General features: G+C 50.2%; 4 protein-coding genes across 8 annotated transcripts in view; 3 read left to right on the top strand and 1 right to left on the bottom strand.

Moving 5' to 3' along the window:
- Nucleotides 1–2,428: 2,428 nt before the first annotated feature.
- MYO1A (myosin IA) lies at nucleotides 2,429–23,751 on the top strand. Of its 3 annotated transcripts, none has more exons than XM_045463847.1 (29): nucleotides 2,429–2,550; nucleotides 3,419–3,713; nucleotides 5,181–5,314; nucleotides 5,444–5,559; nucleotides 5,822–5,916; nucleotides 6,109–6,213; nucleotides 6,412–6,458; nucleotides 6,594–6,657; nucleotides 6,863–6,961; nucleotides 9,260–9,363; nucleotides 9,478–9,625; nucleotides 10,230–10,348; nucleotides 10,427–10,513; nucleotides 12,300–12,365; nucleotides 12,524–12,628; nucleotides 14,582–14,644; nucleotides 14,841–15,041; nucleotides 15,209–15,435; nucleotides 15,774–15,974; nucleotides 16,235–16,328; nucleotides 16,819–16,968; nucleotides 17,281–17,349; nucleotides 17,756–17,830; nucleotides 21,089–21,223; nucleotides 21,925–22,031; nucleotides 22,401–22,533; nucleotides 22,650–22,802; nucleotides 22,980–23,107; nucleotides 23,403–23,751. In XM_045463847.1, the coding sequence occupies exons 3-29, from the start codon at nucleotides 5,201–5,203 to the stop codon at nucleotides 23,524–23,526; spliced, it is 3,129 nt and encodes a 1,042-aa protein (XP_045319803.1). In that variant the 5' UTR covers nucleotides 2,429–2,550; nucleotides 3,419–3,713; nucleotides 5,181–5,200; the 3' UTR covers nucleotides 23,527–23,751. The 3 variants fall into 3 exon arrangements, with proteins under 3 accessions (XP_045319803.1, XP_045319805.1, XP_045319804.1); XM_045463849.1 differs by having other exon boundaries at nucleotides 5,127–5,314; XM_045463848.1 differs by having other exon boundaries at nucleotides 2,531–2,550; nucleotides 3,481–3,713.
- Nucleotides 23,752–28,977: 5,226 nt separating this feature from the next.
- Nucleotides 28,978–36,052, top strand: TAC3 (tachykinin precursor 3). 3 transcript variants are annotated; one of them, XR_006708973.1, is made up of 8 exons: nucleotides 28,978–29,148; nucleotides 29,736–29,854; nucleotides 32,250–32,358; nucleotides 32,551–32,580; nucleotides 33,065–33,118; nucleotides 33,515–33,589; nucleotides 35,224–35,279; nucleotides 35,751–36,052. XR_006708973.1 is itself a non-coding variant. In XM_045464263.1 (7 exons), the coding sequence occupies exons 2-6, from the start codon at nucleotides 29,741–29,743 to the stop codon at nucleotides 33,586–33,588; spliced, it is 378 nt and encodes a 125-aa protein (XP_045320219.1). In that variant the 5' UTR covers nucleotides 28,985–29,148; nucleotides 29,736–29,740; the 3' UTR covers nucleotide 33,589; nucleotides 35,751–36,052. The 3 variants fall into 3 exon arrangements, 2 of the variants coding, with proteins under 2 accessions (XP_045320219.1, XP_045320218.1); XM_045464263.1 differs by lacking the exon at nucleotides 35,224–35,279 and having other exon boundaries at nucleotides 28,985–29,148; nucleotides 32,253–32,358; XM_045464262.1 differs by lacking the exon at nucleotides 35,224–35,279 and having other exon boundaries at nucleotides 28,987–29,148.
- A 4,215-nt stretch (nucleotides 36,053–40,267) lies between these two features.
- On the top strand, nucleotides 40,268–46,754 carry ZBTB39 (zinc finger and BTB domain containing 39). The gene is made up of 2 exons (XM_045463331.1): nucleotides 40,268–40,414; nucleotides 41,931–46,754. Exon 2 carries the CDS (start codon nucleotides 41,975–41,977, stop codon nucleotides 44,108–44,110), a length of 2,136 nt encoding a protein of 711 aa, XP_045319287.1. The 5' UTR covers nucleotides 40,268–40,414; nucleotides 41,931–41,974; the 3' UTR covers nucleotides 44,111–46,754.
- Nucleotides 46,755–51,059: 4,305 nt separating this feature from the next.
- The window catches only part of GPR182 (G protein-coupled receptor 182), a 2,527-nt gene continuing 176 nt past the window's right edge, over nucleotides 51,060–53,410 (bottom strand). Inside the window, exons 1-2 of the mRNA XM_045464123.1 lie at nucleotides 53,074–53,410; nucleotides 51,060–52,550 (exon numbers count right to left, since the gene is read on the bottom strand). The exon at nucleotides 53,074–53,410 is cut by the window's right edge and continues 176 nt beyond it. Coding sequence (XP_045320079.1) covers nucleotides 51,389–52,534 — 1,146 coding nt within the window. The 5' untranslated portion in view covers nucleotides 52,535–52,550; nucleotides 53,074–53,410 and the 3' untranslated portion in view covers nucleotides 51,060–51,388. The remainder of the gene's footprint in view (nucleotides 52,551–53,073) is intronic.

The raw sequence follows: 53,410 nt of genomic DNA, 5'->3' as shown, positions 1-53,410 counted from the left end.
CTTCTCAGTTATTTAGACTACATGGAAATCTATTGTCCATTTTTCAGACCACTCATTGAGAGAGGAAGAATCGGGATGTAGACCATATGTAAATTTATGTAGATTAATGCACACTAATGGCGTCTTTTCTCCTCTCCCCCATCTTTTTTTAAATTTATTTATTTATTTTGAGAGAACACGCACGAGTGGGAAGCGGCAGAGAGAGAGGAAGAGAGAATCCCAAGCACGCTCCACACTGTTAGCATAGAGCCTGACGCAGGGCTCCATCTCACGAACCATGAGATCATGACCAGAGCCAAGGTCAATAGTCGGAGGCTTAATGGACTGAACGACCCAGGTGCCCCTCTCCTGTCCCTTCTATAACTATACTAGGTAAATAAGAGACACTGAATTAATAAAAACTTAAGGCATAAGTGCTAGGTGTGCAACATTGTAGGGTTTTAATGATGACAAAAAGAGATAAAATGTGGGGCGCCGGGCTGGCTCAGAAGAACATGTAGCTCTTGATCTTGGGGTCATGAGTTTGAACCCCACATTGGGTGTGGAGATTACTTAAATAAAACTTAAAAGAGGTAAAGTGTGTAAAGGCATTCTTCTCAAACTTGAACATGCTTAGGAATCACCTAGGAAGCTTGTTAAAATGGAGACTTCTGATTCAGTAAGTCTGGGTTGAGGCCCAAGATTCTGCATTTCTGATAAACTCCCACATGATTCCGATGTGGGGTGTGGACCTCACTTTGAATAGCAAAGATGTGAAACACTTAGCTTGCTTGCCTGGTACACAGTGAGTACTTGATCAATATTGTTACTAATTAACAGCAAATAATTTATGAGAGTCAAGAAGACCCTCTACCACCAAGCATCTTCACCAAATCTGAAAACTTCTGCATTTTTATTGCGTGGCATTTTTAAAAAAGGAATATCCTTGGGAGGACTTCTGCATGTGAATTAGTTTAATCAGATTACTGCCTTCCCAACTATGTTAAAAATCAACACTAAAGGATCTAGAATTGTTTGTTTGTTTGTTTGTTTTTTTGTTTGTTTTGAGAGAGCAAGAGAGAATGAGAATCCCAAGCAGGCTTCACACTGCCAGCAAGAAGCCCAATGTGGGACTTGAACTCATGAACCATAAGATAATGACTTAAGGTGAGATCAAGAGTCAGACGCATGTTTAACCAACTGAGCCACCCAGGCCCCCCTAGAATTGTTTCTTCTTCTCCTCTTCTTCTTCTCCTCCTCCTCCTCCTCCTTCTACTTTTTGGCCAGCTGTTTGAAAGTATAATTTATATACAATAAAATTTATTTTTTTATTATTTTTTTTTTAATTTTTTTTTTTCAACGTTTGTTTATTTTTGGGACAGAGACAGAGCATGAACGGGGGAGGGGCAGAGAGAGGGAGACACAGAATCAGAAACAGGCTCCAGGCTCTGAGCCATCAGCCCAGAGCCTGACGCGGGGCTCGAACTCAAGGACCACGAGATCGTGACCTGGCTGAAGTCGGACGCTCAACCGACTGCGCCACCCAGGCGCCCCTACAATAAAATTTATTTTAAGTTTTGCCCAGTTTTGACAAATGGAGTTGATTGACACTTGTGTAACCACTACCACAGTCTGATAAAGAGCATTTCCATCACGCCCAAAGTTCCCTCATGCCCCTTATGCAGACTAGAAATGTTAGTGGGGAGAAGAGGAAGGGGGTTTCAGAATCACAGTGGAGGAAGACCAATAAGCTCAAGTTACTTCAGTTTTGCCTGGGGATCAGAAGATCACAGTCTTGCATCCTCCCTGCCTCCTCCCTCCCCACCCAGGAATGTTTTGCCAGACCTTAAAATCCCCACTGACTTGGATGTGTACTTGTAGCTCATTAATTCAGAGTGACCATTCATCTCAGTTTGCCCAGAATCTTCCCAGTTTTAGTATCCCAAGTTCCCGTGTTCAGACATCTCACCCCAGGTCCCAGACAAACCAGGCTGGTACGTTGCCCTAGCTGTGATGTTTATGCCACTGTTTCTCAGTCTGAGGTTGCCATCTCATTTTTTAGAATCATTTTTCTTGTGTGAGCACATAGAAGGCACTCAGTAAATGAGTGTGTGGGTGGACACACAGATAAACCCCAAGCTGTAGGCAGCTGCGGATTCCTGGCCTGGAGAACAGGAGACCTGGGTTCTGGTTCCAGCTTTGCCGAGTTTGCAGTCATGTGATCCTGGGAATGTGGCTTCTCACCCCAGGTCTGTTTTCTCCATGTAAAATAGGGAATCTGTAGCCCTTTCTGCCTCTGACACAGATACTGCTTCCATTTGTACATGGGGTTGTGTGCCAATGGCACTTCCACTCAGCTTGCTCGCTCTCTCCTTTCCTTGCCTTTTTTCTCCCTTCAGATATATATAGTAGATCAATAAATCATGTAAGGGCAGGTTGATAATGGAGCTGCTGATGGGCCAGGCGTATGCAGGCGTATGCAGAGTGCTTCTGCGAGAGCAGTAGAGTTTGGACCTTGAACCAAGCAGCTGTGGCCGGTAGTTGGAGGATCGAGTCTATCTTCAGCTAAGTGTGTGTAATGACCCGATTCGCTCTTTGTGCATGCCTGGGAGAGAGGATGGTGGGCAGAGGGAGCCTGTTGTTTAGGAATTTTCCTGGGTGGGTGAGGGGATGCCCTGCAAAATAGGATAGCATAAGTTTCTTATCTATTGGAGGCATCTATTTCTAGCTGTGCCCAGGAAGCAGCGTCTCGGGGTCTCATTCAGGTTTCTCGCACAGAAGGATTAAAATCAGAAATACCAAGACTTGGGCTGAAACCTATGGCTGACTTAGAGTCAGGAAGCTGCATTCTGTTTCTGGTTCTGCCATATACCGTCTGTGCAACCTCTCTGAGCCTCAGTATTTGCCTCTAATTTTCCTTTTCAATGGAGTGAGTAGCTGCACTGCCTAGCTCACAGGGTGTTGTGATTCAGTGAGATGATACAGGTGGGAGTCAATGAAACTGACATCTATACAGATGCCAGGTGGTATTACTAACTTTAGTCTTTGGGTCTGTTTGTGGGGGCTGACTTATGAGGGGAGGGAATTTGGGGATTTTGTCTGCTTAGTTCTCCAAATAATGTCATTAATACCCTCTGACTCTCAATGAGATAGGAAGGTTTGAGGGAAGTACTGTTTCTTTCCTAGGAAGACACTCCAGCCTACCTTCCTTTTTGACAAAATTCCTGACTTTTTGGAAAGCTTTTCCTTAGCTATAAATTCCACTCCTGCTCTTACTTCCAAATTTTGGGGGCAGTGGAGCAAGAACTCTACCTGAGCCTCTCAGCTAAGCCCAGCCAGATACCCTTTCCTACCTAGAGTGGACTTTTCTCGTGTAACCGAGCATCTCCCTCTGGGCCTTCAGGCCTGTGAAGGGTTAAGTGAGCCACACCCTTAACAGGAACAGCCTCGGACTTTGTGCTGAGCAGCCGTCTCTGGCCTCTCTTGGCTTGACTGGCACAGGGAGCCTGAGCTGGAGGAGGCAGCACAGTGGAAGGTCAGAAGAGTGGACACTGGCAAGAGGAGGGCAACCTCTTTCCTGGCCTGCCCGACACCATGGACAGCTCCCAATAACGAAGGCATCTCTCCACCCTTGGTGCCTTGGAACTCCTATGCCCCCTTCCTGTCAAATTGGGATTTCATCCACCATTTTACAAGGGACACTGAAGTTACACCCTAGTTTGTTCCAGTGTTGGGTGAGTCTTGCCTTGACCTGTCACTGCTCCGCATCTTTTGGGGTGCCCTATCTGGGAGCTGCTTTGTTTTTCCCTTTCTCACCTCCAACCAATCACATTCCCACTCCCCTCAAATCCAAATCCAAAGAAGATGGCTTCTTCCAGCCCTATTTCTGTTTCTCACCCTTGCCTGCCAAGTTACTTAAAAGTTTAACTTCTGTTTTTTAATCTGGAGCATGTGGAATAGTAATAGTTCCTACTTTGTGAGGATACTGTTTGTAAGCATCAAATGAATGAGTATATGTAGTGTTTAGAGCTCTGCCTGGCCCATGGCACCTGATTGTTTGCGATTGCTACTGTCACTATTCTTATTGCTTTCTCAGTTGTGTCCTTCCAGGAAGTGACAAGTGCTCTCATTTTCTGGAACTTGGGGGAGGCATAGTGAAGGCTGAAGGCAGCCTGTGTTCCCCTCTTGCCCCACCTTCAGTTCCTGCTTCCCTCCCCTCCCCCGCCCAGGTTCAGCATTGCTGGAGACTAGGAGGATGTGGCTCTTTTATTCCTGTTAGGGAGTAGCCCTGACCATTGTACTAATAATTCTGTCCTGCTCCAGGCCACCCCACCTACTCAGTCCCACAGGCAAGACTGAGGAGGGCTGGGCTTCCTCCTTCGGTTACACCTGCCATGTGCCCACTGAGCAGGGGATGAGCCCCACAATAACTCTGTTCCTCCTTGCCCACTCCCACCAGCTGCTAAAAAGCTGGGTGTGTCCCTATGGGGCAAAGTCCATGCCGGAAGGTTACAGCAATGGGTATAAAAACTGGAGATAGAAAAATAGATACATCCAGAGATCCTGACAGCTACTTGATGTTGGAGAAACCAAACTTTTATTCTCTTCAGGGTATTCTAATCTCTTATGGAGGAACTTCTGCCTCTGTTCCTCTAACTCATCAACTTATCCCATTTAAAAGATGAATCTTGATGTGGCAATGAGAGGGATCTTTGGAAGAGCTTTTGCAATGGTTCTGGGTGGACTGGGTGACTGAAATAGAAGCTGTGAGAGATAGAGAGTTGAGAAGGAGAACTGGGGGCAGAGGGTCAGGGAGTCTGGACCCTGGCCAGGGCCTCAGCGCAGGACAGAGCAAGTTTTCAGAGTTAACCTTTCCTCCCCAGCCCGCTCTCCTGCAAGCACAACTGTGCTTCCCCAGGTGCTACCTGCTGGGTGCCTTCCTTACCCTGGTCAAAGGCAGGTGGTCCTGTCCCACCCCTGCCCCTCCCCGCTGGGGAGAGTTTCTGCAGCCTCCCACAGTTAGCTTTGACTAGTCCAGAGGACCCCTAGGTTGAGGATTGTCTCTAGGGCCCAGAGTTGGACAAGGCTCTTTAAGTCCTTCTGCCCTCCTCACACACCCCTGCCCCCCCCCACCCCCCCCCCCACAGTTACTGGCCCCTAAAGCAGAGCAGACTTCAGCAAACTGACCTACTTACTCCCAGGATCAGCAGAACCTCTGGACATGACTCTCATGGAAGACTCTGTGGGGGTGGGGGACCTTGTGCTCCTGGAACCCCTGGAGGAGGAGCCTCTGCTCAAGAACCTCCAGCTGCGCTATGAAAACAAGGAGATTTATGTGAGTGCATATGCGTGCCCCTGGCTCTGGGTATGTGGTCAGAGAGTTCATGTGCTCCCACTCCCTTTTCCCCTCTCAGCCTCCCCTAACCCCACCGCTGCTCATTCTCTTTACCTTTTTTGGCTCCAGACCTACATTGGGAATGTGTTGATCTCCATGAATCCCTACCAGCAGCTGCCCATCTATGGTCCAGAGTTCATTGCCAAATACCAGGACTATACCTTCTATGAGCTGAAGCCCCATATGTAAGTAAAGGAACTGAGGGAAGGCTGATAGGGCCCTAACTTCTGACAGTGAGACACCCTAATTTCCTCCATCCTTTCTCCTGAAGGAAGTTCTCTGGCTTCCCCTTCCCCACTGGCCCCAGGAAGACCCTTCCTAGGCCTATCACTTACCTCAGTCTAGTCCAAGTGAGGAGGGTGGATGACTCTGGAGGCTGGAGATTGAGTGGAAGGTAGTGTCTTGGATTAGCCCCACATCAGTCTTCACCTGCTTCCTCCTCCCAAGCTATGCTTTGGCAAATGTGGCATACCAGTCACTGAGGGACCGGGACCGAGACCAGTGTATCCTCATAACGGGCGAGAGCGGAGCCGGCAAGACTGGTGAGGTGCCTGGCTTGGGGAGGCTGTGCAGTCACTGCTGGAACCACCCCCTCATCTCTTTCCAAGCCAGACCTGGTCTTGCCCCACCCCAGAAATTCCTTCCCACTTTTTCTGATTCTGAGGGGTATGGTGCTGGAATGACAGGAGTTAAGGAGAGTGGTGGGGATCCATGTGAAGGTTTCTCTTGCACAGAGGCCAGTAAGCTGGTGATGTCTTATGTGGCGGCTGTCTGTGGGAAAGGGGAGCAGGTGAACTCTGTGAAGGAACAACTGCTTCAGTCAAACCCGGTGCTGGAGGGTGAGTATCCCAGTCTCTGCCCTCTCCACCCTCCACCCTGCTGGCCCAGGGACACTCAGCCCTACACCCTCTTACCCTGTTCTTGTTCAGCTTGAAAACTCTGAGATTGACCTGATGACTAGAAGACGTCCTTCCTTCCCCTTCTCTCGAGCCCCTCTTCTTCCCTCAGTTACCTCACCTTCTCTCTCATCTCTGCAGCTTTTGGTAATGCCAAGACCATTCGCAACAACAACTCCTCTCGATTTGTGAGTGACCATCTCCCTGGCCTGGGAGGAGAGGGTGTGGGGGCTTTAGAAGGAGGAATGCAGCACAGACCCCTCCTGGGTGGGGTGGTGAGAAGAAGAGGAAGCAAAATCTCTTTCTCTCTCTGGTCTCTGTAGGGAAAATACATGGATATTGAGTTTGACTTCAAAGGATCGCCCCTCGGTGGAGTCATCACAAACTGTACGTGTCTCCCCATTCTGCTTACCACCTCTCTCTTCTCCCCATCCCACAGTGTCCCTTTCTGGTGATTTGAAACCATAGGAAGGAATAGTAGGCTACCAGGAGGCTTCCCTACCAGTAGGAACACCAGCGAAGAGGGCAGGCTTAGAGGGAAGCTGTGGAATCTCCCTGAGCTCTAGGACATTATTTTCTAATTCCCTGCCAGACCTGCTTGAGAAATCCCGAGTGGTGAAGCAGCTCGAAGGAGAAAGGAACTTCCACATCTTCTATCAGCTACTGGCCGGAGCAGATGCACACCTGCTGGGTACGTGCCTGCCCAGACACATGGAAGAAGGTCCCCAACCTCCATTTAATCCCTAGAACCTTTGGGCCCCTCTGCACCCCTGCAGCCCTCTTTCCCTGAGCCCTCAGGCTCCTTCTTCCTGCATTCCTCACACTGAATTTCATCCACTCATTGTTGGAAACAATCCCCTGACCTCTGTGTTCTCCTCTTTTTTCTGGGATTGTATTGCTAGGAATAAACCTTCTTGTCTCTTGACCTGCTCTTATTCCTCTGTCCTGCTTGGGTTCCTCTTTTCCCAGGCTGGCTTCAGAAATGGGACACTTATTTCCACCTACCATTCTTTCCTATCTTCAATTTAAGGGACTTAATCGCTAGCTCAGCAGAAAATCAGACAGGATATTTAAGTGTTAAAGAAATTTTGATGAGCAGTAGTTGAAGTTGTTCTGGGTCTACATCTACCTCACCCAGCCCCTGTCCTTGATTTCTTCTTCTTAGATGGCTTGATGGAGGTTTCATGTATTCATTCATCAAATATCTGTTGAACACCTATTATCGAACATTGTGCTAGCCTCTAGCAATGCAGAGTTGAATAAGATAACATGGCTCTTGTCCTCGAAGAACTTAAGGTCTTCTAGGGATGACAGATACGTTCAATAGGCCTGTGTGGGTAGCTGTAGGAGCAGAAGGCATGGAGACCTCTGCCTTGTCCTGGGGAGCCCTGGGTGCTGGATGGGCCTGAGGTGGTTCTGGGTGGGCATCACTGCAGAGTCTGGTGGGACTTCGGGCCCTGCCAGAGTTTGCCTCCCAATGCCCCCTCTAGCTGTGAGCAGTGTGGGTGTATGGCCCCCAAGGACCTGTCCTTTTGGTTCCTGGTTATTCTCTGCTGGACTTGTGCCTATCTCTTTTCCCCTCCTAGGGATCTCCATGGTTCAAGAGCCCCCACAGGTCTCATTATTCCTTCCTAGCTCAGTAGTCTTGGTTGTGCTCAATTTGTTCGAATCATAGGCCCCAGTATCTTATTCTGTCTGACTGTTACCCATTGGCTTAAGCTAAGTCTGGACAGAGCCTCCCTGGTGTCATCATCCCAGGGCCTTTCTGACTCATTCTTTGTCCAGACACCTTTCTTTAGCAGGTTCCTCTTTCAAAATCTGTGTCTCAGGGGAAGCTGTCATTAAACTCTAGTTTGAGGGACTTTCCCTGATTCTCAGATCATTTGAATAACAGATCATTGATATCCCTCAAGCTCCATGCTTAACCTACTTCTTCCCATCTCAGGTGAACAGCTTGGATCATAACCTTGACTCATTTATTAAAAAGACAAAAGTTTATGTATGCCAAGCAGGCACACAGAAAACAAAGATGAAAAACACAGTCCCAATGTGTTGTTCATTTGTGGGAGAGACAGAAAAAACAAAACCTAGCCCATGTGTTATGGACTGGGATAGAGATCCACCATGGGGGAACACAAGAGAGCCTTTTGGCTCAGCCCCACAATGTCCAAGGAAAGTTTCCAGGAGAGGGGTCAGGATTAGGGAACATAGTACCTGCAACTTTGTTGGTGCTTACTGAACAAATAATGAATGAGCCAATCCAGGCCTAGGGTGAGGTGTTGAGGCTCTGGGTGGGTGGGAGATATGTGCTCACCCGTCTTTCCTCTCTGAGCCACTGAGAACTGAGTAGGATGGAGGGTTGGCTTGTTTGTTTTTATTGTTGAGAACCCTGAGGATGGGAAGAAGAGCAGAATGAGTCTTTTCTTTCATCAAAGTTAGGAAAACCCCAACAATTAAGAATACCCAAACTCTAAATACTGCTTGAAAATTTAGTCTATTATAATGGGAATTAATGATCCCAAAACAAAGGAGGCAGGGGACGAACCGAAAACAAAAATGGCTCCTTCGAATAAATGAGTAAACCAAGCTAGGGCAAGGGCTGTGAGAGTCAAGGCCGGAGGACTCCTGAGAGCCTGGGTACTAACCCTCCTCCCAAGCACTTTAACGTTTTCTAGTTGCCAAAGGATATAAAGTACATGATTAAATGCTAACTCCCCATGAAATCATTGCCTTCCACATTCAGCACAGGGATCCAATCCTGCTTTGTTTGATGGGAAAGGCCACTACAATTTACTGGTCATTTAAAAGTAGAATTTCTGTTGCCTATAAGAATTAGAGGGAGGTTTATACCCTATGATGCATATAGACAAAAAACCTATCAAAATTCATTATAACTAGTTTGTGAATATAAAATGAAAGCACATAGTTAGAGTTTGGTGACTTTAAAAAGATTGAATGTTGAATCAGATTCTCATACTGACCCTTGCAGAGGCCCTGAAGCTCGAGCGGGACACAAGTCATTATGCCTATCTGCACCAGAAAGTGTCTAGAGTTGATGGCATGGATGATGCCTCCAACTTCAAGTCTGTACAGGTGGGTGCCCAGGGTGGGCCTTAGGCTATCCCCTGAGCCCAGGCTTTGGCTTTGAGAAGGGAGGCATTGAGCTGGCACCACAGTTCAACTTCTCATTTCTGCTATCTCCTCCAGAATGCAATGACTGTGATTGGGTTCTCGGAGGTAGAGATTCAACAGGTGCTAGAGGTGACGGCCCTGGTGCTGAAGCTGGGGAACGTGGAGCTAGCAGATGAGTCCCAGGCCAATGGGACATCAGCAAGTGGCATCCGTGATGGGAGAGGTCTGCACCGCCCTGCTGGTACCCTCTAAGCCGCTCCCTGAATCTCCTACTACAATTTCTGTTCGTCCACCATCTGCTGAGTAACTGACTCCATTCCGATTCAGTCCCACTCAGCCATTCCTGAGTTCTACCCCAAACACACTCATTAAGAATTCCTAGTGAGGCATTTTGGAGTGAGGTTATGAAGTTAGACCTTGGTTCTGGCACATCTCTGAGTCTAAGTGGAGTCTTTGCAAAGAATTTCAGGAGATTCTCCTATTGAAGTAGATAATGCAGGGGCACTTGGGTGGGTCAGTCAGTTAAGTGTCTGACTCTTGATTTCAGCTCAGGTCTTGATGTCAGGGTTGTGAGTTCAAGCCCCACGTTGGGCTCCACTTTGGGTGTGAAGCCTACTCAAAAATAAAATAAAGTAGATAATGCATTTAAAGTGTCCGCAGCTCCCTCTCCTCTCCCCAGAGTTTCCTCTTGGGCCATGTTATGGATGGGCTGCAAGGATATCCCCAAGACCTTGGGAGACCAGTCTCCTAGCAGTGTCACTTCTCAGCCCTCCCTCCCTAGGAGATAGCTCTCTTTCAGGCCATGTTGTATTTCCTCATCACTCCAGGAGTCCAGGAGATTGGGGAAATGATAGGTTTGAATTCAGAGGAACTAGAGAAAGCTTTGTGCTCAAGGACCATGAAAACAGCCAAAGAGGAGGTGGTCACTACACTGAACTTCACCCAGGTAAGGGCCCTATGGGAGGGGGCTGATTTTGAGACTATTCTGTGGCTGCCATCCTAACCAGCTGGCTCTGCCCGACAGGCTCAGTATGCTCGGGATGCTCTGGCTAAGAACATCTACAGCCGCCTTTTCAACTGGATAGTGAATCGAATCAATGAGAGTATCAAGGTGAGAGATTGCTCTCCTCCCTCAACACTCTCCTGTCTGCCTCACTTTTCTTGTCCCGGTCACCATCCCTATACTTCAGGTTCTGAGATGAAGAGAGTAAGAAGGATGAAGGGTAAGGTACAGTTCCTTCCAATAGTGTGTTGTTGTGGAAGCATCTCTGGTTTTTGAGTTTGACTGTCTGGATCCCCTGTTTACCAGCTGTGTGGACTTTTAGTTTCACAGAGATTCTGAGCCTCAGTTTCCTGATTTGGAAAATTGGATGCTAATGCCTACCTCCTTCATAGTGAGGATCAGATAAAATTATGGACATGGTTACCATATAACCCAGAAATTCCACTCCAGATATAGATCCAAGAGAATTGAAAACAGATGTTCATGTAAAAACCTGTACCCAAATGTTCATAGAGGCATTACCCATAATAGCCAAAAAGTGGAAACAACTCAAATGTCCATCAGTTGATGAATGGGTAAATAAAAGTGGTATATCCATACAATGGGATATAAATAAATAAATAGGCCATAAAAAGGAATGAAGTACTGATACATGCTCAACACAGACAAATCGTGAAAACATTCAAGTGGAAGCAGCCAGACACAAAAGGTGATTCCATTTATATGAAATGTAATAGGCAAATCTATGGAGAGGGTGGTAGATTAATGGTTAGCAGGGGCTTGGAGTGGAGGGAGAGGGGAAGGTGGAATGACAGCTAATGGGTATGAGTACAAGATTTCTTTGGGAGATCATGAAAATGCTCTGGAATTAGGTAGTGGTGATGGTCATACACTTTTTTTTTTTTTTTTTAAGTTTATTTTGAGAGGGGGGGGAGGAGCAGAGAGAAAGAGGAAGAGAGAGAGAGAATCTTAAGCAGGGCCTGTGCTGTCGGCGTAGAGCCTAATGCAGGGCTTGAACTCATGAACTGTAAGATCATGACCTGAGCTAAAACCAAGAGTTGGACACTTACCCGATTGAGCCACCTAGGCACCCCCATATGCATTTTGAATATACTGAAAAATCACTGAATTGTATACCTTTAAAGGGTAAATTTTATAGAATGTGAATTAGATAAAAATAGAGCTATTATTTAAAAAAGTTTGTGCATGGGGGTGCCTGGGTGGCTCAGTTGGTTAAGCATCCGACTTAGGCTCAGCTCATGATCTCACGGTTTGTGGGTTCAAGTCCCACATCAGGCTCTGTGCTGTCAGCTCAGAGCCTGGAACCTGCTTCCGATTCTGTCACTCCCTCTTTCTCTGCCCCTCCCCCACTTGCAGTCTGCCTCTCTCTCTCAAAAAATAAATAAACATTAAAAAAAATTTTTTTAATTTTGTACATGAAAATGCCTTCAATTCAGAAGCTATTATGGAAAGGCAACAGGGGAAAATGGGATTTAAAAACGCTTAGCCCCTTTGAAATTTGACCTGTCCATCTGTAAAATGAGAATTATCACAGCTTATAGGGTTATCATGAGGTTTAATGAAGTAAGAACATAGAATTTTTTCTAAATTGCTCTACAAATGTACGAGATGGTTATTTTCCTCAGAAGATTTTAAAGTCTTTTTACCTCGTCCCCTGGGAGCACCATCCTGGAATCTGCTTACATCTCCCTCCTCCTCTCCTCCCTCTGCGTGTCCTCCCTAGTGTGTAGAGGAGGAAGGAGAATAAAATCACAACTGGTCAAGCTCACCCGAGTTCTGTTTGCCCTCTGCTCCAATCACATCCGCCCCAGAAGGGCCTGGCCTGGTGTGCAGAGGGGGCTCGTCCTCAGATTTATCTTTCCCTCCTCTTCAGGTGGGCAGCGGGGAGAAAAAGAAGGTAATGGGGGTCCTGGATATCTACGGCTTTGAAATTTTAGAGGTGAGAGAGCTTCCCCCAACCGCAGCCACCCTGCATCCCTAGGGTTCGGGTGCAGAGGCTCAAAGGGAGGGGCTTGCGAGAGGGGAGGCGTGAGGCTGAGAGGGAGGAAGGGTCTTGGACTGAGCTGCTCTCTCTCTAACCTGGGTCCCCTCCTTCAGGACAATAGCTTTGAGCAGTTTGTGATCAACTACTGCAATGAGAAGCTGCAGCAGGTGTTCATCGAGATGACGCTGAAAGAGGAGCAAGAGGAATATAAGAGAGAGGTGCGCGGAGCCTTCCCCCACAGCCCCTCTCCAAAGTGACGCTGGTGTGCGCGCCACGTCTGTCTTTCTCCTCAATCCCGGTTTCCTCTCACTTGTGCCCAGATGGGAACACAAAGGACAAAAAGTTCCCCTTTCACTGCTCAACAGTGCAGCATTACCAAGAAGCCCTTGTTTTTGCTTTCCACCCCCTAGTCCCCTGCTCCCACCCCAGGCCGTGCCAGCAAGGGCAGACTGATGGAAGGCTGTGTGGGGGGAGTCCTCACGAGGGTGAAGTGACAGCTGAGCGTGGCCTGCGGCACACTGTGAGCCTGATTTAGAAGGGACATTTCTCCCAGGCTTGTCACCCCACCACATCCATTTTGGTGCTCTTCTCTGACACCTCACAATTCTTTGTCTCCTCGGGCCCTGGCTGATGTCACCATCTCCTCATGTAGCACCCTGATCCCAGACTTCCTCCCCAGAAGTTCCCCATGGCTCAACATTTCCACACTCCTTCCCCTGTTCAGCAAGAAGGCTTGCTTTCTATGGCTAGGTGTTAGAAAAGCTATCTGATTGAGCTAATTCCCCCCAAAGTGTGAATGGCTGAGAGTCTCACTCATCAAAACGCTGCCAGGGATGCTGCCTGTGAGCCCTTGGGAATCTGCTGCAGCAGAATTTCAGACAATGTGGTCACAATGTGTGGGAAAGGTTTTTTTTAAGTTGTTTTTCATGTTTTTATCTTAAAATTTTAAACGATCAACTAGAGAATACATTCCCATGCCTCAAAATTCAAAAAGCTTAAAAAGGCATATAAAGAAAGGGCTCTCTCCCAGCCCATCCCCAGCCTCTTAGTTCTCCAACCATCTAGAGGCAACTAAAGTGGCCCTCTTTTCAGAGGTCTTTTATGTGTAATCAGGCAAATGTAGAAGTTTATTTTCCCACAGAATTTTTTTCAAATGGCAGTGAATATGCTCTGCTCTACCCCTTGCTTTCATCAATTAATGAGATCTTTCCATATCGTATATAAAGATGCATCTTTACAGCTACACAGGGTTGTAAGGATATCATACTTCATTTAACTAGTTGGGGAAAGTATTTTGGGGATGAAATGGGAAGGCAACTACTTAATTCCACTCTACATTCCCTGAAGATCTGTGAGGGGGTGGGAGAGTGTTCCCCAGCCACACCCCCACACCTGGGAATGGTCTGAGTCTGGGAGGGCTGGCCCTTGGGTGGGATCAGAAGCTATCCTGTCTGTGGCTACCCCTAAGTGGGGAACGATTGTCTTTGGGTCTCCTTCTGTACCATTCTTGCTTAAAACAAAAACAAAAACAAAAACAAAAACTATACAGTCCCAAAGAATCAGGTAGATTAGTAGTTCTTAAAGTGTGGTCCTGGACCAGCAGCATCCCTGGAAAGGTGTTAGAAAGGCAGATTCCTAGGCTCTATCCCAGACATGCTGAATCAGAAAGCCTGGGGATGGGGCCCAGCAGTCTGTTTTTACAAGCCCTCTAGCTGACTGCCATGCAAGTTTGAAAAGCACTGATGTAGGTCTTTGAAGATGTATCAAGTTAGGTTTGTTGCTTGATGAAATTCACTCATGTGCTTTGGTTTTATTGATCATTGCCAGAACAGTGTGGCCTTTGCTCTTGCACACGCTCAAGGATCCTTCCTCACTCCACAGTGGGGCAATCCCTACCCCGATCTTCACCCCACACCACCTACAGGGCTCTCTTCAGCATCTCCCCCTCTCTCACAGCTGCTCTGGGTCCTTTCACATGTCTCCCACCCCACAAATTCTCCATCAACCTGGAGGGATGGGAACCTAAACGGAAGCCACACCAAGGACCCCTCTTAATTATAGGGCTTTCTGAGTCCTTCGTGGGTTGGGTGAGAGGGAGCCAGAGTCTGGTGAGGTCTTTGGAGACTTGTCTTGGACCTGCTCTTGTAACCTGTCATGCCTCTTCTTGCCAGGGCATACCGTGGACAAAGGTGGACTACTTTGATAATGGCATTATCTGTAACCTCATTGAGCACGTGAGTTATCTTTATGTTATCTCTGAGACCTCCTCTTCCAGACTGCCTGAATATCCTTGTCCTTCCCCCTCCCCTTGCCCCACTTGGTAAGGATGGTGAAGTGGGCAAAGGATGAAGGGGCAGAGGGACAGCAGTGAGGATGTGGACATCTTGGAGGATCAGGTCTAAGTTGGGCTGATCTTGTTCCCCTGACCAGAATCAGCAAGGCATCCTGGCCATGCTGGATGAGGAGTGCCTACGGCCTGGGGTGGTCAGTGACTCCACCTTCCTAGCGAAGCTGAACCAGGTCTTCTCCAAGCATGGTTACTATGAGAGCAAAGTCACCCAGAATGCCCAGCGCCAGTATGACCACACCATGGGCCTCAGCTGCTTTCGCATCTGCCACTATGCGGGCAAGGTGACATGCAGGGCTGGAGGGTAGAAATGGGCCTGGGCATGGGCGGAAGGCAATGGGGGAGGACCTGCGGGGAGATGAGATCTGGGAATACTTCACAATGAGATTGGGAGTGCCAAGTGCTGGGACAAGGTCATGGACCCTCCAGACCCATAGCTATTCCTCTACAGGTGACTTACAACGTGAACAGCTTCATTGATAAGAACAATGACCTACTCTTCCGGGACTTGTCCCAGGCCATGTGGAAGGCCCAGCACCCCCTCCTTCAGTCCTTGTTCCCTGAAGGAGTTCCCACACAGACATCTCTCAAGCGCCCCCCAACTGCTGGAGCCCAATTCAAGAGTTCTGTGGCCATACTCATGAAGAACTTATATTCCAAAAACCCCAACTACATCAGGTGACACGCTGGGTACATGGGGAAATGCAGCATATGTGATGGCAGATGCAGGGTCCAGCACTATAGAACCTGTCCATTGTTGGGGGGAGGGTGTCTCTGGAATAAGAGTATCAGAAGGCCCTTCCCTCATAAAAAATGAGGAACTGAGAATCCTGTGGCAGGGAAAGCATCAGACTTTAGTAGGAACCACGCTGTAGTGAGTGAAGCTGGGAAGGCCAGTGTGTTCACTTCCTCTGAAAATAACCCTCCAGAATAGGGTTATAGAGACCAGGATGGGTCACACTTGCAAAGGTGAAGCTCCTCATGCCTGTGCCTTGCACCTCTCCCCCCACCCCAAGGTGTATAAAGCCCAATGAGCATCAGCAGCGAGGTCAGTTCTCGTCAGAGCTGGTGGCCGTCCAGACTCGGTACCTGGGACTGCTAGAGAACGTGCGGGTGCGTCGGGCGGGCTATGCCTACCGCCAGAGGTATGAGCCCTTCCTGGAAAGGTACCGATTGTTGGGGCGGAGCACGTGGCCTCGCTGGAATGGGGGAGACAGGTAAGACTCCGGGGGGAGATGGGGGAGCAGGGAAGGGCAGTGCAGGGAACATCTGGGTGGTGGGGAGAACAGACAGTGCCATGTAAATTGCCAAAACTCCATGAATGGATACTTGGGGAAATGAACTGATCACTTTGCAGAGGCTCTGAAGTCTGTTCAAGCCCTGAACTCCTCTCCCTGGGTATAAGAGGTTGGGGAAAGGTGAAAGAGGATCCTTCTCTGGGATGCCCCTTGGTAGCTTTCCCCATCTGCTCCTGTAGGGAGGGAGTTGAGAAGGTCCTGGGGGAGCTGAGCTTGTCCTCAGAGGAGCTGGCCTTTGGGAAGACGAAGATCTTCATCAGAAGCCCTAAGACTGTGAGTTGGAGGGTGCACTTGTGTTTGGTTGGGGTAGGAGGCAGAAAAGTTGGAGGGTCCATGAGTGAGAGGCTGGGGCGGAGGGGAGCATCTATAACTTGGGATGGATGGTGGGTGAGGAAGTCTGCTTTCTGCAGGGACTTTGTCCCTGGAAACTGAATCCTTGGGCTCCTACCCCACCCTGCTTGCATGGCCCACTCTGAGTGCCTCTACCTGTAGCAGAACTCCTGAAGATCAAGGTGATGTGCCACTCATGTCTAAATTTCCAGACCTCGCACGTGCCTCTGACAGAGTTAGAATTCAGTAGGTTTCTGTTAAGGTGAATAACACTTAACAGAATAATAATGAGTGAGCGAATAAACGAATGCACTAAGAAGTCAATGGAATGAATAAAACACTGGCTGGGAAGCCCCTGGCACCTGGGCTCCAGGAGGAGAGAGTGCTATTCCCCTAGGCCAGCCTTTCCGCCCCACCTTCCACCTCTCCACAGCTGTTCTACCTGGAAGAAAAGCGGCGCCTGAGACTGCAGCAGCTGGCCACGCTCATTCAGAAGATCTACCGGGGCTGGCGCTGCCGCACCCACTACCAGCTGATGCGCAAGAGTCAGATCCTCATTTCCTCCTGGTTTCGAGGCAACATGGTATCAGTTGCCCCCTAAAGTCCCATCCCTTTCACTCCAATAAAAGAGTCAGGGGCGCCTGGGTGGCACAGTCGGTTAAGCATCCAACTCTTGATTTCGGCTCAAGTCATGATCTCTTGGTTTGTGAGATCAAGCCCTACGTTGGGCTCTGTGCTAACAGTGTGGAGTCTGCTTGGGATTCTCTCTCTCTGTCTCCATCTCTGTCTCTCAAAATAAATAAACATTTAAAAAAGAGAGAGGGAGAGAGTGGGAAGTAGGAGAGGTGGTTCAGGGGATGGAGTTTTTTCTAACAGCCCTATTGTTTTTCTGCAGCAAAGGAAGCGCTATGCGAAGATAAAGGCATCAGTGGTGCTGATCCAGGCTTTTGTGAGAGGGTGGAAGGTAATGCGGAAGGGGAGAGGGGTTTCCTCCGCACACATGGGTTCTTCCCCCACATGGTTTCTCCTGGATTGTGCCAGCTGCTGGGAGGAAAGAGTAGCAGAAAGCAAGTTCTGCCCACACCCATGGCGTACCTCTGTGTGATGGCATGCCTGCATCTGGGTGTGTGTCTGGGAGTGTGGGTGCGTACTGGGGAGATGTGTGTATACACCTGGGTGTGTCCCTGACTTGGCTTTGAGTGCCTTCCTCATTGCCAGCTTGTCTGCCTTTACTTTCTCCCTCCAGTAGAGTCTCGGCACTTTATCTAACTGTGCTCTTTGTATGGTTGGAAAACAGTAGAACCTCTGTCTCCTTATCTTCTAGGTCTGTCTATCTTTACTTTGGCTCCTTTCTCATGTATCCCTTTTAGGCCCGCAAGGATTATCGAAAATACTTCCGGTCGGGGGCTGCCCTTACCTTGGCAGATTTCATCTATAAGAGCATAGTAAGTGGTGGGGGTTGAGGGTGGAAGGTGGAGGGGAGGTTGTGGAGGGAGGGTCAGGTTTGGAAAAGGAAGATGAGGGGTTTGAGAAGAGGTGATCAAAGCTTTCCCTGGAAGGGTTTCTTTGATCTGCATGTACTTAATTATTAAGTCCTAGGGTAAGAAGGAATGGGGCTTTGGTGCCTCAGGGCCCAGGGGCAGAATCAGAGTGCACTCCGGAAGGAGTGGACACTGTGGGCAACCTTGGGGCAGGAAGGGGTCCCAGCACACCCACTGACTGGTCCATGATGAATAGGCCCGAGAAGAGACAGGCTGGATGGCTAACAACAGTTTGAAGAGACTGAGCCTCATGGAAGAGCAGAGTGAGGACATAGGGTTACCTAACTCAACCTTCCGAGATCCATTTTACGGTAGGGGTGAAAGTGGAGGGATTGTATCTTTCTTCCGGCTCTTCTGAAGCTATAGCAAGCAAGTCCACAATGAAATCTCAGGAAAGATCTTAATTCTGGAGGACTTGGGACTTTTTTTTTTTTTTGAACTTTTATTTATCATTTTCGAGAGACAGAAAGAGACAGAGCACAAGCAGGGAAGGGGCAGAGAGAGAGGGAGACACAGAATCAGAAGCAGGCTCCAGGCTCTATCAGCACAGAGCCCAACGCAGAGCTCAAACCCATGGAATGTGAGACCATGACCTGAGCTGAAGTCGGACACTTAACTGACTGAGCCACCCAGGTGATCTGACCCCAGAGTTTTAATGCCTGCCGAAGACTGCTTCCCCACACTGTCCCCCCCACTCCCCCTAGAGACCTACTGGGGCAGGAGGGCTATATAGGGAAAGGAAAGACTTTCTAGATCTAGAAAAAACAAACAATTAAGAAAAGAAAACCTTCAGAGTTTCGACATCAGTTAGCACATGAGGGATTGGAGGAAATGCTTAGGAATGTTTATTGAATTAAATCAAACTAGACCTGACCAAGTCCCCTTGGGGACTTAAACCAAGGTGTGAGGTGATTAGACCAAGCCTGCAAGATCTTTGTAGCAGAGGAATCAAAGAGCTTGGATAGTTCCTGGAGAATTATAGCAATATACTGCATACCCTCCCTTTTCCCATTTTAATTTTTTTAACCTAATGTGTCAGTAAGAAGTTTTCATAAAAATTCCAAAAACTTGGGGGCGCACGGGTGGCTCAGTCAGTTAAGTGTCTGACTCCTGATTTTGGCTTAGGTCACGATCTCACAGTTTGTGAGTTCGAGACCCACATCAGGCTCCATGCTAACAGTGCTAAGCCTGCTTGGAATTCTCTCTCTCTCCCTCTCTTTCTGCTCCTCCCCCACTTGCTCTCTCTCTCTCTCTCTCTCAAAAATAAATAAACTTAAAAAAAAAAATCCAAAACTTGGAAGTACTCAAGATCAAGCTGTTTTCTATACCTTCAATAATTCTACCCCACAAACAAACAGGGTGCTGGGTGTTCCCTGGGATATAAAGACTGGAGAGTCCTTATTCTAGATTGGGGGAGACTAAACAGATGCCATGGGTGATACTTGATCTGATCCTGGAACAGAAAGAATAAGAACAAAGCTAAAAAGGGCATTTTTAGAAGTTTATAAAGGACATTAGGAGAAATTTGAGCATGCATTGCTGTTGGATGAGTGTATCCAATTAATGTTTGTCTTCTTAGGTATGGAGGTGGAATTATGATTTGTGTAGGAGAATGTCCTGGTTCTTGGGAGATGCGTGCTTAAGTTTTAGGGAAAATGCCATGATTTCTCTAACCTACTTTAGAATGATATGGTAGCAAAGATTTATATATATGTGAGTGTGTGTATGTATTTATGCCCATTTGTATACATGTGTGCATGTGTTAGAAAGCCTGCAAATATGGCCAATTGTTAACATTATCAGTTGGTGGATTTAGGTAAGGAATATGTGGCATGCAGATATTCACTGTCATGTTTCTTCAACTTTTATGTAAGTTTAAAAACTTTCAAAATAAGACAGTAAGTTATATGAAATAAAAAAGAACGTAAGGCAGATTATGTCACTCTTCCCCCTTAAAATCCTCTAATGGCATTTCATTTCACTCCCAATAAAAGCCAGTGTTCTTACCTCAGCCTACAAGGCCCTTCATGAATGTACTTGACCAACCAATCCTCTGATCTTCTTTCTTCTTGCTCGATTTAATCCAGTCTCACTTTCTTTTCGTTTCTGGGATATGCTACTGCTCATTTCTGGTCTCAGGGCCAGCTTTTTTGCATCATAGCATATATAATTATCTGACCTTACATATATGTTTGTTTGCTGTGGGGTTCTTCCCTACCCCCAGTAGAATATAAGCTCAGTGAGAATAGAGATTTTGTTTGTTCTGTTCACTGCTGTGTATCAATACCTAGAACAGTGCCAGGCACAGAGCAGACACTCAATAAATGTTGTTGAATGGCAGGGGGAAAAAACAACAACAACAACAAGAACTCAGCTTAGGATCCAGACTCCCAAGGACTCATTGTCTAGAAGAGGGAAAAGATTTCCACACAGATAATAGTAGTACAAACACAGATGTATAGACAAAGTGCTGTGGGGCTTCAAAGAAAGGAGAGGCAGCCCTGGCCCAGGGAATCAGGGAGGGCTTCGAGCTGTGTCTGAAAGGATAGGTACAATCTAGATGGGCAGAGCTAAGTTGAGAGCAGGATGGGCTGAGGCACCGAGTGATCACGCCTGGGCTAGGCAGAGGGCTTGATGAGGAACACTACCTGAGAGGTGTGCTGGGATCATGCAGGGGATCCTGGGGCATGAGATTGGGCCCTAAATAGAAGACTTTGAATGCCAGGTTGAGGCATTGGGCTTGACCGATCAGGGAAGGGGGGAGGTTTGGTACCTGTCCTATAGCCAATGCAGACAGTGGCAGCCAGCTGTAGGCAGCTATGAACTGAGACAATAGGAAGTCACAGGAGCAAAATACTGAGGCCAGTTTTCATCTTGGTTGCTCTCACCTCACTACCCTGGGCAGCAGGTCTCTGCTTGGAACTAACCCTTCCCTCCCTCCCTCCCAGTCTCCTGTTCACGCTCTCACTGCCCAGCCTCCAGTGAACACTGGACCCACAAGAGATCCAGGAGGTGACTCCCTTCTGACTCCTCGCTCTACTTGTTGCTTCTTACTCTGGGTGGCCTCCCTCCTTTCAGGTGGCAGGTCCTGGATGAGAGTTTGCCTGTTGGGAGGTCTGTCTTCTCATCGGTCCACTCCCAATCCCCCTGCTTCCAATCTAGACACAGAAGTTCCTGCTGGGGCTGAGGAACAATTTGCCGTCTACCAACATCCTGGACAGAACGTGGCCAGCGGCCCCTTACAGATGCTTCAACACAGCGAACCAGGAGCTACAGCAGCTCTTCTACCGCTGGAAGGTGAGTGGGGCCCAGCACGACTCCTCTCATTTGTCTTTTTTTCCTCCTCCCTCTGATTTCCATCTTCTGCCTCCTTCTTCCACTTTTTTTCTTCATGGTGAAAACAACATACATCACAAAATTGGCCATCTTAACCATTTGTAAGTCCGGTGGCATAAAGCACGTTCACACTATTGCGCAGCCGTCACCACCATCCGTCTCTGTATTTCTTTTTTATCAGCCCAAACTGCAATCCTGTACACATTAAGCAGTAACTCCCCATTCCCCACTCCTGTAGCCTCTGGGACTTATAATCGACTTTCTCTGTGAACTTGACTGTTCTCGGTACCTCATGGAAGTAGAATCATACATTTGTCCTTTTCTATCTGGCTTATTTCACTCAGCACAGTGTGCTTCCATTCAGGAAATATGTACTGAGCACCTGTCTAGAGTAGGCCTTGCGCTGTGTGCTGGCATATAGCCCTCCTCCTGGGGCTGACACATTTGATTGTTTCCATCCCCCTCTCCCAGAGTCCCTTTGAGGGGGGGGCAGTGTTCCTCCAGCAGCTGCCCTCTCTGAAGTGCCTAGAGCCTATTCTATTCCCTGTATCTCCTCTTCTCCAGCCCCTGCCCTCCTTCCACCTCTCAGTGTTCTCCCAAACCCCCACACCAGGCCTGCCCTCTGCCTCCACAAGCTTAGCCCCTGCCCCTCCCTCTCACAGTGCAAGAGATTCCGGGATCGACTGTCCCCAAAGCAGGTAGAGATCCTGAAGGAGAAGCTCTGTGCCAGCGAACTGTTCAAGGGCAAGAAGGCTTCCTACCCCCAGAGGTGAGGGCCCCACAGACCCTGCACAGTCAGTTTCATCCAGAGCAAAGACAGGATCCCCCAGGTGGGATAGGGCAGTGGTCCCCAAACTAGTGTGCATCAGCACCACTTGGCAGGCTTGATAACACCCAGATTGCTGCACCACCCCCCGCCCAGAGTTTCTGATTCAGCAGATCTGGGGCTGGGGCCCAATAATTTGCCTTTCTAACAAGTTCTCAGGGGATGCTGATGTTGGTCCTGGACCATGCTGAGATAGAGGATATGGTGGAGCATGGGGGAAGGGACATGGGAACTCACTGTGGGGAGGCTCAGGGCCTTGGGGGTCAGTGGTGAGGAACTTGTCTCCACCACATACCTCCTGTGTGTCCTCAGTGTCCCCATTCCATTCTGCGGTGACTACCTTGGGCTGCAAGGGAACCCCAAGCTGCAGAAGCTGAAGGGCGGGGAGGAAGGGCCTGTTCTGATGGCAGACACTGTGAAGAAGGTCAATCGTGGCAATGGCAAGGTGAATGTCTGCACCCTGGACTTCTGCCCACGGCCTGATCCAGAGCCTTGGGACTGGTAGCTGGAAGGGTGGGGTTAATCTTCACCTTTCCTCACATTTTCCTTTTCTGTCCTTAGACTTCCTCTCGAATTCTTCTCTTGACCAAGGGGCATGTGATTCTCATAGACACCAAGAAGTCCCAGGCCAAAACCGTCATTGGACTAGATAGTGTGGCCGAGGTGTCAGTCACCAGCTTCAAGGATGGGCTTTTCAGCTTGCGTCTGAATGAGGTATCAGAGCTCTGTGGGTGCAGTATCTCACGCTGGAGAAGGTGGTGGGCATCACGGGGTTGGGGTGGGCTGGAGGTGATGAGGACCAGACCTCTCACTCTGGGCCTTCAGTGCCTCTCAGGCTGCTCCTGCAGAGGGAAAAATGAATCCCTTCCCCACTTTTTCCCCCTTCCTAAGATATCATCAGTGGGCTCCAGGGGGGACTTCCTGCTGGTCAGCGAACATGTGATTGAACTGCTAACCAAAATGTACCAGGCTGTGCTGGATGCCACACAGAGGCAGCTTCTAATCTCCGTGACTGAGAAGTAAGGCCATGAGCTGGGGGTGAGGGCCAGCCTGGGGGCAGATGACCAAGCTGTTGGTCATTGTGACCGGGAAAATTCATGTAGTCAGAAAGTGAAGCATATTCTGTCAAGGCAAGGTTTGGAGGTGTTTCTTAGCCTCCCCACTCAGGTTCTCTGGGGCCCTGAGTCTTCTGACACGAGGGGAGGAGAGATGTACTTCCTTTAAGAAGGAGAATGGAAACCATCATGAAAATATGGGAGTAGAGATGAGAGGATGAGGGTACCAGCTTTACCCCTCTGTCTGTTTCCCCTCCAGGTTCTCAGTGAGGTTCAAGGAGAGTAGTGTGGCTGTCAAGGTCATCCAGGGCCCTGAGGGTGATAGGAACGGCAAGCTAAAATGCAAGAAGAAAGGGAGCCGTTGCCTGGAAGTGACTGTATAGTGAAGAGGTGGGGGCCTAATGCAGAGACAGCAGCTTCTCTGGACCTGTGCCAACCCCACCCACCCATGTTTGCAGGAGGATCTGATCGTGGTGTGGGGCTCAGAGATTGAGGAACCCTTGAAGAGGACCTTTCTTCTCCCAAACTCTTCTAGGCCCCTCTCCCTTAGAACTTATCCTCCCACCCTCAGCTGCTTTGCCCACTAATAAAACAAGTGACTTCCCAAATATTTGCTCAGTGTGGGTGAGTCCCTGATCACCCACCTTCACAGTGCTTGTACTTCGGCTACCCCACCCCCTTTCTCCTCCTCAGGTTCCTTGGAGCCAGCAAATGCAGATAATAAGAATGGAAAAGAAGGGAAATTGTCTCTGGGCTCCTTGACCGGCTGAGCTCTGGCGGAGTTTGGAGACACTGGGGTGGGGGTGGGGCAGCCAGCGATGGGGCTCAGGTCGCAGGTGGCCAGTGGGCTGATTCATTAAGTGTGTCCCTGGAGGGAAGAAGTGAGGATCCCTGTCTTGGCGGAAACTAGGATCCTTTGGAGATTTAGCCTAAAAAGAGGCCCCGGGCTGGAGGGCTCACGTGAGCTGAAGAAGCTGGGGAATGCAGCGTCCCCTGCACCCAGAGCTCCATTGCCCCCTCCATCCCCAAGCTCATCACTGGGCTTTGTCACATCTGCCCCCCCCAACACCCCCTTCCTTTCCATACACCAGAGATGCCAGGCTGCTCCTGCCAACCGTTATCTTGCTAATCACTGTCCCACAGCTGGGGCTTGCAGCTGGTGGCATTTGACAGGGGGAGGCTCCCTGACCCAGACTCCCCCACCCCTATGACTGACCCTCTCCCCCTTGTCTTCATTTATTTTCCCTGTGTCATCACCATTATTTTCTTTTTCGATTTTCAACTGTCTCACACCATCTCGTTGTCCCCATTTCTGTGGACTCTAATATTAATGCATAATATTTTGTATAATGCTTTAAATATCTCCCCTCTCCCTTTATATCTACTTCCTCATAGACTGTGTTGTCTCAGCCTCACCCATCCCGGTCTCTACCTTAAGGGAAAAAGGAGCTCCTATGTTTGCAGTAAAACATAGATATGTGCTCTGTGAGAGCTTACAAATGGCTGCCTTTGTTCCTGTCTCTGGATGTCTCTCCCCCCTTTCACGATCCCTACCTTCCTTGCCTCTTCCCTGTCTCCACCACTGAGCTCACTGTGCCTCGAGGCTGGGGTTTCCCTCCACCTCGGTGCTTCCACTGGCTTTCCATCCGCAGGCAGCTCACGGCCCCAGGTAATCATGCCGGCGGCGGGAGACCTGATTAACTTCTCTTGCCTGCAGATCAGTCTTGCTCTCTGAGCACAAGCCCGAGTTCTGGCACACCCTGCTCTGGGCTGGGAGAGGGCCCAGGGAGTCAGTTCTTCCCTGACGGATGGGGGGCTTTGCCCTGAGTGAGGGTAGCTCAGGCTCCCGTCAGCCTTCCGTCACCCCCCACAGCTCCCCCCATCCTTGACTTCTCAGAACCGGCGGAGGAGATCCTGTCTGGCAAGAGGGGGCTGGTTATCAGAGCCTGACCGCCCCCGCTCTCTGCCTCATCTCCTGCTCCCAGGGCCCAAATTGTCGTCACTTTCCCAGTGAAGTGTCTGGTCATTTTCAGAAGCAATTTCAGGAGAATATGCAGCTGCTGCTCCCCATCCTGCTTTTCCTTCCCCAGGGCTGAAGGCACTGTCAGCTCTCTGGACTGGGGAGGGGATGGGATGGGGGGGGAGGGCTTGAGTCCTGGTCTCCCTCCTGTCCCCCCTCCATCAGTCATGTGCTAGTTTGAGGACGGGGCTCGGTTGCCCCACCTGTGCCATGGTGCTTTACAGGGCTCCATCCTGACGGGAGAGGCTGAGGTTCTGCTGCCTCCCTGCTCAGCCAGCCCAGCATTCTCAAAGTCTGGGTTGTTTTTCTGAGGGGCACAAGCCACCCTGGAGCCCCCTAACCCCCATAAGGAGCCATTTTAGCACGTCAGCTCATACCAGCTCAAGCTAGGTCCTCCTGGCTCAGCTCATTTCCTCTGTAGGCTATGAGGGGCTCTTCCAGTCGTCCTCGCTCTGAGGGCTGGCTCCCAGCTGGCTCCTGCCTGCGGGACTCTGCAGGATGCACGGGTTGCCATCCTTCCATTCTTTTCTAGTATCTTCACCCAGTGTCACCTCCAGCCCTGGCCCTTCCCTCCCCACCCCGCAGCACCCCTCCCAGGATGTTGAAGGAGCCTCCATGCTGCACCCCAGTTGTGTATATGGTGGGCATATGCGGGTCATCTTGCATACACAGCATCCACTTCTACCCCCAAGAACAGTCCACAAATCCAATCTCAGCTCAGCTCAATGCAACACACATTTTCCTCGCCGCCCCCCCCCCCCCACCCCGGCAACAAAGGGGAGGAGCTCCAGAGTGAGGGTCTGCTAGGGACCCTCTTCCTCTAGGCCAGTGATAGTCCTTGGAGATGTGGCTCAAATCAAAAGTGTCAAAGGAAAAAACCCCTACGTGCCCTGTAGCTGCAACACCCACTTTACATGCCATTTGCATATGGTCTGTGGGCAAGATGAAGCCCTGCCTGCCGGAGCCCTTCAAAGCCTCCCTCCTTCGTCACCTCTCTGGCTTAGTTTAGCATTAGCTCTTTCAAGTCTTTGCTACTCCCAGAGATCAAGGGGTGATCAGTTCTCCCTGCCATTCCCTTGCTCCCCCCATGCTTGGCTCCCGCCATCCTCTGTGAGATGCTGCATCATCAAAGGACATTATTCATGGTGAACCTTTGCTGAAGCCCTGTTTCCCTGATGCCAGAGCTTGGGGGCAGGGATGGGTGGGTTGGGGAGGAAGAGAGAGTCTGCCTCAAATGGGACCCAGGAGGCTTTAGTCCTTAGCCCTCAGTCTAACACTACTCCTCTTGCACCCCCAGTTCCCTCCAGCCTGCCTAGCTTGGACTTCCTTCTCCAGATTGGTAGGGGGAGGAGAGGAGGTAGAAGATGGCTACATCCAGTTGGGATCAGCACTTGATCTTCTCAAAGGCATGAACCTGCCATGTCATTTCCATGTAGACAAGCTCCAGCTTCTTACCCTCTTCCCACCAAAGGGTCCCAACGCTGGGTCCTGGCCCATGATTGGCCCAGATAGCCCTGTAATTAGCTGGGTAATGGGAAGCTTTAGATGAAGCCCCACCAACCTCTCACATAATAAAGGAGCCTTGAGACCCAGCTGCTGCCCTCCCTCAGGGGTGAACTGGGGGCCATGTGCAGGCAGACTTCTCTCAGTATGGACCAAGTCCTAGAGTGGGTGGGGTGTTGAGAGTGTGGAGGGGAGAGACAAGCATTTCAGGACCCTAGCAGCACTTGAAAGGCTCTACGGAGGATCCACACTGTGGGCTGCAATACAAGAAGGAAGACTCAGGGTTCCTTTTTTGTTTTATAAATACATTTTTATTGATCACCTATTATATGCCAAACACTATACAGCTAGGGATTCATGGTAAACAAAACAGACAAAAGTCCTTGCCCATGTGATGCTGACTTTCTGGTGGAGTGTGGGGTAGACAGACTATAAGTAAAGCATTTAGCATGTTGGATGTAATAAGTGATGAAGAGAAGAAACAGAAGGGGGATATGGGCTATAGAAGGGTGGTCATTTTAAGTAGGGTGATTGGGGAAGGCACTGGTGAATGGGGAGTCTTTTTAGTAAGTACCCAATTGCTGCGGTTCTCTTCTCAACCCACGATGTAGTAGAGTGTAAGTCCCCAAATCTCCAGGTCTCTTAGAGAGGGGACTAACTCTTCCTCTGGGAGAGTTAACTGCTTCCTTACTGGTCAAAATTCATAGCATTGCAGTAAAATGAAAGGGAAGTTTGGAGTGAAAAAAGCCCAAAACTGAATTTGTGGCTCTTCTCCAGAAGCTATGTGTCATGGAGCACAAGACTGAATTTTTTTGTAAGATTAAAAAAAAAAAAAATTCTTTTTTAATGTTTATTTGTTTCTGAGAGACACAGAGAGACAGAGTGTGAGTGGGGGAGGAGCAGAGAGAAAAAGAGACACAGAATCCGAAGCAGGTTCCAGGCTCCGAGCCATCAGCACAGAGCCCTATGTGGGGCTCGAACCCACAAACCGTGAGATAATGACCCGAGCCAAGTCGGACGCTCAACTGACTGAGACACCCAGGTACCCCAAGATTTTTAAAAAATTTTAAGTAATCTCTACACCTAGTGTGGGACTTGAACTTACAACCCCAAGATCAAGAGTTGCATGCTCTACCGAATGAGCCAGCCAGGTGCCCCAAGACTGAACGTTTTGAGCCTCAATTTCCTCACCTGAAAAATAGGAAATGCTAAGAGTGACACATGGCTCTGAAGCTGCTTTCACTTCCCCCTACGCCCCACCCCTTTCCCTTCAGCAGCATCTTCTCCTTCCATCCCCACTCTGAATCTGACTCTCCCCTGGGGTTCTACCTTAGGAATGAAGTGAGCAGTACAAGCACCCTCAACAGAGTGGGCCATTGAAGGAGAGGCTTGAAATGTCTGGGGAGAAGATGCCTGGGCCACAGGGAGACAGATGAGTTGGGAAAACATGTAATTGTGAGAAAAAAAGAAGCAATTAAGAGATCAATGCTGGGCTGGGCTGGGCTGGGCTGGGCTGGGCTGGGCCTGGCCAGGCCAGGCCAGGCCAGGCAAGGATTTGGGGGCAGTTCGGCCACAGTGTTCTCTTCCTCCTTTCCAAGATTATAGCAGAAGGGATAGAAGTTAGAACTCTGAAAGAATGCAAATAAATCAAGCTGATTCAAGGGTTGAGAGGGAGTGGCGTGGGGAGACGCATTCGCACTGAAGTGCTGGGGGTAGGCAGACACAGGAAGTTTCTGCATTCAGTAGCAGGGGAGAAGTACTGACCCTCACTTGGCCTGAGGACCAAGGTGATGGGTCAGCTGCAGCTGGGAGGAGGACAGAGGGAGAAATGAGAATGGGACTGGATGCCAGACTCACCTCCCAATGCTCAGGGGCCTGAACCTAGTTGTCCTGGTGGTGTGGAAGGGCCAGAGAAGCACCTGTCCGATTTTTTTCTGGCCTGGCAGTTGAGTCTGAAGGCTTAAAGGGTGAGGAGCTGGTGGGTGAACAATGAGTAGAAAGAGACTCAAGGACCACACCTATTGAGCTAGATCCCGCATGGGAATTTTGGGACAAAGCGTATACAACATCATTCCTTAGTGTGCCCAGCTCAGGGGCTGTTGGAAAGTGGGCTGCTGGATAACTCCAGCTGACTGCAGGGTTTGTGTGGTTGTGTGTGTGTGTGTGTGTGTGTGTGTGTGTGTGTGTGTGTGTGTGTCTGCAGCCTATATCCTCCTTTTTCTCCACCAGCCTCCCCCCTCCCCTCCAGCCACCCTGGGATTGGTGATTCACAGCCCCTCCTCCGGCTCCCCCAGACCCTCCCAGAGCCTTTATCAGGGAGCTTGGCCGGTGTTCCTGCCACATCCTCAGATCCCCTCCACTCCCTGTTTCTCTGCACGGAGGGAGGCAGCGGCACTACCAGCGTGTGGGGAGTGGGCACTGCTGCCGACCAGCTCCCTGATACTGCTAGACCATCTGCCCTGGGCTCAAAGCTACTCCACAGGTAGGCACAAGTGGGAGAATGTCGGATGGACTGGAGTTGGCACCAAAGGACAGAGACCAGAGTTAGGAGGGAATAAAGGAGCGGAGGGAATAAAGGTGGCAGCTTTTGATCTGGGAGCAGGGTAGTGGGAAGGTGAGCGGAAAGCACCGATAGGGTTTAAAAACCAGTAATGTTTGGAGCCTGCGGGTTCAGACTGATCCTTCCAATACTAGAAAGTTTTTGCCTAAGTCTGGGTTACCTAGTGCTGGAAAATAGAATCCAGCATCCCTCCTCAAGCTATGAAGACAGATTGGTGCATGTCCCACGGATCTATCATCTTCCCTGGAAGACTAGCATCTGGCACTTTTGCAACATTGCTCATTGCCAGGTGCTCAGCCTGGGGATATGTGTGGTGGGGGAGTGGGGAAATTGAACCCAAAGGATGGCCCTCCTGCTCAGAGATACTCTCCCCAGAACAGGGCTTGGGGGGTGGATTTGGGGGCTGGGGAAGCAGGATCAAGCCAGGCTGCCAGTTGCATAATGTCTCCTGCATTTGCACCCATGCCGCATCCTCCCTGCACCCCTGTCCTGTCCCTCTGCCCTCCTAGGCACCATGAGGAGTGCCCTGCTGTTCGCAGCCATTCTGGCCATTAGCCTGGCTCACGGTTTGGGGGCTGTCTGTGAGGACTCACGGGAGCAGGTGGTGCCCGGTGGGGGCCACAACAAGGTAAGGCGCCCCCTCTGGTTGTGCCCACTCTGGCAGAGTCCTGGGCAGCGTCATGAGAGCTGGTGCCCTGCCTGTTCCACAGCTGTTGAGAGGAAGGTGGGGTGGGAGTTACCCGGGTTATCCATCAGAGGGTGGGTTTCTCTGACTCTCTGGCAGTCTCCTGTTCTCAGTGTCTCTAGGGATGCCTCTAAGTGTCTCTCTCCCTCTGCGTGTCTTTGATAGCCCTGTACCTAAAAAGTGCCCTACCAATATGTTGTTTGGTTGGTTGATCGGTGACTTAGGGATACTGTGAAGGGTAATCTAGGGTGGTCCAGCTCAGTTGCTATCCTTCTACAGGGGGCAGATCCTTTCCACTCCCTGGATGGTATGAAATATACTCAGAATTTCTCTCCCAAATAGTCATTTATATGCTATTTTACCTATCAGTTACGTGTATTATTTTATTTTCAAAATTCAAATAAATTCCTATACGCTCTGCTCATCCACCCCCAGTAACCTCAGGTGTTCCTAAGCCCTAACCTCTTCTTTCCTTTTCCTCACCCTGCTCTAGCCTCTGCTTAGTCAGGATAGGGGGTAAAATCTCCACGAAACAGACCAGGCCCCAATTTCCAAAGTTTCTCTAAGAAAAAGAACAGGAGTTGTCAGGGAAGGGGTACAGGGGGAGAGCAGGGAGGGAGTCTTTTCAAGGTTTTGAAATGGCAGCAATTACATTGGTACACATGCTTTTAAGATGATTATAGGTGGAACTCATTACAAATTCAGTGTGTGAAGTCTAACTGCCTCTCCAGCTCAGATCTGTTTAGCATCTCATTACAGGAGGTGGGCAGAATATTTGAACAATTTGGGAAAAGTGGCTGCCTAGGATGTCGTGCGCAGGGCAAAGAGAGAAATCAGTCTTCATCCATATGTGTCGCGGGGCACGCCAGGCTGGCAGCCTTGCAGGTGGCGGCCATTGCACCAGATCCAAAAGACCAGAAGCAGTTCAAAAATATAAAAAATACACAAGGAGTGCCAAAAATGGGCTGGACACTGTGCTCAGAGCCCACAGTTCCAGCTGGAGATGGTCAGAGTATCTGGCTATATTTCTTTAAAGCGAGCTTGCTTCAAGACCTTGGGCCAGGTGGTCAATGAAAGAGAGAGGTTGCCATCTCACCCCTTTTCCCTGAAGGTCTGTGAGGATGAAGGAAATTGGGGTGAGATGAGGGTAGGGTATATGTGTGCCCGGGTAACTGGTTGGTATATGCAGGGTGCATCTGTGTAAATGTGCTGTGTGTGTGCCTGGGAGCCTAAGGACACCTGGGCTCTGGAGAGAGAGGCACCGCTGAGATTCAAGGTGAGAATCTCCAAACATGATCATTGTCATTGTTTCTCTGCAGCTGCAACTAACTGGCTGTGTGGTGTGTGCCCACCAACCATCCTGCTGTGCCCAGGCTGCTTAAAAAAAAAAAAATCAGCAAGACAACGAAGAGCCCCTGGTCCAGAATGGGGTTCAGTTGTAGAGGATAGGAGGTGTCATTCTGAACACACTGTTTTCCAGGCAATCTAAATTCAGTGTAGAAAGGAGAGAGGGAGAGACAACCAGAGGCAGAAATCTATGGAGAAGAAAAGAGAATGAGAGGTGGTGGGAACCATAGGAAGAGAAACATCCACGAACGTACTGCAGAGTAGGGGAATTTCAGGATTGCAGATGCGCCCCTGCTGCCTACGGACACCCATCCCGAGGACTGAGTCCTGTCTGTGACTCAATCATGGAATACAGAGGATGCTTGCTCTGTCCGATGGGCCTTTCTTGGGAGTGGCGGAAATCATGGCTCACTCCCGTAGTGGGGCAACCACATCCTTGGGCAAACTGGTTCCTGATGTGCCAAGAACACAACCAATGGCCCTTCTCACTGAGAGGCGGCAGGAGATGGGAGAGAGCCCTAAGGGACAGTCTCCTTTGAGCTTGGGAGACAGTGACCAACTGTCCCAGTTTTCCCAGGACAAGCGTAAGCCCCGAAAGCCCCACATCCCAGGGAAGCTCTTAGTCCTGGACAAACCAGGACACTTGGTCTGCCTACAGGGATGCCCACTGTGTTCTCTTTACCAGCGCTTCTCAAATCTTGCTGTGTATATGCGTTGCCTGGGAGCGTGGTTAAAACGCAGATTGTCTTAATAGGTCGGGGTAGGACTGAGATTGAGATTAAGTATTTCTAACAAGCCCACAGCAGTGGTGCTGCTGTTCCATGGACCACAGTTTGAGAGCCCACTTCTCTTCCAGTGTAAACCAGAGGAAATCCTGAAGGAAACAAAATGTCAGGTTTAGCTGTGATGGGCTCAAGAAGAGGTTGTTCTTTGTGGGGAGGGGTAAGAGGATTAGGTGTGAGCCTCAGCCCTCTTTGTTTCTGTCCCTTAGAAGGACTTGGACCTCTACCAGCTGCCTCCATCTTTGCTCCGGAAACTCTATGACAGCCGCTCAGTCTCTCTGGATGGATTGCTCAAAATGCTGAGCAAGGCTAGCGTGGGTAGGAAGCAGCCTTGGGGGAAGTGTGGTGGGGGGCAAGATTCTGACCATTAAATAGGCTTGGGAGGAGCCTTCAGGTGGGATGGAGACTGGAGATGGCTTGGTGAATAATTGAGGGTTGTGACCTGAATCCCCTCTAACTGTCACTTTCCAGATTCTATTCCCCAGTTACACATTGTTCTTGCTTTCACAGATCCTAAGGAATCGCCACTTCCCCAGAAACGTGAGTAGCCTCTTGTCCCTCCCTGTCTCTGCTGACTGCTTGCTAGCGTTCCATGGGCGTGGGGCCCGGTGACCATTCTGGCTGGCCCCGTCTCAGCTGGCACAGACAATAAGCCAGCTGCAACTGTTCAGCCAGTCTTTCCTGGATGTGAGAGGTCACTGGGAACCAGGAGGAAGCAGGTGTGAGGAGTGTGGTGGACTTTCCCTTCATCATTGGGAACCAAGAGGATCTCTTGGTGGCTGTGAAGATTCTAAGCCAGGCACCTGTGGGGGCAGAGAATTCTTGAAGTGTGGAGGAGGGAGAGGTGGGCAGAGAGGGTGAGCTTAGGGGATAGCCTGTTCCCCTAACTCGGGGGACAAGCTGTGGCATGATAAAGAACCAAAGATCAGAAACCCGACTTCAGAAGTCTTGACACATCTCTCCCCCCGCACCCCACTCCCACTGCCCATTATCACCGTTGGCAATGTTGGTCCTTTTTCTACAGGTGACATGCACGACTTCTTCGTGGGACTTATGGGCAAGAGGAACAGCCAGCCAGGTAGGAGTGTGTGGAGGTACAGTGGGAGGGTTTAGGGTACTACTGGCAAAGATATGGCAGAAGTCAAGTGCCTCATATTCGTCACCAGAGGGAAAGACAGGACTTTTCTTAGCTACAGTGAGGGTTCCTTGGCCCTTCTACCCAATCGGGTTGGATCCATGGTCCAGCTCTCCCTAGGAGCACAATGGGGAGACCTTTATAAGATAGTTCTGCTGCAGCTGGGAAGGAGTTGGGGGAATCTGTTTCTTCCCTATCTCCCAAACACAATGTGCTTCTTGTTCCCGACTCTGTCTTCCAACGCTGTCTTTCATGGCTAGCTAGCCCTTCGCTGTTGGGTCAGGGTGAAGGTCACATTCAAAAACATCTCTCCTAACAACACTGTTTACTTTACCCCAGACACTTCTGTTGATGTAAACCAAGAGAATGTCCCCAGCTTTGGCACCCTCAAGTATCCCCCCAGTGTGGAATGAGGTAAGAATTGTTGGTTAGGAGAGGAAAGGGACTGTGGGAGCGGAGAGGGGGGAATGGGGTTACCACAAAGGCATTTCCTCTGATGCTACAGGCATTAATACTCATAAATCTGCCTTAAAATATACTGCCAGTGCCCAGCACACTGTTGGCCAAACACACCATCACTTAGAGGTGCATACTGGTCTGCAAGAACATGTACACTCACATGCACACATGTGCTTACACAACACACCCTTCTTTCTTTCTTCTTCCCCTGTATCATGGACCCTGGTTGACTCATGAGCACGCATTAGTGGTGGGGAATGGGGAGAGAGGGGCTTCTCCTGTGGCTTCTCTGATGGGCAACTTCTGTTGTTTGGACTCCATTCTCTTATTATCTACGTATAAGATGAAGAGACCATCATCTGAAAATTACAGGCACAATAATTACAATTATTACAATTCGTACATAAAGTGTTCTGCCTCTTAGGTGGGCTAAAACCTTTCAGATCATTCAGAATCTCCAGTGACTGGGTCTGGCGTGTAGTTCTTCACAAGAGTGCTTTAGGAAGAAATGCAAGGAACTCTGAAATTTAACAGGGTGTAACTAGCTTGGTTGCTTTGTGTAGCAAAATGGATAAGAGCATAGCCTGAGTTTGAATCCTGGATCTGCAGCTCACTGGCTGTGTCCCCTTGGCCAAGTTATATAACCCTTCTGTGCCTCAGTTTCCTCATCTGAAAAGTGGGAGGGATATTATTTTGCAGGATTGTGCTTTTGAGGATTGAGCGTAGGTAAAGTCTTCAGAACAGTACCTGGCACACAGTGCATAGTGCTATGTGTTGGCTGTGTTAGGATTACTGCCATCTGGGAAGCATGGGTAATGTCCCAGTGTCCCCCCTGCCTGGCTCTGGTCTGTCTGCCTAGAGCTGGCTTGGCTGGACCCTGGGCTTGAGTGGGCTGACAGATCTCTCCCTTAGTGTTCGAGTATGAGAGTCTCCCAGGGAAGCGTCTAGTCAAAACACAGAAACTACCGTGTCAACCCCATCTTCCCCCACACGGCAATAGCAGCCCAACTGATGGGTTTCTTTGCATTCTGAAGAAAGACGGTGTGGGGGGAGAAAACGAGAGGCATTGGGAAGCCTCTGTGAGCACAGAGAGACTCCTGTCCCTGTCCCTGTATCCCTGTTAACCGCAGTCACCGGTCTCAGGGGAGAGCAGAGGAGCAAGAGCTCTCGATGGCTCTCGATGAAACTGCCTGTGCATGGCTCCCTGGGCCTGGAGACTAGGTCTAGCCCCCCATTCAGTGTTGGGTGAGAGGGCACAAAGAGCCGTAATAACCGTAACTCGCTGATTACATGGTACTTACCGTATCATTTTGCTCTCATTAGACGGTTATTTCAGTCCTGCCGACCGCCAGATAATTATACGGGCAGCTATATCTGGATGACATAGTCTCCCCCAGCGTTATGCATCGGCCATAAAGATAATTACAGTGCAATTTTGCCATAGTATTTTATACAAATGGTGGAAACAAGTGCATTGTGGAAATCTACTTTTAATGCTCGCTGGTGAATCTAGGCTCTTTCAGAGGGGCCAGTCTCATAATTACAGCCTTCATAATGTCACCACTGATGGAGCATTCTCAACCTGTTAGGTGCCAGGAAGAATAGCACATAAAGTCCCCGGAGGCTGGCATTTAAAGGAGATTAGATGAGATGGATCAACACAGATCATTGTGTCATCTGATTTCATTCATGTGAAACTGCTAACAAAGGAAGTGATCCCTGGGCCTCTTCTTCCTCTGGGAGGTTTCTGGAAAGAGGAGGAGGGACTGGGGGACCCTGGGGAAGCATCAGCACCCAGGCATGTTGAATGGGGCTATAGTTTGCCTGACTCATGGGATGCTGAGCACAGGAGCCTGCTTAAGATTCTCTCTCTCTCCCTTTGCCCCTCTCCCTCTCTTAAAAAAAAAAAAAAAAATAGCATGGTAAACTTGCAGCTGGGAAGGAACAAGCTCCTGCGGCTAGAAGAGTTCAGTCCTCCAGTTCAAAGGCTACAGGGAGAGCTGAGGGCTGAGACTTCTGTTCTCTTTTCCTCCCTTACATACCCCACTGCTTCCCCGGCAAGTGGTCGGTGGGAGTTTTACAGGATAGAAGATGTGATTTCATTTTTGCTCCTCAGCACTCCACTTCTGGACTCGTGGGCCGCATCATGAAGACACCTGCCTCCCACCTCCCAACCCCCAGCTGCACGTGCTCTATTTCCCTTTCTTCGCCCCCCACTGCCCCCCCCCCACTTTGTAACACTCCTGTGCTTTGACTCCTTCCCCATCCCTCTACCTCACCGTGATGGAGAAACTGCAGAGTGAGCACCCTCAATCCTAGTGGGCATTGACCCTAGATCCCCTTGGATAATGTAAGTGTCCTACATTTAAAACTATGACATCTCTTTCCATTCCTCAACAATAAAAGATTTTCACATATTACCTAGAGTGATGTATTTATTTGGCTGGTGGGTGAGTTTTTCTCTTCCTTGACTCTTCGAGCTACGTAATATACACATACATGTATGCACACATACATATATCATATATAAATGGAAGCATCTTTATTTGCCACGCATATCAATTTCCCCAACAGTGCCTTCAGCAGTGCTTCATACAATTAGTATGGAAGACTTATTTAGTAATTAAAAAATAAATGAAGGGCGCCTGGGTGGCTCAGTTGGTTGCGCGTCTGACTTCGGCTCAGGTCATGATCTCGCGGTTCATGAATTCCAGCCCTGCATCTGGCTCACTGCTGTCAGCACAGAGCCTGCTTTGGATCCTCTGCTCTCTTTCTCTTTCTGCCTCTCTCCTGCTCATGTTCTCTCTCTCAAAAATAAATAAACATTTCAGAAATAATAAATGAATGAATTTGGAAGATGGTTTCTAGCGGTCAAAGATTTTCACAGACTAGCTTCAGATAAAGGAAAAATATATTCTCAATGGCTTGTCTGTATTTCTAGGATGAGCCTAGGAGACATCAGTCCCTGCATCTGACTCTACTTAGAGAAGGAGAGGGAGGTCAAGGCTGTGCAAGGACCCAGCCACAGAGGAGGATGCATCTATTGAATTGTACCATTTTTCTGTCTCCAAATGTCGAGCATGGATCCTGTAACGGTGACCTATACACATCGTTTACAGTGGAGCCAGTGGTGGACAAGCAAACAACGCTTGGTCTTGCCAGGATGGGGTGTGGATGGGGAAGTTACTACGGAGGCCAAGAAAGAAGGGAGCAGGTATCTTCAGTGTCAGCTGGCCATTTCAGCTATTATAAAGGGAAAACATTTGTCTCAGACTCCTCTACAATGCAACTGACACCAGCCCCTGTAGCACTGGTCTAGCAGTCCACAGAATATGTAAGCCCAAGGATCCCAAGGAGGTGTTCTGTACCCTAAGGGAACAGTCTGGGAGATCCTCAGGCTCCGTATTTTAGCCTGGTGCAGGGCCTGGCAGTACCCCCTGACCTGCCCTGCTACAACATCAACGCTCCATTCTCCCAAGGCAGTGTAGAGACAGGGCCACGGAGCCAGAGGTCGCTTCCTACAGTTCCTTCACCCCAGTGAAAGTTCTCTCTTCCCAGAACCTTAATGGGGCAACTTTGGACCCACAGCTGAACGGCAGGGATGGGGGAGGAGAGAAAGCTCAACTCAGCATCCCTTAGGTCAGGTTTATTGCTACAGGTCAAAGAATGTTCTTACCCCAGAGCCTCAAGCCTTTCTTCAGTGATTCATCATGTTGGCTTTTCAAAATGATCTATCTAGGTTTTAAAGTGGGGTAACTTTTGCAGAGTCTGGGGAATTTATTTAGGTCATGAAAGCTTCAAGAGTTGTTTCTGCTCAGACTTGGGAGATGGGCGTGTGTGCTGAGATGACACAGTGCTTTGCCAAGTAGGAGTATAAATGCAGAAAGGTTGCTCTCTGGTGGGGCTGACAAAAATTGCAGTCCTTGGGATTCCAGGAAAAAGGAAGCCACATTTTAAGTGTACTTGGAGAACGTGTGAAGGAATACTGGCCCTCCTCTTCCTGTTGTAAAGAGGTTGGTGCCTAAGGAGACCTGGCCAATAAGACCTTGACCGGATTTGTGGCTTCTCCACTTAGCTGTGTGTGTGTGTGTGTGTGTGTGTGTGTGTGTGTGTGTGTGTGACTGGGATTGCATGGTGATTTTTACTTTAAAAAGATTTCAGTCTTAAAGTTTCTGGACTAATTCCAACGTGTGTGGAGGTGTGGTTTCGCCACACTAACAAGCAATGCTCTGACACTGTCTACCCAGAGATAATATCAGATTCCACAGGTTAAGAGCTCAGTCCACTGAGACTGCCTCTTGCTTGGGATGCCCTTTCATGTCCAGGTTGTTACCTGTGTTCTGACCTACAGGCTCTGGTAATGAAATAAAATATATACATATATTTCTTATTATAAATTACAATATCACAACTATAAACAGTATAAACTTTAATCTACACCTTTAAGGTGGTTTCTTAGCTCGTGAAGTACATTTACCAGGGTCAACACTCCCCTAGAGATAGTTAAGGCATTTGGTTAGGAAGCTTGAAGAGGCCCCAGACTTTTGCAGCCTAACGTCTCAGAGTCATGCTGGAGGTGTGGAGTCTATCAGTTGTGTGAGGGTCCACTTTAGGGGCACACTCGGTCACCTCGTCCAACTGTGGGGGTTGGCCTGCCACTGGAACGTGTATCAGCTTCCAAGTGACCCTTTTGTGAGAGAGCTAAGTGGGATTGTCTGCCCCCCAAACTACAAGAGGGTCCTATGACCGTTTTTGTATCTCCTTGCTAATAAATATTACATGATTGGCGTCATTTGGTAGAACACTTGCTTTTGGTATAATCTAACACCAGTTAGTGAGGTTGTGGAACGGGGGACACCCAATCTCCCACATGCGTCAAGATAACTGATGGTTACTGAATAGCCAAACTGTCTTAGATCACTTGGCAACTTCCAGCGCATCCTCCTCTTCCCATTCACCCATGGAGGAATTACTGAACTCTACCGTGCGCCTGCTCTGGGGGGGTTGTGCCTGGCCGCTTTCCATCATCTGGCAGTGGACAGAATGTGCTGGGAGAGAGGCTGAAAGAGAAGGGTCCCAGAGCCTGAGGGGTTCCTATGTATTGAGGGGAGAGGATGGGATGCCCATGACCGCTAATGTCTTCGGTGGTAATGGTGGTGGAGGGGCGGTGGCAGGGAGGGCAGGGAGTTTTAGTTTGATGACAATTTTGGGGCAGGGGCATCTGAGGAGAGGATTTGGAGGGTAGATGCAGTGCTAAGGGAAACGAGTGGATAGAAGCAGCACAACTGAACTCTAGAAACAGTTGAAGATATAATGGAAGAAAAATAATTTTCCCTCAACCCTTCCAAGTTCTTGGCTGAGACCACCCTATAATAAAAGACTGATTAACAGGAGAAAAACAAACAGAAGTTGAGTAGCCTCAACAGTATACCTCCTGTATACATGGGAGATGTCCAGGAAAACAGAGTCACTCCCTAAAATGGCCTAAGCCGTCACCTTAAATACCATCTCTAGCTAAAGACCAAAGAATATACTGGGGGTAGAGAGCCAGTTATGGAGGGTTTTCAGGTCAAGCATGGTAAATAAGGGTATGGTTGTTAGGCAGATTTAAGTCTTGCCTTCTCCATTGATAAGAGTTTCTGGAGATTTAGTCATTTTCTCTTCCTCGTACAGAGAGGGAGACACCCTTACAAACGGAGATTTCCCTTATAAATGTAATTTTTATTCTGCTTTCAGAGCTTCTCCTGTGCCTACCGTTTCTTAAAAATAAGCGATCTAAAATAATCCTTATGCCAAAAAGGCATATTTGGGGTGGCAAATTCTGCTCGCCTTCAGGGAGGACAGACTGCAGGAAACAGGCTTGGGCTCCCAAGGTGGAGTGGGATCCTGTAAATTCCGTCCTTTGGCTCCTAGGTGGGAGGAGGGGCATCCTCGAATTTTCAGAAGAGCGTGTACCAGGGGCCCAGCCCTCAAGTTCATTCAGTCAAGCAGGCTTTATTAAGCACCAATCATAAGGACCAGGAAGTATGTGGTAAGCACTGCATTGAGTAGTTCTCGAGAAAGAAAGATCCCTGACTTCAGGAAGCTCTCAGCCTAGCTAGCTCACAGCCTAATGGAGACTATAAATTAATCAAATAATCTTACTTTACCCCCTCTTTTTTGCAAAACCACAATAGTGGAAGTTTTGAGAAGCTTCTGGGACTAGGAGACCTAGGTCAGGGTAGAGGATGAGTGTAGAGTCGGGATAGGGTTTTTCACTTATCCGGGTCCCAGGGCGAGGAGGGAATGGTCCTCCACCTGGTAGATCAGAACATTTCAGAAAAACCAGGATCAAGGGAGTTGGAAACTTCCCCGCAGCAGCTCGCGCCGCGGCCGGGCCCGCGGTCCCAGGGCCGCGCGGGGGCGGGAGGTGAGGCCTGGGCAGGGGTCCCGCGGCGCCCGGGGGCCCGGCCGGCCGGCCGGCTGCTGGGGGCGGGCGGAGTCTTGGCGGCTCCGGCCCCGTCCACCTGGCGCCCGGCCCCGCCGTGGGGGGGCGCTGCCTCCTCCCGGGCGGCTGGGGGCGCTGCGACCAAGCGGCGGGGGGCGCTGCCTCCTCCGGGACGGCGGGGGGCGCTGCGGGCCGGGCGGCGGGGGCGGCCCGGGCCGGCGCGGCGAGCGGCGCGGCGGATGGAGAGTCTGGCCGCGGCCGGCGGCGCCGCCTCCTCGTCGGGCCGGGCACGGCGGGCCGGGGCCTTTGTGTGAGGCGGCGGTGGCGATGGTGCTCGGGCCCCGCGGAGCCGGGTAAGCGCGGCCGGGCCGAGGGCTGCCCCTGGCCGAGGCCCGACCCCCCTCCCGGCCCTTCTCTCGCTCTTGCTGGGCTCCCTCCTGCCGGCTCCCCTGGGCCGGACCCATCATTCCCGGCCGCGCGCCGACCCCGGCGGGTCCCGCCGCCCATCCCTTCTATCCCGTCCGGCCCGGCGCCCCGGCCCCCGTCCGGAGGCGCTCCGGGAGATCCCCCGCCGTTTGAGGAGGGACCGAGGTGCTCGGTGGCCCCCAGATTGGAGCACCCTCGCCCGATCCAACGCCCTTCTTCCTGGATTCGACCCTCCAGAGGGGAGACTGCGGCGCCACCAGATTGTTGGGGTGCCTTCTCGGAAGTTCCCAGTCTGCCTCCCTCCCACCCCCCGACTCAGGCTTTCCGGTGCCCCCACCTGATGTGTGGCCACCAGGGCCCGGGAGATGCTTCACTGGTATCCCAGCAATGCGCAGAAGCTTCTTGGACCCCAGCAAAAGTTGGGAGTTAGTAGGAGGTGGTGAGGTGGAGAAAGGGGCTGTGTCGCGCGGGGCGAGTGGTGAGACTGAAGGAGAATGTAGCTAGCTTGTCTTCCTTAGGCATGCAGTACTCGAAAGGGGGGAAAAGTGGGATCTGGGAAGCCTTTAGGAGTCTTACCTATATAATTAGATGCCTTCTTAGGGCATCAAGTAAAAATCTGGTAGTTCTGGTCAGCGTATGCATAAGTCCCAAAGAGGGTGGTAAAAGAAAAAAAAAAAAAAAAAAACAAACATATTTAAGTAAGAGTAAATACCACAGTGTATTCTACTTTGCTTTATTTCTTTGGGTCCTGAGTGCTTTAGCTTCATCCAAAGCATACAGAGAAGGTGACAGAACACTATCTGGATGGCTCTGGGCTATGGCGAGACAAGAGAGTAGGCAGGTAGCAGGGAGAGATGGGAACTCGTGAATGAGCAAGAGGTTTATTGGACTGAAAAGACACAGCATTGATAGGAAACTAAAAGAGCAACCTTATCTTGCCCTCAGTGGCTAATGGAGCTTTGGTAATTGTGTCCCAAGATGTATATGGCATTTGGCAATTGTAAGAGAAGTGAATGTACTCAATGAGATAGGAAAGCTTGTATTCAGGAAGAAATTAGAAAATTAATATGAGTAAAATCTGAGCCGTGGCTCTGGTAATGAAATAAAAACGGTGTCTGAGAGGGTGCCTCTGGCTTGGCTCTGAGGCACTAGCTCCTGTCCAACCAGGCCTACAACCTCTCTTACTGACTCTTAAAGACCAAGCTGTCAGATTTTTTTCAATACTTTTGGATTTTGTTAGGACGACTCTGTGACTATGCAGGGAGAGAGGTCATTGTCCCGTCATTGCGCCCAGCAGCATAGACCAGCTCTCCACGTCCATTTTCTCCTGCTCTTCTCCACCCAGGGCTTGGAAACACTCAGACGGGCGGTATTTTCTTCCGCAGAGCTCCTCGCCTGCAGGGATGTGTGTGGCCATCCATCTCTTCCTTTTGCTGTCCGTAGGTGAACCGTGCTGATACAGAGGCAACTTCACAGGAGCTGCTAAGATGGGCATGAGGATCAAACTGCAAAGCACCAACCACCCCAACAACCTGCTGAAGGAACTCAACAAGTGCCGGCTCTCGGAGACCATGTGCGATGTCACCATTGTGGTGGGGAGCCGCTCCTTCCCGGCCCACAAAGCCGTGCTGGCCTGTGCAGCTGGCTATTTCCAGAACCTCTTCCTGAACACTGGGCTCGATGCCGCCAGGACCTACGTGGTGGACTTCATCACCCCTGCCAACTTTGAGAAGATTCTGAGCTTTGTCTACACATCAGAGCTCTTCACAGACCTGATCAATGTTGGGGTCATCTACGAGGTGGCCGAGCGCCTGGGTATGGAGGATCTCCTTCGGGCCTGCCACTCCACCTTTCCTGACCTGGAGAGCACGGCCGTGGCCAAGCCCCTGACCGGCGCCAGTGAGAGCCACTCTGGCGCCCAGAGTTGTAGCTCGGCAGAACCTACCTATCCCCTTGGAGACCTCCGGGCTGGTGGGGAGCACTTCGGTCCTGATAGGAACTACGTGTTACCTAGTGATGCTGGAGGAAGCTGTAAAGACGAAGAGAGAAATGTTACCGGTGACACTAACCATAGCCTGCCTCTGCCACAGCAGCCACTGCCGCCAAAGACAGAAGACCATGATGCTCCTGCTCCTTTCACTTCCGTCCCCAGGATGGCGACTCCACCAGGCCTAGGCACTGTCAGCATGGGCATCCAAACCAGCACCAGCTGCTGCCAGCCATACAAAGTTCAGAGCAATGGAGACTTCAGTAAAAACAGTTTCTTCACCACTGACAATGCAATTGACATGACCACTGGGACCAACTCCTGTCTGAGCAATAGCGACCACTCCAAAGATCCAGGCTTTGGGCAGATGGATGAGCTCCAGCTGGAGGACCTGGGGGATGGTGACTTGCCATTTGAAGACCCCACTGAGGAGACAGGCACGGCCGAGGAGGTGATCGAGTTGAGTGACGACAGTGAGGATGAGCTGACTTTTGGAGAGAGTGACAGCCGAGAGAATAAGGCCATGCCCTGCCAGGTGTGCAAGAAAGTTCTAGAGCCCAACATTCAGCTGATCCGACAGCATGCTCGGGACCACGTGGACCTGCTGACAGGCAACTGCAAGGTCTGTGAGACCCACTTCCAGGACCGAAACTCCCGGGTGACCCACGTCCTGTCCCACATTGGTATTTTCCTCTTCTCCTGCGACATGTGTGAAACTAAATTCTTTACGCAGTGGCAGCTGACCCTCCACCGACGGGATGGGATATTTGAGAACAACATTATTGTCCACCCCAACGATCCCCTGTCTGGGAAGCTGGGTTTGTTTTCAGGGACAGCCTCCGCGGAGTTGAAATGCGCTGCCTGTGGGAAGGCACTGGCCAAAGATTTCCACGTGGTCCGGGGGCACATCCTGGACCATCTAAACCTGAAGGGCCAGGCCTGTAGCGTCTGTGACCAGCGCCACCTCAACCTCTGCAGCCTCATGTGGCACACGCTGTCCCATCTCGGCATTTCAGTCTTCTCCTGCTCTGTCTGTGCGAACAGCTTTGTGGACTGGCATCTCCTAGAGAAGCACATGGCCGTGCACCAAAGCCTGGAAGACGCCCTCTTCCGCTGCCACTTGTGCAGCCAGAGCTTTAAGTCGGAGGCCGCCTATCGCTACCATGTCAGCCAGCACAAGTGCAACAGTGGCCTTGACGCCCGGCCTGGCTTTGGGCTGCAGCACCCAGCTCTCCAGAAGCGGAAGCTGCCCGCGGAGGAGTTCCTGAGTGAGGAGCTGGCTCTGCAGGGCCAAGCTGGGAACAGCAAGTATAGCTGCAAGGTCTGTGGCAAAAGGTTCGCCCACACAAGCGAGTTCAACTACCACCGGCGGATCCACACGGGCGAGAAGCCGTACCAGTGTAAGGTGTGCCACAAGTTTTTCCGAGGCCGCTCGACCATCAAGTGCCACCTGAAGACGCACTCGGGGGCCCTCATGTACCGCTGCACGGTCTGTGGCCACTACAGCTCCACCCTTAACCTCATGAGCAAGCACGTTGGCGTGCACAAAGGCAGCCTCCCGCCCGACTTCACCATCGAACAGACCTTCATGTACATTATCCATTCCAAAGAGGCAGAAAAGAACCCGGACAGCTGACTGGGTCCCAGCGGAGCTAGGGGGAGCTCCCAGGCGGCAGCCAGGACGTTGATTTTCTAGTGGCTGTTGGTCCCTCTCCAGCCGGAGTTTCAGTTTGGCCTTGCTAGGAATTCTGTTCTGTCCTGTGTTTAAAGAAGAAAAGAAGAAGAAAGAGCACACGAGCTGTTACTGTATTTGAGAAGCGACGGCCCTATCATGTTTACCTCCTTACCTGTTCTTGCCCAGGAAGGGCTGTGTTTTTTGATTCTTTTGAGGCCGGTTTGGGCATCTGGTCAGGCAGTTGGCGTCAACTAGATCCCCTCTCCGAGCCTCTCAAGTTTTAGTTTACTGATAGGTTTTATGCTGCTAACAATCCAACCAACGGCCTCACTGAATAGAGGAGGTGGAGAGAGGGCTTTTCACTGTGGGTGTTAGTACCAGATTTCCAACTGGGACGCCCAGCTGTGAGAGAGATTTTGGAAATGTGGTCGTTCAGAAAAGACTAGTCAGCAGGGCAGCTCACCTCAGGTTCCCGGCCCAGCCCTCAGCAGGGAAAAGGCAGATGGGATGGAGGTGCCTGCTTGTTGCGACACTCTAATCTGCTGATGGGACAGTAAAATCTTTTGGCAGCTAGATCCAAACTGGGGACAAAGCTTTCTATTTAGGTCAGAACGCTTTGGGATGAATCCTTGCCAGTCAGAAGAGGTGGCCTGCGGTGCCGCCAGAAGTGGCAGCCGGGATGGACAGGAAGGGAGGTTTCTCCTTTCTCCTCAATTCCAAAGAAATACGGTTTTATGGAGTTATAGCCCAGGTTGCTAGGCCTTCCCTGTGGGGTAAAGAGGACAAGGAGCCACTTTGATACAGTCACCTGTCATCTGGCGGCCTCCGTCGAGCTTGAGTTTCCTGGTGGAGAGGTGGGGATGTCTCTGACAGCAGCAGCCTTGCCTTAATTTACATCCAGTCTCCCACCTAGAAGTGTGTTTGACCTGTGGTGTAGATGAGAAGACCCCATGAGGTGGCAGAGTGATGGACTGTGAGCCCTTCAGGATTGAAGGGACCTGGGTAACGTGGTGTGTAGCGGGATGTGCGCTCTGTCTGTCCCAGTCGGGTAACCCATTGTTTACTTTGTACACTAACTGGCCGGGAGCCTTGGCAGCTCACCTTTGACCTGCTGGAATTTATCCTGATCTGTCATTGCATTGCCACCAGGGGGCGCTATTGGAGGGCAGCTGGTTTAGGCCCTCCCTGGGTGGCTGTGATGGAGTCTGCCCAGTCCTTGGGGCTGGTTGGCTCCGTTCTGTGGCTTTTGAGGGGTTTCTGCCCAAAGAAGTCTTGAGGGAGAGGGCCCTCGGATCTCGCATATTCACAAGGTAGCACCTCAGTAACTCATACTACCTCACCCTGCTCAGGCGAGCTCTGGGAGTCCCTGGCCGAGGCCCTGACACTGCCCTTGGTGGGACTCAGCCGCACCCCGGGCTGTTTCACAAGCAAGTGGTTTTAATTCACTCACAGAGCCTTTTTGGACAATAATATTTATTTATTTTTGCTTTTATATACATATTATCCAGCATCTCTTTTGGATTAGTGACTTCAGGAAAATGAGTTTCTCTCCAGCAAGTAGCCATATTCCAGGGGACAATCCTGGCCAGAGATTTGGGAAACAGGGGCTAGAATAGGGGAGAAGGTGTCAAGCCTTTAAACAAGCAAATTCTTTTCTTTCTCTCCACATGGTCTCTTGCATTACCCTTTAGATAATGGATGTAAGTTCTAGAAATTTGGGGCCTATTAAATTCCTAGGCCTTTTATCCCTCTTCCTTCCTGTGATTGAGTAGATTGGGGATTGTGTTGAGGGTAACAAGTTATATGAAGGACCTTTTTGCACATTTTCTCATCCTTCCTAAACTTGGGAAGCTATGTTAACATATACAGGCAAGCCAAAGCTCCGTCCTTGTTGGACTTGCTGTCTCTCTCCCTAGCCCTAAGTTGCTAAAGCCTCCCAGTTAGGGTGCATGACTCTCTGGTCGGGTGACTGTTACACAAAGAGATTTGTACAGTGGCCACTTTTCACCATCTAAACCCAACTTGTTACCTGTTGCCTCAGGTCATTCTTGTCAGGAGAGCAGTGCTGAGACTTTTTTTTTTTTTTTTTTTTAAGTTTATTTATTTTGAGAGAGTACAGTACAAGCAGGGGAGGGGCAGCGAGAGGGAGAGACAGAATCCCAAGCAGTCTCCATGCTGTCGGCACAGAGCCCAAGGCGGGGCTCAAACCCACGAACCGGAAGATCGTGACCGGAGCTGAGAGCAAGAGCCGGACGCTCAACTGACTGAGCCACCCAGGTGCCCCAGTGCTGAGATTTTTCACCCCTGGTTGGCTTCTCCCTTTCTTCCTCATGCTGACCATTAGAAATTTAAGGAGAACGTGCAAAAGGCTACCGTCTAGTGTCTGCTAAGCTTTTCAAGCCTGGGTAATTCCCAGACTGTTGATGAGGACTGATTTTTGAATGGTCAGATTTGAGAGAGGTGGTACTTACTGGAACCCAGCCAGGTAGCTGAGAATGGATCAGTGTGCTGGAGAAACCCTTTTCCTTAACGGAGGGCATTGTGGATGCTGGGTAGTCTGTATACTTAACCTGAAACTGTGAAGTTTTCCCTTTTTGCCAGTAAACCAAAAAGCAAATCCTTGAAACTTTGCCCCTGAAACACTAAACAAAAAACTGCGTTCCCTGATCCTCCTGAGGTCAAGTGGTTGATCAGGGTGGCCTGGTTGGTTGCAGTTAGACATGTAGCAGGGTCAGTAGCTCATGAGGCTCACTGACCAAACCCTGTTCCTCTGCTTGTCCCCATATTCACACCTGACCCTTCCCTCTGTTTGGAGTCATGTTTGCTGCCTCCAGCTCACTCTTTTCTGAACTGTTTTACTTGAAACTCTCTATTGTGGCAGAGGGCATCTGGGATACCTGGTTGAAGGTATTCATTTTCTTTTGAGTTTTTTTATTTTCTTTCAACCTTCTGTTCATTTGATTTTGTTGCCCCCATGCCCCCCCTTCCCCACCGCCCCCCCCTTCCCCACCGCCCCCCCCTTCCCCACCGCCCCCCCCTTCCCCACCTTGGAGCCCAGTTTAGCAGTCTGCTGTATTGTTCTGAGGTTCTCTTTGAGCCCTGAATGTCTTTTTTTTTTTCTCCCTTTTTCCTTTTTCTTGTTCTGACTCAGGACGAGCTACGTAATTTGCAGAGCCCTTTGTTTAAAAATGAAGAATTTCGAGATGGCGACTGTAGAGCATTAAACCAGGCATGAGGCTATTCCCAACCTGTTTCTTAAGGGAAAAAGGTAATACTTGTATGGCACATTGGAAGAAACAGCAGAGGCTGCTTGTGGCCAGAGGAGGGGATCTGTATCCTGCTTCTCCTGTGACTCAGTGATGGCTCACTGATGGCCACAGCACCTGCTGGGAAGCGCTGCTGTATTTTAGTATTTGGTCCTAAATTTTAAGGCCCCAGGGAGTCTCTATAGTTCATGGCTAGCTGGAAAAAAAAGAGGTGGGAGTTGGGCCCACGTGACCTCTAAGAACCAGGAAATGGGTAAAAGTTCTTTTTGACTTTCTTCCTTTCTGTTCAGCATCCCTTGGTCTCCAGGACAAACCTTTGGGCTTTAATACCTTCTCCCCAGTCAGGTTTTGCTACTGATGAATACTCTTTGTTTTCTGGCCTCTTGCTGTGCCCTATTCTTGAGACTACTCATCTTTGGAAGCAAATTCAAATCCTTTTATAGATGGACACTGATTTTGTTGGCACGGGAGTGGGCTGTGTGGAGAAGTCTGCCCATCTGGAGGTCCCCACACATCCTTTTGCCTCAGTCCTGCACTGAGTGAGTCAGGAAGCACAGGCACACAGCACTGATTTCATTGTGATCACGCATCGTAAGCTGAACACCCGAATGGAAATGAAACTGTTTTGATTTCGATGTTTCTTTAACACCCCTCCCCCTGTCCAGTCTGCCCTCCCCTCCCACCTCTGCTAGCGAAAGTCTCTTACGAAACCAAGAAGAGTTGTTGACGTCTAACTTCCTTCCATTAAATTAATAAGTACTGACCTCCTAATATTTAAGTGTTTACTATCTATTGCTGTAAAGTTTTGTATATTTTGTAAACTTCTTTTCCCAAATAGTAGATGTCTAAAATCGTTGTACATCTGATTCTTTTATATTCCATTGTTCGGCACAAAGTGTGGTTTTTATTTAGAATAAAAAAAAAAAAAGGAAATTTGAAACGAGAATTCTTTTCCTACTGACTGGGGTTACTGTCCCTTGTTGAGATCAGAGCCCAGCACCCGTTAGCGGCAGCTTTCTCAGCAGCTGCCAGGATTCTTCCAGGTGGCAGCTTCCTTTCCTGTAGCTGGAATCCCCCAGGGCTGACTTGTTGACCTGTTTTTAGTGGGAAATTAAGTCAATAACCCAACCTTTCCAGGGGAAACCTCCCTGAGGGGATCTTCCGTTGGCTCAGAGAGTAGTGGGACTCTTGCTCATGTCTAGTTGGACAAGAGATTTGGCCTCAAAGTGTCCTGCCAGTGCCATCGGATTCACTGACATGGTATGTTGGAGCGGAGAGAGGCAGAATCAGGGAGGAGGTGGAGGTTTGGCACAATCTCACGAGGTCGATAACAAATGTACCTCCACAGAGAAGGAGATAGACCTCAGAGGCTGGGGCGTGATGTGGCCCATTTGGTCTCAGCACAGTGGCCAGCCGTGACCCCCAGCGGTGCTCAGTCAGTGCTGAGCCGAGCAGCCTTGCTGTGGTCAGTATCACTGGTTCTCTGTCCTCCCGAGGCCCTGAGGAGGTATTCATACTGCCCTGGGTGACAGCGGTTGCCAGAGAAATCTGTGAGAAGAGTGAGACCGTGGGGGGATGGCCTCTGAGGTCACTTGGGATAGGACCGGTGTAAAATTAGGTTCCCTTTAGGAAGCTTCTGGAGCCCAAGTCCGAGGAGGCAGTGATGTAGGCATCAGATTTTGGCTTGGTTTTTATATGAGCACAAGGGACGAGGGTCTTTAGTGCATTTTCTGTATTACTGGGTTAAACCCTTACTGCAACCCCATGTCACAACCTGGACTTTCCCGGTTGAAAAAGCCCTCAGCTCTGTGCCACTGAGCAGCTGTTTGTCACTTAAGACCCTTTGAGATTTGGGCCCAACGAGCAGGAGGATCATAGGGGGATTTCCCTCTGTGCTCCTGATGCACGGGTATGTACACTATTGGAGCACGTGTTTCATGCATCTGTGAATATGGTTTCAGATTTCTAAGAACAGAGGAGAGAGCACTCTGGGTCAGTGAATGGTTGTTCCAAGTTAAACATTCCAGAAATACTGAGCCCTTGAGCAGAACAGAGGCTCTCAGTGATTATGCCCACAAGCCCTTCATTCTCCACAGCCAGGACTAGGAGGCCAGAGACTTGGAACCAGTGGATCATGTTCTTAGGCCTTGCCTTTGTGGACACGGGCCTAGACCCTAACTGATAAATGAGTCTTTAAAAAAAGATTTTTTTTTAATGTTTTATTTGAGAGAGAGAGAGAGAGAGAGACAATGCGTGAGTGGGGGAGGGGCAGAGAGAGAAGCAGACATAGAATCCTAAGCAGCCTCCAGGCTCCAAGCTGTCAGCATAGAGCCCAATGCGGGGCTCGAACCCACGAACTGTGAGATCATGACCTGAGCTGAGGTTGGACGCTCAACTGACTGAGCCACCCAGGGACCCTGATAAATGAGTTGTTTACAGAAGACCTAATTTTTTTTTTTTTTTTTAGGATTTTTAAAATTGTCTTTTATTTTGAGAGAGAGTATGAGTAGGGGGGGAGCAGAGAGAACCCCAAGCAGGCTCTGCACTCTCACAAACCTTGAGATCATGACCTGAGCCAAGAGCAAGAGTTGGATGCTTAACCGACTGAGTCACCAGGTGCCCCCAGAAGACCTACTTATTAATAAGAAGACTTCATTTCCTATCTATGGGACAAGCATGAATAGAAGTAAGTTGCAGGACAGGAAAATTATGAAAAGACCTGGCCAAGGAGAATGAAGTTTAGCGGTGAGAACAGACTTAGAAGAATACCAGAGCGGGGCCCCTGGGTGGCTCAGTCGGTTAAGTGTCCAACTTCAGCTCAGGTCATGATCTCGCAGTTTGTGAGTTCAAGCCCCACCTCAGGCTCTGTGCTGACAACGCAGAGCCTAGAGCCTGCTTTGGCTTCTGTGTCTCCCCCTCTCTCGGCCCCTCCCCTACTTGTACTCTTTTGGTCTCAAAGATGAATAAATAAACATGTTTTAAAAAGTAAGAATACCAGAACTCTGCCCTGTGACAGAATCAGCAAATTTCTGCCTCCCCATCCCATGCAGGGGACAAGGGCTGAGGGACAGAGCATCTGTCAGTGCCTGCTGCTGGCTGTCCCAAGGTCTGCTCCCAGAATGGACATCCTTTGATATTTTCCTATGATCTGGAGAGAAAGCGCGGGATGGGGATGGATTTCTGATAGCCTCTCTTTCTAGAAGTCTGGAGATGTCCTAGATCTGAAGCCAGGAGCAGGTGGGCTGTGAGGAGCACTGACTCTGGGATGGCTCCTCTGCTTCGGGGGGAGGGAAGCAGGATGGATGAAGGGGAGAGTATCAGCAAGGAAATGGAGCCACTTCCTGGATGGTGGGAAGGGTGGGGAGCCAGACCTCTGCTTCACCCCCCTCCATTTGTCATCTCACTGAGGATGCTAGGAAACGTCCTGCCGAGGCCTCCTGGTTCCTTGGCCTCTGACCTCTTGTCCTCACAGCCTGCATAGTTCTCTGGGAGAACAGCAACACACAAACACAAAAGGAAAGTTGTGTGAGCTCCCTGCGGAGCACACTCCTTCCGGCCAGGGTGATTGCTGAAATGAGTGCGTCTCTGTTGAGCATCTCTTTAGCCTATCCCAGCTGGAAGTACAGAGTTTTGAAAGAGCCAGAGTCATGGCTGTCTCTGTTATTTATTTCACTTTTTTTTTTTTTTTCCTGAGTGTCTTCTCTAGTCCTGAGGACCGAGACAAATAGTACAACACTGAGGACTGTTCTCGACCCCTCCCTGGCCCCCTCTCCTCCTCTCACCTCAATATTACAGGACATACTCAAAATTAACCATGAGTGTTCTGACCCTTTCCCCCACACCCCCCCCCCCCAAAATCTCTCACCTACACGTCTAGCCTCCTAGTTTGCTGATGGAGAAGAGTGGGATCTACCTCAGCTGCCTAGGAGAGGCTGAGGGGCAGGGATGGGCGAGGTAGTTGGCGCTTAGAAGTTCAGGCCTGGGTGGTGCTGGGACCTGCTGCGGCGGGCTGGGCGCCCTCCTTGATGATGACGATGGAGTGCTGAGTGGAGGAGGAGGAGAGGGAGGAAGCACGTCTGTCCCCCCTGGCCCGGACCTTGGGAAGGTAATGGACCACAGCACTCAGCAGCTGGTCCCGGAATCTCGGGCTGAGAAAGTTGTAGAGGATAGGGTTGACGACGCAGTGGAGCATGGAGAAGCAGTCAATGATGTCGTAGAAGAAGTACAGCAGGTGGACCAGGTAGCAGTGGAGGGAGACGTGGGTGCCGTGCAGCGTGAGCAGCAGCAGGGTCACGTGGTAGGGCAGCCAGCAGACGGCAAAGACGGCCACGTAGGCACACACCAGCAGGCAGTGGCGCCGGCCCTCTGGCCATCCCGCCCGCCGAAGCCGGCAGGCCGTCAGCACGTTGAAGATCACCATGAGAGGGAAGGGCAGCACGAAGCCCAGGACAGTGGTGGACAGGGCCACCACCAGGGCCCACGTGTTGTACGTTTCAAAGGGCGCCATGAAGAGGCACATGGGCTCCGAGCTCTCCACCAGCTGGATGTGCACCACCTCGGGCAGTGGGATGACGGCAGAGAGGACCCAGACACCCGCGCACACGGCCCGCCGCATCCGGTGCTGGTGGCGCTGCCAGGAGGGAGAGGTGTTGGTGAGGGTGACGTAGCGGTCGATACTGAGGCACACCAGGAAGAAGATGCTGCTGTACATGTTGGCAAAGTAGAAGTAGTGAGTGAAGCGGCAGGAGAAGCTGCCCCAGAGCCAGGTGTAGTCCAGCATGACCTCCAGCATCCACACGGGCAGAGATAGGACGATGCCCAGGTCCGCTATGGCCATGTTGAGAACGTAGAGGTTGAGCAGCCCCGCCCGGCCCAGGCAGCGCCAGTTGACGCAGATCACCAGGAGGTTCTCCACCAGCCCCACCACGAAGATGGCCAGGTAGAGGACAAAGAGGGTCACTTGCTTGGTGTCCTCCCTGAGCTCCATGTGGCACTCGGGCAAAGTGTGGTTGAAGAAATAGAGCAGTTCATTCCAGTTGTGGATCTCCCCAAAGTCACTGGCAGGTGCTGTGGTGAACCCTTCCGAGGGGGTAGGCCCCATGTTGTCCCTGACTGACATCAGGACCAGCAAATGCCTGGTGGGGAGAAGAGAGGGTTGGAAGAGAACGGAGACCTCAAAAGCAGCCTTAAGCCTCAAGTTAGTGGGCTACTGGGACCAGGAGGCTTTGGGGGAAGATTCTGGGTCTGAAGAGGCAAGAAAGGCAGCTTAAATATTCAAACTGTGTATAAACAGTACACAGCTCCCTTGCCAGCTTTGACCTGCGAGCAGAGACATTTTCTTAGGGCTCAGTGGTGGGAGAGACCAGAACTGTTGGTGCCTGACCAGGTTCCTCCCCAGCCTGGCCGGTCCCACCCTATCTCCAGCCCCAGGCCATCTCTGACCTCCACTTCTCTCCTGGAACTTCTCCCCTTGGCCCTTTCGTGTGGGCCTTCCTTAGGAAGTCTTAACTCTGTCCCGCCATCTGGGCTATGGATGTGGACACACACACACACACACACCCCTCTGATTTATCCCTAGGAACATTTGTGGATTGTGCAGAAAAGCCAATTATCTTCAAGCCCTGATTCCCTTCTTCCCTGAGAGAGGGTGACACCCACCTGAGTTTCTGTCTGGAGCGCCTCTGGTCCTGGAGGGCCGGTGGTGGGTCTGGGCTGCTGGGGAGCTGCAAGGAGACTGGAGGGACTGTGGCTGTGGGGCTGGCTCTGCTGTGGGCTTCAGGGCCGTCCTTCTCATCCAGGAAGCAGTGTCACTGGCTGAGGCTCTGTGGGAGAGGGTCAGTGTTTTTCCTGCCTTCCCCCAATCCAGATAGAGGGGAAGTCACAGCAGAAGACCCAGTGTGCCAGGGGCGGGGAGGAGTCAGGCTGCAAGTATTAAAATCCAGACTCTTGACTCACTAGCTATGGGAATTTGCCTCCTTAAGCCTCAGTCCTCTCC

Source organism: Leopardus geoffroyi, chromosome B4 (assembly GCF_018350155.1).
Source record: "Leopardus geoffroyi isolate Oge1 chromosome B4, O.geoffroyi_Oge1_pat1.0, whole genome shotgun sequence".
NCBI classification, from domain to species: domain Eukaryota; kingdom Metazoa; phylum Chordata; class Mammalia; order Carnivora; family Felidae; genus Leopardus; species Leopardus geoffroyi.
The sequence above is the reverse complement of the archived record's forward strand: the minus strand, read 5'-3'. Positions and strand labels throughout refer to the sequence as shown.

Coding starts and splice junctions, on each gene's coding strand:
- MYO1A (XM_045463847.1), top strand. CDS start 5,201: ATGACTCTCATGGAAGACTCTGTGGGGGTGGGGGACCTTGTGCTCCTG. Junction 15,436..15,773: donor AAAAACCCCAACTACATCAG/GTGACACGCTGG, acceptor CCCCACCCCAAG/GTGTATAAAGCCCAATGAGC. Junction 21,224..21,924: donor AGCTCTTCTACCGCTGGAAG/GTGAGTGGGGCC, acceptor TCCCTCTCACAG/TGCAAGAGATTCCGGGATCG.
- TAC3 (XM_045464262.1), top strand. CDS start 29,741: ATGAGGAGTGCCCTGCTGTTCGCAGCCATTCTGGCCATTAGCCTGGCT. Junction 32,359..32,550: donor GCTGAGCAAGGCTAGCGTGG/GTAGGAAGCAGC, acceptor TTGCTTTCACAG/ATCCTAAGGAATCGCCACTT. Junction 33,119..33,514: donor CAAGAGGAACAGCCAGCCAG/GTAGGAGTGTGT, acceptor ACTTTACCCCAG/ACACTTCTGTTGATGTAAAC.
- ZBTB39 (XM_045463331.1), top strand. CDS start 41,975: ATGGGCATGAGGATCAAACTGCAAAGCACCAACCACCCCAACAACCTG.